General features: G+C 38.5%; 4 protein-coding genes and 1 long non-coding RNA gene across 5 annotated transcripts; 3 read left to right on the top strand and 2 right to left on the bottom strand.

The window, feature by feature from the left end:
- The first annotated feature begins 220 nt into the window (after positions 1-220).
- On the top strand, positions 221-3,943 carry LOC144636781 (uncharacterized). The gene is made up of 6 exons (XM_078495982.1): positions 221-606; positions 1,151-1,195; positions 1,597-1,772; positions 2,474-2,810; positions 3,701-3,745; positions 3,839-3,943. Exons 1-5 carry the CDS (start codon positions 276-278, stop codon positions 3,742-3,744), a joined length of 933 nt encoding a protein of 310 aa, XP_078352108.1. The 5' UTR covers positions 221-275; the 3' UTR covers position 3,745; positions 3,839-3,943.
- A 1,328-nt stretch (positions 3,944-5,271) lies between these two features.
- Positions 5,272-13,573, top strand: LOC144636762 (uncharacterized). Its single transcript, XM_078495957.1, has 8 exons — positions 5,272-5,608; positions 6,114-6,158; positions 7,803-7,978; positions 9,760-10,105; positions 10,540-10,871; positions 11,708-11,840; positions 12,361-13,345; positions 13,438-13,573. Exons 1-7 carry the CDS (start codon positions 5,272-5,274, stop codon positions 12,426-12,428), a joined length of 1,437 nt encoding a protein of 478 aa, XP_078352083.1. The 3' UTR covers positions 12,429-13,345; positions 13,438-13,573.
- Positions 13,574-15,158: 1,585 nt separating this feature from the next.
- Positions 15,159-33,096, top strand: LOC144635374 (uncharacterized). The gene is made up of 11 exons (XM_078494482.1): positions 15,159-15,930; positions 16,723-16,767; positions 17,744-17,919; positions 18,494-18,833; positions 19,369-19,407; positions 27,996-28,409; positions 29,685-29,729; positions 31,300-31,475; positions 31,837-32,182; positions 32,714-32,755; positions 32,850-33,096. Exons 1-10 carry the CDS (start codon positions 15,588-15,590, stop codon positions 32,752-32,754), a joined length of 1,965 nt encoding a protein of 654 aa, XP_078350608.1. The 5' UTR covers positions 15,159-15,587; the 3' UTR covers position 32,755; positions 32,850-33,096.
- A 925-nt stretch (positions 33,097-34,021) lies between these two features.
- LOC144636793 (uncharacterized) lies at positions 34,022-42,524 on the bottom strand. The gene is made up of 2 exons (XR_013567621.1): positions 42,367-42,524; positions 34,022-34,547 (listed from the first exon to the last, which is right to left on the bottom strand). It is a non-coding gene; the product is annotated as an uncharacterized LOC144636793 (long non-coding RNA).
- Positions 42,525-48,387: 5,863 nt separating this feature from the next.
- LOC144636784 (uncharacterized) lies at positions 48,388-51,126 on the bottom strand. Its single transcript, XM_078495985.1, has 6 exons — positions 50,738-51,126; positions 50,376-50,420; positions 50,001-50,176; positions 49,423-49,753; positions 48,978-49,022; positions 48,388-48,626 (listed from the first exon to the last, which is right to left on the bottom strand). Exons 1-5 carry the CDS (start codon positions 51,033-51,035, stop codon positions 48,979-48,981), a joined length of 894 nt encoding a protein of 297 aa, XP_078352111.1. The 5' UTR covers positions 51,036-51,126; the 3' UTR covers positions 48,388-48,626; position 48,978.
- Positions 51,127-55,638: the final 4,512 nt, after the last annotated feature.

The raw sequence follows: 55,638 nt of genomic DNA, 5'->3' as shown, positions 1-55,638 counted from the left end.
TAGTTACGTCGTAGATGTGACCGCAGCCACCGTGGCCGCGACCTTTTAAATTGTTCAAAACTTACAGAGTATAACACTTAATTCGTTGTAGAATGAGTAAAGTGATTAATTTACCTGACAGTAAACGAATAATTACTTTCACATCCCACCTGATCACACACTAGCCTACAGCTGTTTAAATTCCTACTTAATAATTCTACTCTATCTATTTAGAATTCACTTTTTATCACCGTGAGCAATTATAATCTCACAAAATTACACGGAGCCATATCGCAATGAACGCTTTTGTACGAATCTTGAGCGTTGCCTTCTTAGTGGCGCGAGTGAGTGGCCAAATGTGCGTAGAAGAAACGCTTGATTGTAACGAACCTGTTCCAACGATCTTCAAGCTGGGGGACCAATCGTGTGCCTGCAATAGCGCGGCTCATGCCGGGGCGTTGAAGTACACTAATGGAAAGATTTATGTCTGCTTGGGCAGCAAATGGAAGACCGTTGTGCTTGAAGACGAATACGGCACGAAGGATCACCCAGGACTTTCCTGTAAAGATATCCTGAACAAAGCGGGACAACAGCTCAGCAATGGAGTTTTCTGGATTCACCTTCAAGGTAAATAGATTCTTAATTTAACACTTTGATGGAAATGGTATTTCTTAGAACTTTAGATATATCCGTCAGTTTTGCGTGAGCGCGCCATACAAGCATGATGCTTTCAAGTCAGGTCGGAACTTCCAATATAGAATGTGGCAAATAACGTTCAACTCAAAGGTTATGCATGATGCCTACATGATAGCACACAAAGCTCAGTGTTTTTTGCCCATTTACACACCGAACTCTTGGTGCAATTCTTGCCACGAGCCACAGCCAGCTGCAATTTTAAAGCTCTATTTTAGCACGCTATCGCTATAAGTTCTATTAAAAAATAACATGTAGGAACTGTGGGTTTTATAACAGACCTTGCTCATATGCCTTATTCCCAAGGATCGATATCACGCTAAAATCACGACCGAATCGCATTGTGGCTGGTTTACAAGCGCGATCTCGAGTTTCGAGTTTCGTAGTATACATCGCGTAAATGACCTCAAAAATGGACTGTGAATGGTCCCTAACAGATCTAGAGTAAGACATTGATTACTGCTTTCATCTTTAACAGGAAGCCAGGATTCTTTTCCAGTTTATTGTGACATGGCTTCAGGAGGTTAGTTGATAGCTTTAAACATTGTTAGTTTCTTATTTGCATGCCAAAGTAGCCGCCAATCGATATAAAACAAATACACCTGTGAAAACAAAAGAAGCGGCCTTGAGGCTTTTAGCAATTTGTTTGTCACCGAAAACTCAACATGAGATAAAAGACCATGCTGTCTCCGTTTGTCCGGGACAACTTCGGAAATCTTCGCTACACCTCGGGTTAGTTTCGAAAATCTTCGGAAGACTTCAGTCAACTTCGGAATCTTTGGATGTCTTGGGGTCAACTTCGGAAATCGACGATTTTTTTTTTACTTTTGGAACTTTAGAATAAAACAAAAAAATCAAACTCGTGGATGAGTAACCAACGACCTTGGTTGAATTCATCATGTACTTCATGTTATTCATCACCAGGTTGGACCATGGTATTCAAAGTGGTCAGTGGTGTTGACAAAAAGGTGTGGGACTTGTATAACTCGGACCAGGCCTCCGCCGAGCTCGTAACAGCAGCCCTTGACGTCACAAACCAACATCATGATCATTATAAGAACCGAGTGGTGATGAACTGGCAGACTTTTAATCCATCTCAGGTTAAAACAGAATTACACTCACTATTTGAGGAATATATAATTTCCTAAGTCTACTTTATTAGCGTTATCAGTATTGAAAGATAGCATCAATCGACGACCGACGAACACGCACCCAGAAATACTTTAAACAAAGCCAAACAGTCACTGAAAGTGAAATATAGGACAATGAACTTTCACGGTCTCTAAAATTTGCTACGTTAAGGTATCACGGAAGGAAAATTGGCCTTTTCGTTCCAAGTGAAATTGTATGCAAACCGTCAATAGAAACCCCAATGAAGTATATAATTTCTGAAGGCTTATTGAATAAAGATTGTAATTTTGGATTTCTTTTTTTTTTGTATAGACCATAATAAGCAACGTCATTATTTTGTTTGCAATTATGATGTTGCGCAACATTAGTTTTAGTTGAGAACACATTTACGTGAGAGCCTAAACTTTTATGTGGAATTTGATCTACATATATTGGTCTTAAAAACTGTGTCTCAGATTTTTCTTTTCTTGCTCCATTATTTTTTATGATTTTTTAATCTTGAAGAAGCCCTAAAAACGCCATTTTAAAGTTTAAAAATGTATAAAAAAATTAACAGTCGATATTAGACTCCTGTGTGCCCAATAAAATTGCACGTGTGACAGTCGGTCAACCACTGGGTTATGCTAATAGATCCTACCTTGCCTCGTTCGATTTGTTTCTCTGTCAACAGGCGAAAGTGATCTTATACGAAGGAGCCGTTGCTAAAAAGGAGCTGGTCTTTGACGCATCAGGGACAGACAAGTTAAACTGGTTTACGGTGGATAAACTGACCACCTCTCCATGGACTGACGTGAAGACAGAGCCGAGGAACTTCTTTTCCATACAAGGCGGGTGCAGCGGAGGAAACTGTCGCAGTTTCTTTATCAACAGAAACTACAATGGATGTGAGAATGATGCCGGGTGGCTTGTAACCGCAGGTGTATGGTGCTCTTGGGAAACCAGCGCTTCTCACAGTAACAGCGTCTTGTACAGCAAGGGGTCCACCTATACCAACTGGAACACAGACGGTGAGGCTTGATAATAAAACTGTTGTCCTTACTTCTCATTTTCTGATCAGGGGACACGTGATTTGATTGGCTATATTTTAAATTCCCATTTTTTTTAATCGAGCTAATCGGATCATGTGTCCCTGTGGTCTAAGAAGGACGAGCGGATCTGGGGGGAAAGGAGTTTGAGGGGAGACATTCTTGTGCCCAGAGTTTTGAGCTTCGAGGGGACTAAACACTCTGGACACAAGATTAGAAACGATAACACCAACAACCAACTCCGCACTAAGTTCTTGTACAAAAACAAAAACAAAAACTTAGGCTTTATCTTTCCACTATAAAGTATTGGCATATCATCACAACTCATCATGACATCACTGGCTTCAGGTCTCTGGACCTCCCCAAGGTTGAGTGATTGCTTTCAATGAAAAATGTTAGAAAATGCCCAGCCAAGTGTATAACGATCAAACTATCTTTACCTTCAACATTGTGCTGAAAAAATCACCATGGAACATTTGGCAAGCATAGTTATCTGAATATCTGAACTTTAGAGAAATTCGCCCGCTGCAAACGTTTCGGTCATTGTTTTGGTGGGTACAGGCGCGGATCCAGGATTTCAAAAGGGGGGGTGGATGGCAGACCATTAGGGCCTAACCCTAACCCTTACCCTAACCCTAACCCTAAGTGGCGGCAGACGGCGAAACGTAGCGTAACAACAACCAGACATGAGCGAGAGCTAATTTTTCTTTCTTTCTTTATTTTCTAAAGTGACATTTCGAATTTTTTTTTTACTGAAAAATGGGGGGTGGATATCCACCCTATCCACCCCCCCCCCCCTGTATCCGCCCCTGGGATACATTGAATAATATGATTTCGCGTCACTGAACTTTTTTATTTTATCTTTTTAACAGCTAATGTTGCAGTTGCAGATGTGCTTGCAGTTTTCCTGCAATAAGGTAACACATATTGAGCTTACCCAGTGTTTTTTTTTTTTCGAATATTTTGGTGCATTTTCTATCTACTTTGATATTGCTTTTTGTTAATTTCAGAACTGAGACAAGAGGCAAGGGGAAACAGCAAGCTTTGTTTGCATAAGAACAAATAGCCAATGGAAAGATTAAAACTTCAAATAAAGAAGACACATAATTTGGGAATTGTGCCCTCTTAGTTATTTAGCTAAATTCAAAGAGAACTTGGTCTGGCCTGACCTGGCCATTCTCTGAGAACAATAAAAAGGTCAATATCACCCCTACACAGACCTCAAACCGGTTGAATAACATCAATAGAAACTTTCGATTTTTTATTGGGGAGGAAGGCGAGGGAGAGCGACATTGGCTAGCTTTAAAACGCTGTTTAGGGATAGCAGAATATTTTCGCGGGGAATCTAAAGAAATAGCTGGCCATAAAAACACTAAAGAAATTATCCTTCCATACATCGAGTATTGATCAAACTTTTATTATGGTGTTTGCTAGAGTTGTCATCACCTCCTCCCCTCCCCCTCCCCCTCCCCTCTTCCCTCCCCTACCCCTCCCAATGTCTATCGAATGTTTTAGTCGTCTGTTGATTTATTTTCATAATAAGGATGGCCGGTCGAGAACAAGTCTCTCTTCGAACAAACGTTCTACCAACATAAATGTCCAAATGAATGAATAGCGGTTCGAGTGGAAGAAATAAATTTCCTTTTCTTTTCAATTTCCAATTAATGCAATGAGCTTTCCTGCCTTGAAAATTGTTATTCCCTTATTTTTCTGAACCATATGAAGTGTTGAATCGAGCCTTATAACACAAACAAGTTTTTCAGCGCTCATAAGAGTATATGAATTGGTTTTAAAAAAAAGAAATCGATCGGTGCAAATACAACCAGGAGCAGCAGTAGCGGAAAAAACGCAAAAGGCGAATGAATGAAAAGAAAAAAAGCGAAGGAGGACTCGAGAGTCACCTTATCGTCATGTTGTTTCTGTACTAACTGAGAGCCTAGAAAACGCTTCAGTGAAGCACACATTTCCTTTTCACTTGAGTATGTTTAATTACATTTTTACACAACATTGTAGCCATCGTTTTGATATATAAATGTTTTCTGTCTCTTTACATTGGATGCGTAATGGAGCGTCAATGATTGAAAACAAACCGCCTTTTTCAGTAAAGCGCTCAACGTGCAAATAGACTGTCAAACGAATAAAAATTTACAGCAATTTGTCAAAAAAGTTGTCAAACTACGCACTAAACAGCAATATTATCAGATCAACTTATTTGAAGCCAAAAATGTATAAAGTAAAAGGGCTTCTGCTAAACTGACAGACACCTCAGTCGATTAATTTACCTGAAAATAAATTCCTAGTTTTATTCACACTGCACCTGATCACACACAACTCTACAGCTGTCTAAATTTCTACTTAATAATTCTCCTCTTTCTATTTAGAATTCACTTTTCATCAACATGAGCAATTTAGATCTCACTTGATTACTCGGAGCTGTATCGAAATGAATGATTTTGTACGAATTCTGATCGTTGCCTTCTTAGTGGCGCGAGTTAGTGGCCAAATCCAAGTGTGCGTAGAAGAAACCCTTGATTGCAGCGCATCCGTTTCAACGATTTTCATGGTGAGAGACCAATCCTGTGCCTGCAATAGCGCGGCACACGCTGGGGTATTGAAGTACTCTAATGGAACATTGTATATCTGCATGGGTAGCAAATGGAAGGCCGTTCGACTTATTGGCGACTACGGCACAGAGTTTAACCCTGGACTTTCTTGTAAAGATATCTTGAACAAAGCGGGACAACAGCTCAGCAATGGAGTTTTCTGGATTCATCTTCAAGGTAAATAGATGCTTAATTTAACACTTTGATGGAAAGGGCATTCTAAGAACTTTGATGCATCCTTAAGTCTCACGTGTGTGGGCCATTCAAGCATGAAGATGTCAAGTTAAGTCAGGACTTTCAATATAAAATGTGCAAACTAAAGTTCGATCCAAAAAATATGCATGAGATATGCCTTCATGATAGTTTACATTGCGCACTGTACTTGCCCATCAACACACCTAATCTTTGGTGCAATTTTTGTCGCGAGCCGCAGCCAGCTGCATTTTCAGCGCAAGAAATGTGGGTTTCTTTGCGACATAGCTTGTATTACGCTGAAATCACGACCGAATCGCATTGTACCTCGTTTACACGGTCGATCTCGAGTTTTACCCTAGCGCGACAAAAATCGCAATGTATATCGCGTCAAAAATTACATCCAAAATAGTCTGTGACTGGGCTTTTACAGATTAGGCTTCTCAGTGTTACTAGCTTTGATATTAAATACTGCTTTCTTCTTTAACAGGAAGCCCGGATTCTTTTCCAGCTTATTGTGACATGGATTCTGGAGGTTTGTTGAAAGCTTGTTTAAAAGCTAGTTTCCCCCAGTATTGCGTTGTGCATCCCTAAATCATCATTTTTTTTGAAAACTATTGACCGATCTCATTTTCTGTAATGAGTAAGAACTTTCTTTATGTAAAATAAATATACACAATTCTCAGTGTGGTATAAGAAACATTGGTCGAAAACGTGAATTTCGCAAGCAATCCTAACTACAATTATGATTATATTCTACGTGATATTGCGTATAAATGAGGTGATGTTGCTCTTAAACGACAAACATGGGTACTCCCACTTTCTATTTCAAATTGAAGTTCCTATAACATAAAAGATCAATAGGCAGTTTAATTTGACAAAAATCTCAGAGCAAGTGTTTTTAAGTGGAATTGTAAAGTCTTTGCTGTGAAAAATAGCCGCCGATCGAAAATAAACAAATACAACTGTGAAAACAAAAGAAGCGGCCTCGAGGCTTTTAGTAATTTGTTTGTCACCGAAAAGTTAACATGGGATAAAAAACCCATTAAGTCGTTTTGCGCTGATTTTTCATGGTTTACCGCAATAAGTATATGTAATAGGACAACATGCCCCGATGCGTCCAATTTGGAAAAAAAATGGCAGGAAAAACTCACCAAGACTACCAAACTGAACTTCCCCTTTTTTTAAAAAAAAATTGCAAATAAAGCGCCGACGCTTATATGTGAATTTGGTCTGACCACAATTGTCAGGTTACGAGCTCGAGCTCGAGGTTTTCAATGAGCAGACACTTGTTGATAGAATTAACGAGGTCGAGTAGATAAAAGATAGTGGTTAAAAACCTACTATCTTAGGTTTTTCAAAGCCAAAAATCTAGAACAGATTTCCTTTGCAAGACCAACACAACTAGAGAACCAAGACATGAAGTTTTGACAATCCAGGAATTAATGATCCTCGTCACTTTAAATCAGTTAGCCGGTTTTTTACCATTGCTCCAATTTCGGGGTCGCAACTCTCTTGGAAACGTTTCCGCGCGTGTTTTGATGTCTGAAGTCGTGTACAATCAAACGATGGTAAAAGTCGTTCAAAATGAAGTCTGCGTGAATGTCTCATTGATTGCGTTGGCCATTGTTTTTTCTATCGCATGGTTTTAAATAGTTATGCAACACTTTCTCGTGGTATACCATGGAATATCCCACTTGTCACTTATATTTTTTGGTAAATACACTCGCCTAAAGGCTCGTGTGTATACCGAGAAAATACAAGTGACTCTTGGGATGTTCCATGGTATTTCACGACAGAGTGTTGCATAATTACTGATATATACTACATCAGAACAGAGTAGCATATATTCCCTTTGGAGTAATGGTCATCTTACAGGAACGTTACGCTGGTTTGGTAAAGCTCATGTTATTTGTTATTTTCATTGTATTTGTAGAAAAAATTCAAGTTATATTCGAGCTCGTTACCTTCGTGGTTTGCTAACAATGTTGAAATTTTATCACTGCTTTTACAGAGAGTGTCTCTCCTTTGGGAAAATTCTTTACTTGCAAAACTTTCAACAAAAACAACAGTAAAACAGAAACATCAAACACGTGGGTTTACAATAGATGGCGATGAGTGTTTTGTAACCAACGACTATTGTTGAACTTATTATGTACTTCATGTAATTCGTCACCAGGTTGGACCTTGGTATTCAAAGTAGTCAGTGGTGTTGACAAGAAGGTGTGGGACTTGTATAACTCGGACCAGGCTTCCGCCGAGTACGAAAAGGCAGCCCTTGACGTCACAAACCAACACCATGATCACTACAAGAACCGAGTGGTGATGAACTGGCAGACGTTTAATGCCTCTCAGGTAAAAATAGAAAAACATACACAGGGTCGTAGCTTGTAACAGGCTAACCGAGGCACTTTTTTTTCGTGCTAAAAATTAATTTTTTTCGGGTTCCTGTAAGAAATTAAAGGGGCTATGTCACGCAAGTTTAGGTAATTCCGGCACTGACCAACTGGTCATAGAATAAACTGAAATATCACAATAACGGCTTAAAACTGTAGAAGAACTCAAAAGAAACACAGAAAGGGAAAAGGGGTATGGATGGGCAAATGAGGGGATTTAAACGGATTGCGTTCGGGTAAACTTGAGAAACGTCGGCCCGACTTTTTTCAAGTTTATCTCAGTTTGTATCGAAGTGTCATTTACTTTGCTCGAATATCATCTTTGTTTGTTATGTGACCGTGATTTTTTCGATAAAAAACTTTTGCACCGCCAAATTAAAGTTTAGAGCTCTTAATTAACGAAAATAAATCGAATTACTTAAAAACCCGTGACCTAGCATAGAAGAAGTGTTTCTATATTTTTCAAAAATAACTTAAAAATGGCATTTCCGGGCTTCTTGACTTCGAAATTTGTCTCCCTAGCTTCGTCGCTTCGCAATTGCCTCGGCTATCAAAAATCTGGCTACGGGCCTGATAAAAATACTTTTTTAAATTAAACGACCTTTTATTCACTAAGTTTACGTTAACAGTGTTATCGATCGGTATAGAAAGATGGGATCAATCAGCGACCGATCAGCATGCAGTCAGGAATAGAGACCTTTTGATCAGAATACGAGTACGAGAAGTGAGTATGAACACTTTTTGGTGAGGGACATAAATTTCGCGGGGGGCCTCAGTGTTACTTGCGGGTCACATCTTCCCAAACCAGTACGGTAGCAGACTTTCTTCTTGGACACGTTCTACAAAAACATTCTACAGCATAAAAGCCTTTGAAACGAAGAGCACAAAACCACTTACATCGAGGTGAAAAATTCCAGCATGGCACAGTCCAGGAGGGGGGCTTGCTAATCGGAGTTAAATCACCAACTGGCCTTGCTTTCCGCAAAGTCATATTTGCATTCACCTTCAACATCAGCTCGCGAGAAAGTATCACCAACAAATGAAATATTATAAGTAGCCGAGGCAGTTTCAGAGCTAGATTTTCCACGCTACAAACTAGGCTTAGAGAGATGTTTGATAAAAATGCGCTTGACATTCACTCGGCAGAAGGCGAAATCGCACTATTTAACCTGAGTAAGCCTGCGATTTTGACTCTAAAGGATTGCAGCCCAAAACACTTAATCGTATGTATTTTGAAGTAAAAAATCAAGAAAAATATTTCCCTTTTAATAGCAACGTACGCGCGATCGTGGTCTCTCCACGGATAACCAGAAATGAAAGAACCAATCAGATTCTCGTTTTTTTTCTAATAAAACCCATGTGAGTGCCTACTAGCGTCGATACTAGCGCACTGATTGCTGGCGAGGGACGAAGCCCCGAGTCAACTATCACAGATGATGGAAACCAAGAGCGAGCAGGTATAACCCGGTGACTGATCTACTAGACATGCAATATCGAGATAGAACTGATTTATTGAAAGTTTTTGTTAAAAATTTTTTAATATGATGGACGAGAAACTGCGCGCTTTTGGAGAGCCTTTTTGCTGATTGAGGGTTGGTCTCCAATAGTCGGTCACTGGTTATTCTTTCTTCGATAGAGCTCCTATGTGGCCAGTAAGATGATTGCGCGTGTGGCAGACGGTCAATGGGTTGTGCTAATAGATTCTAGCTCGCCTTGTTCAATTTGTTTCTCTGTCAACAGGCAAAAGTCATCTTATACGAAGGAGCTGTTGCTAAAAAGAAGCTGGTCTTTGACGCATCAGGGACTGACAAGTTAAACTGGTTTTCTGTGGATAAACTGACAAACTCTCCGTGGACTGATGTGAAGACCGAGCAAAGGAACTTCTTCTCCATACAGGGCGGCTGCGACGGAGGAAACTGTCGCAGTTTCTTCATTAACAGAAACTACGGCGGATGTGACGTTGACGCCGGGTGGCTTGTAACCTCAGGTGGTCCATGGTGCTCTTGGGAAACTAGCGCTTCTCGCAAAAACAAAGTCTTGTACAGCAAGTTGTCCACCTATACCAACTGGAACAACAACGCAAACGGTGAGACTTCATAAAATGACTGTTGTCCTAAGCTCTCATTTTCCAAAGCCTCCATTTTTCTCGATCAGCGGCTCCGAAATGCGGGACTGTGAGGCATCAAGTTTTGCCCAGAACCTCCTCTTAGGGGGTCTTAAAGGGGTTGGCCGTTCGCCCTAAAAACATTTTAACCGTTAACCGTTAACTGAAAAAAGGCCACAACACATCGCATTGAGACTGACTCGTAAAACGCGACGACCATTTGCCGACAACAAAACAGAACTAGAAAGCACAAATACTGTACAAGTGCTTTCTACACTTTTTTGGCGAAGTATTATTGCACGGCTTTACAGAGTTTTTAAAATGTCTCTTATTCACATTTGCATCGTAACGGTTGACCAGCAGTTATCAAAGACATCAACTTTTCAGTATTAATATGAATAACTGTTTGCCTTCAGGACCAGTTGCTAATTGTCTCGCAAGGTCTGTAGGAATATCTGACCAAGCCATAATTCCTGATAATCACATGAATGCTTCTTCTCAATATCGCGTTGGTTACCAAGCCGCTTACGGTCGACTCAACGGTAACAGAGGCGACGGCTGGTGTGCCAAAGAAGCTAACAGGACTGACGACTGGCTGCTGGTTGATCTTGGCAGAACTTTTAAAGTGTGTGCTCTTGCTACCCAGGGAGACATAAATGGCAATGAATGGGTCACGGACTTCAAGTTGTCGTACTGGTCGGATGGAAACGTCTGGACGACTTATAAGGATGCAAATGGCGTAGAAGTGGTGAGAGGTTACACCGCTTTACTTTGTTATTGTAAGAAAATCAGAGTGTTGCAATTATTACGTTCAAAATAGATGACCACGATAGTTATAAGCAACACTGCATGCTGTATATTTAACATTTTTCCATGGCCTACACTCTTATAGACCATAGAAATGACGTCATAAAATGTTCAAAACTCAAGTAGAACCACGAGCCGTTAGGCGAGTGGCTTCACTGCAAAGTTTTGGACATTTTATGGCGTCATTTGTATGGTCTATCAGAGTGTAGACCATGTAAAAATGTGGTCGATACCATAACCACAACTCGAACAAATATTTATCAAAAGCGATGCCTGACCGTGAAGAAACGGGACGTAAAGATTCCTGACACGTAAAAACGACAATGATACAAAAAAAAAGATGAACAATAACTCAAAAAATAATAATTTTAATAACCTTTTATTCTCTCGTTGAGCGCGTGCCTATCGCTAGAAGCGAGCAAGATTATTTTTCTTTCTGAAGTTCATGTCAGCGCTCGTTCACCATTCTTCTCAGTTAGACAAAAAGTTCAAAAGCCTGTCGACAAATCATCTGAGTAGAAGTTCAATCCTGAATTCTGAAAACAAATGCGTACTTGCTTCAAACAAAACAAGATGAAATTCACTTTCATTCATGGAAACCAAACTAACATATTTCTAGCCCGCGCGTGTGCGTGGCGTGATCTGACGTCACTTTTATGGCCTCTACTCTCATCAGCCATTACTTTGGACCAATCAGCGCTCGAGAATTCTCTCGGTTATGGTATAAAAGCTTTTATGCTTCCTACAACTTCGTTCTGTTTGTTTTTTTTATTTAAGGAATTCCACAGGCAAGGTGACAGCAACACTGTTGACCAACACATCTTGTCAGTGCCAGTACATGCAAGATACTTTCGTTTTCATCCAACCAAGCAAAATGGTTGGAACTGTCTTAGAGTTGAACTGTATGGGGGTAAGCGTGAGTTCTCAGTTTTTCTACCAATTAGACTTTCTTTCCACAATTGCTCGCCTGATGTTAAATATCTATCAATGTTAAGCCGCAAGGGGGGAGGCCAGGCATAGGCAGGGGATTTGACAGCAATTTAATCTGCCCTTGGTGGGGGCCTTTGACTGTTTTATTGGACTTTCTAACAGAATTTTATTGAAGTTTAGTAACTTATTTGAACATCCACAAATGCCCTGCATTTGCGCATTTGAACAGAAAATCTCAGCTTCGTTGTTGAAATGCCCCTTTTTGCCCGGACTTCCCCCCCCACCCCCTATTCTATTCAAAACAGTTGAATAGAAATGTTTCTCCTAAGCCCAGACTCCACCCCCCACCTCCCCCCCCCCTCCCCCGCAGCTTAACATTAATAAGTGCATTAGTCTGTTCTAATCAGTTAATAGTTACACCTTAACACTGGCGGAAGTTACTTCACCGCATAATAACATAACATTTCCGTTTGAGCTCAATTTCTTTTTCTTTCTTACAGAGCCGTCAAAAGGTAAAACAACAACTGTACAAAAGAGGTTTAGGGAAAGAAAAACCTGTTCATTGTAAGATTCTTTAACTGTTAAGGCGCAGATTGAAAAATCTTAAACAGGTACAGTACAATATGCGAGGGACCTAAACGGTGGGTGCTTTTTATCCTTTCTTAACCATTAGTTTAATCACTGACAGAAAGAAATGAAAGGTCATGTACTCCACGCATTGAAGGTGATAGAATTAAAACGTAGTACAAAAGGTACGCACTATCCATTCATGGCACGGGCTGTCGTAAAAGAGGGTCTTAATGGGGCTAGTCGTTAGCCGTAAAACAGCCAAAAATTGGCCGTTTGGTGTAAAAATTAAAACATTTTAACCGTTAACCGTAGATGCCATATCTACATTGAGAGCCTTTCTTAGCCGGCGGAGCTTGGGGCAAGAGAAGCAAGTGGCCCTGAAGACACATGATTTGATTGGCCAGATTTTAAAAAGGAAAGTTCATCTAGCCAATCAAATCATGTCTCTCTTAAGCCACCTTTTCCTCGTGCATAGGCCCCGCCGGCTAAGAAGGACAGGCGGCTCTGGGGACTAGAATGGATTCATACGACTCTGAGGCGAGGCATTTTTATGCCCAGGGTCTTTGAGTTTTAAGGAGACTAATCGCTTCGGGCACTAGATTGTAAACGGGACCACCGAGAAACCAAGTCCGCACTAAGTTCTTCTACGTTAAGAAAAAAATAAGGGTTTTTACCTACTCTACAATATTGACATCACAACTTATGACAACTACAAGGTCGAGTGACGGCCTTAAATGAAAAATGTTACAAAATGCCCGGCGAAACATTCTTATTTTCTTCAAACGTGGAGCATTAATGAGACATAAATTAATCTGCAAACGTTTGAGTGGGTACATTGAATGAACTTTTCCTCTTTTATGTTTTCAACAGGTTATGTTGCAGTTGCAGATGTGCTTGCAGTTTTCGTGATATAGGGTAACACATGAAGATTATTTAACGAGTTTTTTTCTGTTTAATTTAGTATATTTTCTCTTTGAGTTTGATCTTTCTTTCTTTTTCAATTTCAGAATTGAGAAGAGAGGCAAATGAAGCAGCAGATCTGTTTGCCAGCTTTACTTGGATTAGAAAAAAATAGCTAATTGAAAGAGAAGGTTAATACTGCAAATAAAATATGAAAACATGTATAATCCATGCGTTGTTACTCATTAAACAAAAAGCTCTCGCCGATAAAAAACGGCAGCTTGGCCCGGCCTGGCTATTTTCACATCAAAAAAGGGCAATGTTTTCTCAGTACAGACATCAGGCTACTCGAATAAAATGAATAGAAACAGTCGATTTTTTAAGGGGTTATGTGTGACAAAGGCTAGCTAATAAACGCTGTTTTGGTTGGAGCTGCAAATTTTCACTGGGAATCGAAAGAAATTGTCAGAAATAGGAATACTCAAAAAATTTATCAGAATGCTGAGAGATTTCTTACATTCATACATCGCAAAACAATATCGGCAGCAGCGAAAAATCAGCTCGGGAGACTGTTGATAAAAAATGTCACTGAAGTGTTTGTATGAGCTGTCACTTCTTTCCCCCTATCTTCCTTATATGTTTATCACCGTTTTGGTCTCTCTTCGAACAACTGAATCTACCAAGTGAAAAGTGGTGCCGAGTAAATAAATTGACTTCCGATTTCCCTCTTTCCACTTTTCTACATTGAAAATTGTTCCTTCCTTAGCTTTGCCAAACCATTTAGGCAAGTGTCACATGACCATGCAACTAACCATGACCATGACCACCGTTTCCATGGCAACCGGATTCGGACAACTATTTTTTTTTACAAAAATTGCATTTTGGTTTTTTTTTTTAATTAATATCGTTTCTATATTTTATGATGGCATTTTGCTATAATACTTTAAAAATAAATAAATTTAAAGAGATCAAAATGGTGGATCCAAGATGGCGGATCCATGATGGCGGTTATATCAATATAAAGACGCAGTAATGACGACATTGTTGTTGCTAATGACAACCAAAGTTTCAATCAAAGATCAATCAAAGACCGATCAACACGCTTCGAAATCAATACCTAATTACCCAACAGCAGAGCAGTCACTATCATTATCAATAGCATCATTAATTATTGTCATAATCATTGTCATTGTTATTGTTATTATTATAGTTAGAATAATTATTAGTACATTTCCAACAAAATCTCCTTCAGAAAGCGATTTTCAACAATTTCTTTACATTTGTAATACCGCTGTTTGAAACTTTTTTCATTTGGTGATATCGCGAGCGAACTGAATTATCATTTGAAACCTGCAGCAGTGTACGAGCACTCTTCAGTTTATTCAACAATTTGACGTTTCAAACTGCGTAACGGCCGGTCAATGTCCTTCTTTAAAAAAAAAATAAAAAATATAAAAAATAAATATATGTTTATAGTGGTCATGCACTTAGCTTCATATCTCTTCGAGATAGCTAGTTTACAGGCATGACCACTGAAACAGAGGAAACAAATAATTTTAAATGAACATAACAAGGTTAAAAATCCCAACTGGCAGGAGGCAGACCAGAATTGGCTATATACAAAGCGTGGTCGAGGATTTGAACTCGGGACAACCGAGAAACAAATCCAGCTAGTGGCAAGGGCCGGTCTTGAACCGGGGACCTCCAGATTACAACACCAGCGCCCTAAACCACTCGGCCACGCTTGCCTCCTTTAATTGTTCTTGGGAATTTGATTATCAAATAAAATCTCTACATCAGTCCAAAACGTCATTACCGTAGAATCCCGATTTCTCAAACCTCCAGGAAAACAAAACTTGCTTCGAGAAATCGGGGTTTAGGTTACAAAGAAGCACTATCCGAGGGAAACGAGAATTGCTTTGAAAAATCGGGAGTTTCGCCGAGAAACCGAGGGCTCGAGAAATTGGAAGTCTACTGTATTTTGTAGAATTCTACTAAATTAAGTTTCAGAGCTGCCACTAAACTGATAGAAACACTCGTGCAGTTAAGTTCGATTTCATTTTAGGGTGAATAAAGTGATTAATTTACCTGATAATAAATCCTTGTTATGATCAAACTCCATCTGATCACACAAAAGCCGACAGCTGTCTAAATTCCTATTTAGGCAATTCCCCGAGGCCCCTAAGTATCTATTTTGATTTCGCTTTCCATCAACTGAAAATTCAAAACTTACAAGTTTACACGGAGCCGTATCGCAATGAATGGTTTCGTACAAATTGTGAGCGTTGCGTTCTTAGTGGTAAGAGTGATGCGAGTGAGCAGCCAAAATTGCGTGGATGTATCCTATAATTGTAACGATAATCCTGTTCCAACGATCTTCAAGCTGGGGGATCAGTCCTGTGCCTGCAATAGCGCGACACACGCCGGGGCGTTGAAATACGCTAACGGTATCATGTATATTTGCCTGGGCAATAAATGGAAGACCGTTTTGCTTGAAGACGATTACGGCACGCAGAGAAACCCTGGATATTCCTGTAAAGATATCCTGAACAAAACGGGACAGCAGCTCAGCAATGGAGTTTTCTGGATCCACCTTCAAGGTAAATAGATGCTTAATTTAACACTTATACCTCAATTTATCACTTATATCTGTAAAGCGGCCTGTAAACGACAAACTAAATTAAGTTGGCAAACTCACAGTTGGTATGTGTGAACGTCAGAAACAGTTATACATACATACTTGTTGGCAGACAGGTTGGCAAACTTTTGGCGAGAATAGAGACAAGTTCTATTTGACGCCAACAGTTGGCCAACTTGTTTGCCGTTGTTGCTTTATTCACACACACCAACTTGAGTTTGCCAACATGAGTTGGCCATAAGTTTGTCGCGTAAAGGCCGCTTAAGTTTCGAGTGTGCGCGCGCCAAACAAGCACGGTGACGTTAAGTCAAGTCAAAACTATCACTATATAGAATATGTATATAGAATGTTGCAATTAACGTTGAATCCAAAAATTATGCGTGATACCTACATGCTAAAAACCAGTCCACTGTGTGGGCAATTTTGGCCTATTTATACAGACAATTTTTGCTTCAATGTTTTTCACGCCATTGGAGGACGATTGAGCGCAATATGTCACTAGAGTTTCTATAAAAAGTGATAAAATAGACGGAGGTTTTGTATTAGACAATCTTCACCTCTAATAAACAAGAACGGCGTTGTTTAAATAACATCCAGTGATATCACGCTTACATCACGGCAAATTGCACTGTAACCCTAGCGCCATGAAAATTGCAGTGCAAATCCCATTAAAGCCTTTGTGACTGAATGGTCCTTATAGAGCAGGGTTCTGTTACAAGCTTTAGACATTAAATACTGTTTTTTTGTTTAACAGGAAGCCGGGACGCTTTTCCAGTATTTTGTGATATGGCGTCAGGAGGTTTGTTGATAGCTTTTAACAGAGCTAGATTCTTCTTTGTATTAAAGTCGATCGATAAAAACAAACAGAATTGTGTAAAAAAAAATAATGCAAGCGCCCTAAAGGCTTTTGGTAATCTGTTTTCACCGAAAAATCAACATGAGATAAAAGACCATTAAGTCGTTTAGCGCTGCTTTCTCATGATCTGCCGTGATAAGTAACAAAAAAAAACACTCACGATCATTATTTTACTGTATTAGACAGCGAAGTATTGGACAGAAATCATTCAGAAAAGTAAACATGGCGGCATTTGCTAAAAAAATTTTCGTTCATTTGAAAGAATCTACTACAAGTTTGAATCGAATATTCAAAGCATCAGGAATTCAAAGGAGCTACGTCACAGTCAACGCATCTTGAAAAAACTGGCAAGCAAGTTTGTCGTTTGTAATCCGTCCCAATCTTCGTCAGTAGACACCATCTTTGTGTATTTTCGCGTTTATTATCACCCCGTTGTTGTTTTTCTGCGTCAGAAAACTATTACTTCGAGGTTTCCTTCACTTCGAAAGTAATTAGTAAAATGACTTAAAAAATCGCGACACTGCTCCTGTAAATGATTCTGTAAAAAATTCTTTTGGACCAAAAATATTTTCAAGCATAGAAATCGTAGACACAGTAGTTATGTAGATCGCCTTTGCAAACTCGCAACTCGCATATTAGTTTATTTCGACACTCTAGACGTGTTATTTATTTTTAGTAAAAAACACTTCAGAACGTCGTATCGACAAAAAGCAAAGTAAGCCGGCTCCTCCTCCCAATGTTGACATTTTATCGCTGCTTTTACAGAGAGTGACTCTCCTTTGCGAGAATTCTTTACTTTCAGAACTTTACAGTGGAACAAAAACATCAAACACGTGGATTTACGATAGATAGCGATGAGCGTTTTGTAACCAACAAGCTTTGTTGACATCATCATGTACTTCATGTTATTCGTCACCAGGTTGGACCATGGTATTCAAAGTAGTCAGTGGTGTTGACAAAAAAGTGTGGGACTTGTATAACTCGGACCAGGCTTCTGCCGAGTTCGAAAAGGCAGCTCTTGACGTCACAAACCAACATCATGATCATTATAAGAACCGAGTGGTGATGAACTGGCAGAATTTTAATCCAACTCAGGTTAGAATATTTTTATTCTTTTTTTGGACCTTTTATTCACTAAGGCTAATTTTTTTTAGCGTGACATATAGAAAGATACGATGAATCAACCGACCAACATACCCTTAGAACTACAGTGACTCAAATAAAATGAAATTTGCTTCGTTATGCAGTGTACGCATGGAAAGGGATGTTAGTTTCCCCTTTGGTATCTGCGGGGCTTAAACTTTTAGGTGAGGGGAAAAAACTTTGAAAATTCTTATTTTTGGAATTGACGTTTACAATTACATCAACATTTCTTGCTGATTGAACCTTCCAAGACTTGTACGAAACAGACTTAAGCTTCTATTCCGGGACACCAAGGCCAATTGTATCGAGCCAAAACGTACTACGCACAGGTTGATGGGGTATAGGGGCTGGCCAATCGGAATATGATGGACGAGAAACCGCGTGCTTTTGGGCAGGTGTCCAATAGTCGGTCACTGGTTATTCTTATATTCAATGTGGCCAGTAAGATTGCACGTGTGGCAGTCGGTCAATGGGTTATGCTAATAGATCCTAGCTCGCCTTGTTCAATTTGTTTCTCTGTCAACAGGCAAAAGTCATCTTATACGAAGGAGCCGTTGCTAAAAAGGAGCTGGTCTTTGACGCATCAGGGACAGACAAGTTAAACTGGTTTTCTGTGGAGAAACTGACAAACTCGCCGTGGACTGATGTGAAGACCGAGCCAAGGAACTACTTCTCCATACGGGGCGACTGCAGTGGGGCAAACTGTCGCAGTTTCTTCATCAACAGAAACTACGATGGATGTGACGTTGACGCCGGGTGGCTTGTAACCGCAGGTGGTCCGTGGTGCTCTTGGGAAACCAGCGCTTCTCGCAGGGACAGAGTTTTGTATAGCAAGCTGTCCACCTATACCAATTGGAACACAAACGGTGAGGCTTGACGACAGTTTTGAGACTATTGTCCTTAATTTTCATTTTCCCAAGCCTCTATTCTTTTTGATCAACTGACAATTTGAAATACGGGACTTTTACCTTAGGGTGTGATCTTGTGCCCAGAGTGTTTGCGACTGAACGCTTTGGACACAAGAATAAGAACAGGTACACCAAGAAACCAACTTCGCACCAAAGAAAAATTTTTGTTTCCTCGGGAAGACAACAAAAATGTACTAAGGCTTAGTTTTTCCACAATGTAATAATAACATCAATAATTATGACGTCACAGACTTTATGTTTCTGGATTTCCGCAAGGTTGAGTTACAGTTTTCGATTGAAAAACGTTGGAGAAATCTCAAGTATTTTTCATTTTTCCAACACATTGTGCTGCAGAGTCATCTTGAAACTTTAACAAGTGAGATTTTAAGCCTCAGAACTTAAGAAAATTTCGCCAACTGAAAACGTTTAAGAGGGGAGATTGAATAATTTGATTACGTGTCGCTAAACTTTTCCTGTTTCATCCTTTTAACAGCTAATGTTGGAGTTGCAGATGTGCTTGCAGTTTTCTTGATATAAGGTAACTCATAAGCTAGTCTAGTCTTATCGTGTCAACTTTATTTGGGGGATTAGGGATGACGCAGTGGTTAGAGCGCTCGACTCCCACCAATGTGGCCCGAGTTCGATTCCCAGACCCGGAGTCATATGTGGGTTGAGTTTTTTGTTGGTTCTCGTCCTTGCTTCGAGGGTTTTTCTCCGGGTTCTCCGGTTTTCCTCCCTCTTCAAAAACCAACACTTCTAAATTTCAATTCGATTGGGAATCCGAGGGCCAAATGATTGCGAGGGCCTGTTTATATGGTGGAGGGCTGTCCCTGGTAGGAGGGTTACCCTCCATACCGAGCCACCCCAGGCGAGAGAGCTTTTCATACGTTTCTTTATAAATAGCTGCGAACCGTTTATATGAGAAATTGCAAAGTCGGCTCGGGGGGCAGGGTGACCCTGGGTGGAGGGTCACTCGCTTTGAAGGTAGAGTGACCCTGGGGAGCGAGCGAACTTTTTTGCATATAAACAGTTTGGTTATTTTCGCCTCGCCTACCAGGGACAAGTTGACACATACAGAGCATGCGCAAACGCTGCAGTCGACCAAAACAAAATTGCAGATACATTGAAATCGAAGTCGGCAGTAAATTTGTCCAATAAATGGTCGTAGTCGATGTTTGAGCGTTCCTGATTTAAAAAAAGCAGACATAATAGATATTTCAAAATAACTCTCGCCAGTCTTTTGAACCGAGAGGGCCAAGTTTTGGCTCGGTCAATAGGGACAACTTTTTCATATAAACGCTCGGCAAAAGATAGCTCGGGGGAGAGGGTAGCCCTATTACCAGGGACAACTCTCCTCCATATACAACAACAACAACAAGCTTTATTTGCATGACTGTAAATTTGTTACAATATTGCAAAAGCGTAAACTTATTTAGTAATAATAATAATAAAAATAATAAAATAATAATATATAGTAAAAAACAAAAATGATTCATATAAAATTTAGTATTTTGTTACGTAAATCAAAACAAGATGATATAAATTTAATCAATTGCATGGTCACAAAATGATCGGGAGAATTCATTCATTCTAAAATCAAGTCAGGCACTGGTAGTTGGCTGACATTTAAGATGATAGGCTGTATTGTCTTGTAAAAGTTATCTCTTATTGTTGCATATTTGGAACAATAAAAGAGAAAATGAATTTCATCTTCGGTTTTATTACAATCACAGACCGGGCAGAGCCTATTATGTCTGGGCGTATTGTTATATCTGCCTAGTTCGATCATTAACTTATGATTGCTAATACGTAATTTAGCTAATGTTCTCCTACCAGAAACTCTCCTAGTTAGCTCTAGATAATTGGAGGTAGCATATTCGTTCTTAAAAGATCTATAGAATTCTAGTTTTTGAGAATGCTGTAGAGTATGCTGCCAATACGAAATATATTTCTGTTTCATTAACTGCAGAAACATTGTCACTTTTGCGGTGTCTTCTAAATCAGGATTAAAATTACCAAAATTAAAATATTCGGATATCTTCATAAGATTAGAGTAAAAACTATTTTTACCAGCGGTGTGAAGTTCTAATGAAATTAAAAAAGACTGTCTAACAAAAGAATCCGGTTGCTTTTCTTGGAGATATATCAAATAGTTGAGGATTCTTTGATTAATGGTGATAAGGAGAGGAAATCGACCAAGCTCAGCTCTACATGCAACATTAGAAGCCTTATTACTGACTTCAAGATAGCGTTTACAAAACTGTAGATGTGTTCTTTCAATTTGTGAACCATCCCAGGCCTTAAAATCAGATTTTACATAACCACCCCAAATTTCACTATTATAGAGCAGAATTGGAGATATCATTGCATCAAAGATTCTACAGGCAAGAGAAGGTTTCAATCTACTAAAATTTGTGTGTCGTCTCAAACTAAAAAGTGCACGAAGTCCTTTCTCTTTTAGGTGATCAAGTGAGATTTTAAAATTTCCTGTAGAAGATATTTTGGTTCCTAAATAAGTGTAATCTTGTACAACATCAATTGTTTGATTTCCTATGTAAAATACATGTTCAGTACATTTTTTCGCACGTTTTTGAAAAACCATTATCTTGGTTTTTTTGGGATTTACGCTCAACATCCACGTGTTGCAGTTTGTGTCTAATGTGTTAAGACAGTTTTGCAAACCTGTTTTGGAACGTGATAAAAAAATTAAATCGTCGGCATATAGTAGAGCGTTTAATTTTGTACCGTTTGGTAGGACAAAAGGATCAGACAGAATATTTTCAAATGAGAACGGTAAATCGTTAATATAAAGGTTGAAAAGTAGTGGACTTAAAACGCAACCTTGTCGTACACCTCTCATATATTGAAAGGGTCGTGTCTGATACTGATCAATTTTTATCGAACAAGAAGACTTAGAATAAAGGCTTTTAATTAAATTGTAGAAGGATCCCCCTAAATTAATTTGCAATAACTTACTTAAAAGCCCATTATGCCAGACTGAGTCGAAAGCTTTTCTAAAATCGACAAAGCAAGCATAAATTTTGCCATTGTGATTATGGACGTACTTGTCTATCAAAGTTCGGAGTGTGAAAACATGGTCTGCTGTTCGATTGTTAGGCATGAAGCCGATCTGTGACTTGTGTAATATATGATTGGTGTTGAAATACTCGAGAAGCCTTTGATTTAAAATAGAACAAAACAGTTTACCCAGACAACTCGAAACGCAGATACCACGGTAATTTGACGGATCACTTCTTCCACCCGATTTATAAATTGGCGTTATGAGACCACCACACCATGTTTGAGGCATGGAAACTGAATTTAGAACTCCATTGAAAAGTGTGTAATATACGGGCATAAAGTCGTTGATACTTGCTTTAATCATTTCATTTTTGAGTCTAATGCTTGCGTGCGCTTTGCGCATGCGCATTAGACTCTTTGTTATATGAAAAAAGCTGTTAGCAATCCCAAGGGAATGGTTCGGGATCGATAATCGTTCGCTGTAATGTAGAAAACAATGATCAGCTGCAAGAACGGACTCCGTACGGACACGCACGATTAGTTTCAATTAAAAACAGCCAATCAGCGACACGTGTTCCCACGCATAATTAAAAGTTCTTTCTCAAGTCACGATTATTCAACACTTGAACAGGACGAAATAATTTTCCAGTTAAGACATTTGTAAGCTTTTTGTGAAAATAAATCTTCGTTTTCAGTTCAGTTAAGCACTTGTGTTTTCGTCTTGCTTAAAAAGCAAGACGTCTTTGAGAAAAAATATTTCGACGGCGACTCGCGTTTATTTACACAATGCGACCAAATACTTATTTTGTTTTAAAAAATAGAAAACTTTACCTCGGTTTTTGTATTTAAGTCATTCGAATTTTGACCAATTTTTTCTTTACAGTGCAAACAAAAACCTTCAAAAATAAAAGATGTACATGGATAAATGTAAATCAAGTTACGCGACTAAATCAAAATGCATTTGTTTGGCCGCTTTGCAGTATTACACTGTCCCGGCCTTTGCCATACACTGAAATCGAATTTCACGCTTTTACGACTCTCAGAGATCTTAAGTTCTTCTTACAGCTAGAAAAATCATAAAATGGTTACATTGATATGGAAGTGATGATTCGCGAAATTTGTACATCATGATAAACAGTCTTCGCTCCTGTGTATGGTAGCTCGATAATAATTGCCTAGTTTCCAGCGTTCAAAAGGTCATCATTATATTGACGTGAGCATTTACACCCGTTTTTAGGAAAATCTGTCACTAAGTGCTTACAGTACAATGGAGTAACAGTCACTATTTCAAGTGCTTTTATTGCAAAATCTGTTTCAAGAGTCATCATCAAAATGGTGAAAAATCTGAAAGAAAACGATGTGAAGTTCTTCAACCCTTGTTGTAATGAACATGCTTTTTGCAAATCGTCACGCAATCTTGTCCAAATGTTTAATCGTTTCTGCTTTTACGGACAATACGGAAGAAGTAACATCAACTCCTGTTCATACTTTAAATTTTGTGAAGCATATAACATTTATGACTGTTTCGTTTTCATCCATAATCCTCCACGATGCCCCTAGCTTGCTATAAGCATTTTAAATTAAACTCCCGAACACAAACCTCTAACCAATTTTAACCGGCTTACGAAAACCACGCAATCTGTATCACTATGCCATACGGCATTAGACTCATGTCACCCTTGGTGACCTATTTTTAATTTTATCTGAATAAGAAGATGTGTTGTTCTTTAACTTTTTGGCAGTTTTTCGTATTTCAATTTCGGTAATCAAGGGATCCAATGGCCGAAATTGTTTTTTCCGGACTTCTTCTTCTTGAAGTTCGTTACAGATTTTCTCTTGAATGGGATTAAGTCGATCATTGGAGTGAAGAGATTCAAAATATCGCAGCCAATTTTCTTCTGACACTAAAAGAGTATCTTCTTTTTAACTTGGAAAATTCCGAGTTTTGGTGAGCGGGCCGATTTCACTCCTTCCCTCCTTCCCTCCTTCACTCCTTCCCTCCTGCCATCGATTCCTGTAAACATTTTAATTGAATTAATTAATTAATATCAAATTGAATTAATCAATTAATCTTGTGAAGCGGGTAGGGGGTTGGCTAAAATGCGACCTCTATCTGTGTTACTTTATATGAAGTACACAAAGGCTATATATTTGTTTCTGAAAACCAAATGTTCTCCTTGTGGTATGCATTCTTCCAGGCGTAGACCCAAGCACACGGAATTTTGTGCTGAACGCATGCGCATATATGAAGTACACAAAGACGACATATTTTCACCAAATCTTACTGAGAACTGGTTAAAACTCAACAAAATTAGGGGTTCGATTTATCTCCGAGTATTTCCGAAAAAAATTAGATGGTACTAGAAAAGAGTTCAATTTGAATGAAATATTTATCTATAAGCCGAGCGGTCATCAACAAACGAAAATTAACAAGCGTTTGTATTTATTCTTGGTCATTACTTTTTATTTTAGTGGCGGCTCCTTAAAATCCATTTGGTTTAATGAAGCAACGTTAGGAATGAAGTTTTCTGCCTGAGTCTGTTTCTGTTCCTTTCCTTCAGTTCCTTTCTTTAAGTTTAGTTAATTTGCAGAATCACTGCTTACGTGACTTTTCAAGAGAAGAAGGGTCAAGAAGGAAGCGATCTATTTGACTTGTTGTCGCGACACCAGAAACTGGCCAATCAGAAGCAGTTGTTCCCACGCGCTTGGTAAACATTGTAACACGATCTGACAGAAATCGCCTGCATGTAATATTTTTGTTCAAAAGCGAAAACTTAAAATACCACGACTTCTCTGCTAAAAGACACCACTTCAGAAGAGTTTGATTGGATTGAGAATTCTCGACAAATACTGGTAACAGCACATGTTTCGTTTTGATGACATTTAAAGTTCACTCGCTGGATCTGCTTGATTTTTTCGCTAGCAACCTGGCGAATTGCGACGAACTGAAGATTCACTGAATCATCAGGAATCATCCCGTATTCTCTGGCGATTTTGCAGTTGTTCTGAACTGTTTCTTCCTCGACAACAACTTTTAATTTGAAGGTTTCGTTGTTTGAAAACCAGAAGCTTTTGGCATGATGATCGATAACTGCAGAAGAATGCGTGATTTGAGATGGGATTCTGAACTCAGGTGAATGTTTTGTCACGCTTGTGCAAGGTTCTGTTAATAAATTCATTCTTTATCAGTGATTTGTTGTTTTTCAATTACATAGTTGTGATTTAACGAAAATGTTGATTCGCTGCACGTGGATTGTTTTATAGTTTGAAGGAAAAATTGGGTCTCGGCTTATAGCCGAGTGATTTGGGTTTATTTTTTGTCAGAGTCTAACTGGTTCCAAAAACTAAAAGACTAGGGTCTCGGCTTATAGCCGAATAAATACGGTACTACATGCTTACCTACCAGCCGAAATATTGTATTAATGTCAGTTTTCTTGAAATAGACCAAAACCTACTTTCTCTAATGATTATATTATTTTGCCTAACCTTCAAAAAACAAAAAGGAAAAATAAAAAGAAAGAAAACAATTTGCAACCGTTGGGAACTCTATCTCTTGCCCTTTCGGCCTGCTCTCGATGAGCAGCTAGATGACAATGAAACTAAGTGAAGTGAACTGAATTGTGGAAAGTTTAACAGCATTTGTTTTAGCAAATCTCTATTTGTCAGTTTGTTGTTTTCGATTCTTGTTTCATAATAAATTTTCCGAGTTTAGTGGCTCATAGCCACTTTGAATAGTTATTTAATAGTGTCATCCATTGATTTTAAACATTTCCAAAAGTTAGCCGCATCTGAATTGTTAACAGCTTCCTCCAAGTTATGAAGCTTGCTATTACAATAGTCGTTCTTTTTAGATTTAAGTAAACTTTTGTATTGCATTAGAACGACGTGGTAATTTTCACGTAAAATTGAGTTCAGGGGGTCTCTGTGTTTTTGGTTTGCCAATTTCCTCAATTCATGTCTTTTTAATCTACACTCCCGATCAAACCATTTTTTGTTTGACGATGACTGGATACGCTTACGCTTTTTTGTGGTTTTAATCTTTAAACATTGTCTTGCAGTTGTGTTAAAAATATTTTCTACTTTATCAAGGGAAGTGTTAACATCGTTAATATGTGCTCTTTCGTCTATGTAATTTTGTATGAGAGTTTGGATAACTGGCGAGCGTAAAGCATCTTTGAATTTCTGTGTAGAATCGCTTTCGCAAACAAACTGTTTTGATATGCGCGTTAAAGAGTTGATGTTATTATGCGATCCTTTTGGAATACATGTATCAGAATTGGTCGAATTAATATTTAGCCAAGTCACTATAGGGCTATGATCTGATAATGAAGTGGGCTGTTTTACTATAAAATTTGAAACATTTAAGAATAAATCTTGATCGCACAGTGCGTAATCAATTACACTTATACCATTTCTCCCGTGAAAGGTAAACAGGCCCTTAGTCGCAAGACTATTTAGTGCTACCCTCCTAAAATAAAGACGATCTATTTATTTATTTGTTTATTTGTGTGTGTGTGTGTTTCACTTACGCTTGACTTCTTCCTTTTTAATTTTAGAACTGAGACGAGGCAAGGGGATTACCAGATTTGTTTACCATCTTTATTTCTTGTTGTAAAAAAATATCCAAAGAAAAAGTTAAAACTGCAATGCAAATAAAGAAGAAATGCCTGAATCAAGAATCGTTCGCTGTCATTTATTTGAATAAAAAATCCGATTCAAATGGAGTGAGGCCTGACCAGGCCATTCTAACATCAATGTTTACATGTAAAGGGAAAATTTTTTCTCGTACAGACCTCGTACCAGTTGAATAACATCAATAGAAACAGACCTTTTTTCTAAGGTAGGGGTGTGGGTTGACAACGGCTAGCTAATTAACGTTTTTTGGGGGGGAGGATGGCTAAAAATTTTCGCGGAGAATCTAAAAAATTGCCGGCCATAGAAAAACTCGACACACATGCGCACACATGCGCAATGAAGCGCTGGATGACCCAGGGGTGCTTAGTTACTTAGCAACCGAATGCAGAATTTGCAAAAACACAATCCCAGTTTTATCGATCGCGTAAAACTGCTTTTGACTCTGCGTAGATCACACGAGTAAACGAAACGGGTCTTTATAAGTTATGGCGCTTCCGATCGTCTCGTTTGATTATGATCGTCTCGTTTATTATGACAAGTAAACACGTTTTAAATATGAGAACCTCCATAACATTTTTCATGTTCAGACAAGCAAAGTCACGGTTAAAACATGAAAACTTCTTTTGGTGATAAGGATGGCTTGTCGAGAACAAGTCTCTCTTCGAACAAACGCTTCGCCAACATATTGTCCAAATAAACGAATAGCGGTTTGAGTGGAAGTGAAGGCTTCCCATTCTCTTCTTTTCTCAATCACGATGTAATGAGCTTTCCTGCCGCCTTGAAAATTACTAGTCCCTTTTATTTTTTCTAAACCATTTAAGCACACATTTCGAGTAAGAGTTTTAATTATGGCTTTTTTCTTGTTGCCATCGTTTTGATATCGAAATGTTTTCCGTGTCATTTTCAACAATGAAGCGCCAACAAATGGAAACAAACCGCTACTTTTATTAAACGTCCAACATTCAAATGGAATATCAAACGCTCTTTAAGGGTGACTGAAAATGCTTTTAACCTCAAAATATCTTCTGTTGTGTTTCCTAGAACAACATCCGTTCCAGTTTTGCTTTTGTTTTCCTTTTTTAGCTTTCTTCAAAAACTATCATGTGAGGTATTGCATGAATTTGCAGCTAACGTGTAATGAGTTTCAAATTCCCATCAAACAAATTAAGATTTAGCTTTAAACGTAATTAAAAAAATTATAATGATAATAATACAATTTGTTAAAAATTAACAGCAATTTTTTTTTTATAAAAAGATGGCAAACTACGAACTTATCAGATCAACCTATCTGAAGCCAAAAGTGATTAAAGTTACAGGGCTGCTGCTAAATCGATAGACCTTCGTGCAATTGAATTCGTTGTAGGTTAAATAAACCGATTAATTTACCTGACAATAAATTTCTAGTCATATTCAAACTCCACCTGATCACACACAAGTCTACAGCTGTCTAAATTTCTACTTAATAATTCCTCTCTATCTATTTAGAACTCACTTTCTTTCGAGCAGTGAGAGCGCACGAGATTACAGCGAGCTGTATCGCAATGAATGGCTTTGTACGAATTTTGAGCGTTGCTTTCTTTGTCACGCGAGTGAGCGGCCAATTTGAAAATTGCGTGGATATAACCCTTGATTGTAATCAACCTGTTCCATCGATCTACAAACTGGGGGATCGGTCCTGTGCCTGCGACAGAGCGATACATGCCGGGGCGTTAAAGTACGCTAATGGGAACGTGTATGTATGTCTGGGCAGCAAATGGAAAGCCCTTTGGCTTGACGAGGATTTCGGAACGAAGAACAACCCTGGACTTTCCTGTAAAGATATCTTAACCAAAGGTGGAAACCAGCTCAGTAATGGAGTTTACTGGATCCATCTTAACGGTAAATAGATGCTTAAAGCGCTTTCCATTAGTCAGTATTAACTGGCCGGCCAGACCGCTATGTTGGAGAAGAGAATTTTGTTGTATTTTGTATTTGGAGAAGAGATTTTTCCTGCCAAATCAGTCAATGTATAAATATTATACACTGTTGTTGTCGATTTGTGGAAAAATCTCGTGGAAACTGCCCGTTTCACATTTAAAACCACCGGACCGGCCAGTTCTGAAAAATGGAAAGCGCCCTTAATTTAACACTCTGATGGAAATGGTCAAGTTCTTAGAACTATATGAATATATCCGTAATTCTCGCTTGTGCGCGCCATACAAGCATGGCGATGTCAGGTCAGAGCTTTCAATATAGATTGCGAAAACTAACTGTCAATCCAAAGATTATCCATGACACCTACATGCTAAAATTCCATCCACTGTGGGCCGAGTAATGGCCCATTTACACATACAATTTTTGGTTCAATGTTTATCGCGATTCTACTGCGATTTTTGTTGCGCTAGTGCGTTTGACGGCTATTTCAGCACGATATCACTAGAATTTCTATAAACGTGATGAAATAAACGGAAATTTTATACAGTAACTGCGAAAATTCTCGCGCGCTCATTGGTCAAATTTTATGGTCGATGAGAGTATTGACCATGAAAATGACGTAAACTGTAACGCAACGGAAGACAAATTACGGAAAACTAGAGATATTGACGTGACTTTTTCAAAAGACATAATCAAGCGAGTTTCAAAAAAGGCAGTTTGATCATTTATGACGAAACTTTCACACATCCGTCGGCTTCAAGTAACAAGAAAATGCGATCTTAAGGGCTGTCACGCGCGCATAGCTTTGCACTCCATCTTATTCGCCAGAAATTTTCTGTGTTATGCTATTAAATAAATCGACCACAATTTCCATGGTCTACACTCTTATAAACCATAGAAAATGACGTCATAAAATGTCCAAAACTTTGCAGTGAAACAACTCCCCTAACGGCTCGTGGTTCCGGATCCACTTAAGTTTCGAAAATTTCATTGCGTAATTTCTATGGTCTATAAGAGTGTAGACCATAAAAATGTCGTCGATTTGTTTATCAGACAACCTGCACCTCTAATAAACAAGAATGCCCAGTAATATCATATTCACATCACGAAAAATCGCACTGTCAGCCTAGCGCCACAATAATCGCATTAAAACTAGGAACTCCACTGACGAATGACCCTTTATAGGGCAGGCTTCTGTTTCTAGCTATAGATATTGAATACTGCTTTCTTCTTTTACAGGAAGCTATGAAGCTTTTCCAGTTTATTGTGACATGGCTTCGGGAGGTTAGTTGATAACAAAGCTAGTTTCTGGCCACCAATCGATAACTGAAAAAACAAATACAACTGCGGAGGTGTCAAAACAAAAGTAGAAGCTTTGAAGCTATTAATAATAATTTGTCGCTGAAAACTTAGCAAGGGTTAAAAGACCATAAATCGTTTGTCGATGCTTTCTCATAGACTGACATAGATTAAGGCGAGACCAATTCGGCATTTCGAGGACGTTTTTGAATTTCATTAATTCCAACTTGGAAAAGATTGCCGTCAAGGCCGACGCTTACATGGGATTTTGGTCCGATGATATATCTTATAGAAATCATACAATTTGATTGGCTAAGTTCGTACTCTATCAATCATAAGTGTGCAGTGGCGTGAGGTCGAATACGTAGTTTCGGCGAAATTCAGTTCCCGAGAAGACAGTCACACTGTTACGTGACTTAAAAAAATCAAATAAACTGTTAATGAAGACCGTTTACACAGCTGCAAATTTCAAATTTCAAATCATAATTTCTTCCACTTGTTATTTTGGATGAAGTTTTATACTTCTGAAAATGTAAAGAAATAATAAGAAATTTTTATTTGAAGAAAATTTGATTAGCAGTGAACTCGATGAGGTGATAGTTGATTTGGTCTTCGGTCTCATCAAACTAACACTTTAAAGAAATCTCGATCTATTTATTTCATCGTACTAATTTTTGTAAACTTAATTAATTTTAATTTGGGGTACGATAAAAGTTGTTGTTTTCGAAGAGCGCAAGTGGAGCTCCATACCTTGAAAAATTTGGTAAACTCAGCGAACTGAAAATTGTGGCTGCGATTTTGATTGTCCATCCGTCCGTCTATTTGTACGTACGTACAGGTAGGTGCGCTGTTTTGTTTCTGCACAGAAAAGCAAAAACACACGAATAAAAAATTTCTCACCAATGAAAATGGAATTATCGGGTAAATTCAGAAATAAATAAAGGGAAAAGTAAATAGTTGTTGACTGTTTAAAAAAAAAAAGAAATACCGAGCAATGATAAACGTAGCACTAAGAAGCGAAGTACCTAGCAACGAAATAAATATATAACAGTTCGACGTAAATTAAATTTTTCAGCAAAACTGCAAACAAATCATGCCAGGCAAGTCAAAATACCACTTACGAGTAAAACTACCCACCGATACTACACAGTAAAACATTTAAACGCCGATCTTATATCCAAAATTTGCTCTATTTTACTTTCGAATTGACGTCGCTCTCGTGAATTTAGAGTCGTAAACAAATATTTACGCCAAACCAAGTTTTCGTTGCGAGTTACTTGATTTCAGACTTTCTCTATCAAAATCTATAGTTCGACCAATTAAAATAGATTAGTAAATAATAAAGATGGTAAATTTCAAGCTCGGAGATAAGGCCGTGGGACAAAGAAAAAATCTGAGTCCCCGACGAGAATCGAATCCATGGCTTCCCAACCGGTTTTCAGGCGCACGGATCAAAAACAAGATTTATGCCGTAGCTAGCGCTTCGCAAATAACAAACTCTCGCGGATTTGCAGGACACAAAACTCATCATGTACTTCATGTTATTCATCACCAGGTTGGACCTTGGTATTCAAAGTTGTCAGTGGTGTTGATAAGAAGGTGTGGGACTTGTATAACTCAAATCAGGCCTCCGCCGAGTTAGTAACAGCAGCCCTTGACGTCACAAATCAACATCAAGATCACTATAAGAACCGAGTGGTGATGAACTGGCAGAATTTTAATCCATCTCAGGTAAAAAAGAAAAAAAATGTACGTACCTTTTAAAACACCTTCCATTCGCTAGTGTACTCTAATAGCATTATCAGTATAGAAAGATGGGATTGGCCAAAGACCGCCCAGCATTGCTTCTGAACATGTGAGACCTTTTTTTCATACATGGAGTAAACATCGCACTTAACCTTTTTTAAAGTTAAGCCAGAAACAGTGTAGTGTAGCCAATCAGGTTGCTAGTTTCCAAAAGTGTGTCGCTAGGTTTTGCTAATAATAGTTGCCCGTGTAGCCAATACTCGTATTGGCTACACGGGTTCCTGTGTAGCCAATAAGATTGCGAGTGTGACAATGGCCAACCCTTGATTTGTTTCTCTAACAACAGGCGAAAGTGGTATTATACGAAGGAGGTGTTGTTAAAAAGGAGCTGGTCTTTGACGCATCAGGGACAGACAAGTTAAACTGGTTTTCTGTGGAGAAACTGACCACCTCTTCATGGACTGATATAAAGACCGAGCCAAAGAACTTCTTCTCAATACAGGGCGACTGCAGCGGAGCAAGCTGTCGCAGTTTTTTCATTAACAGAAGCTACGGCGGATGTAGCACTGATGAGGGGTGGCTAGTGGTAACCGCAGGTGGTGGTCAGTGCTCTTGGGAAACCAGCGCCTCTCACAGGAACAGCGTGTTGTACAGCAAGCATTCCGTCAACGCTTACTGGGACGTGAATTCTTGTGAGGCTCGCTCATAATTCTGATACTTTTGTTCCTAGTTTTCATTATTCTTGATCAACCTTTATCAAATTAGGAACTCCGAGAGTGAGACTCTCTGTGCTTCGAGGAGACTTAACACTCTCGGCACGAGATTGGAAACGGGAACTCGGGAAAACAACGCGGCCGCACTATGTTTTTGTTCTTAAGAATATACAACTTTGTAATTAGGCTTAATCTTCCCACTATACAATAATGAATGACATCAGAACTTACGACGTGACAGACTTTAAGTCTTAGGATCTCCGCAAGGTTCAGATACAATTTTGAATGAAAAATGTTAAAAAAATGCTCGGCTCAACGATCAGACGGTATTTTTTCCAACATATCGTTTGCTATAGATTTATCATGAAACAACAGACATTAATATTTTTAATTGTAAAAAAAATCGAATTTCGCCTGCTGCAAACGTTTTATTGTAGTGGGTTCATTAAATGATTTTTTTTTTTTTTTTGCGCGTCGCTAAGCTTTTCCTCTTTTTTTTCTCTTTAACAGACATTGGACTTTCAGATGTGCTTGCAGTTCTGTTGATATAAGGTAACACATGGAGTTATGATGATGATGTTTATTTTGTTCATTTGGTGCATTTTTATATATTTAAAAGCTTAATCTTGCCCTTTTTTAATTTCAGAACTGAGAAGAAAGGCAAGGGAAACGACAAAGTGTATATCAGCTTGATTTGCATTACAAAAAAATAGTCTGCGTTAGCCTGCGTTCGACGGGTTACTGCAGCATGAAGCGAGAAGGAGTATTTCTACTCACCGCTTGATGGATAGATTAGAAAAAATAGGCAGAGTAAAGTTTAAACTACAAATAAAATTAACAGGCGTAATTCAAGAATTTGCACTCTTTCTCATTAAATTAAACTAAAAGTTTCGATTCAAAAGGAGTGAGGCTGTACTGGCCATCGTCACATTAATATTAAAAAGGACAACATTTCCCCTGAACAGACCTCATAACAGTTGAATAACATGAAACAGACGTTTTTTGTTGGGGGAGAGACGGGTGGTAACAACGGCTAACTAATAAACGCTGTTTTGGCAGGGCTGTTAAAGGGACTGTGTCACGTGATTTTAGCTAAATTTAAGTATGGAAAATGACAATCAAATTAGTTGAAATGTAAAAATAACCTCTTAAAACAGCGAAGAAACATTTCAATAACACACTGTACTAATTACATAGGAAGGTACGGATGGCCAAAAGCGACGAAGATTGAGACGGATTGCGATATGGGGTTTTGAAATATTGTTGGGCTGAACAGTTTTCAAAGTTAATCTTGTTTGCTTGTAATTTTAAATTATAACGCCTGGGAAACACATTTGCTTGCAATGAAGCTATGGCTTTATCATTTAGTTCCACAGAAGTAATTTTATTGCAACCATTAAGATTCATAGCAAGTATTTGGAAAAACTTAATATTAATATACTTAGCTCAGCCGTGACACAGTCCCTTTAATTTTCGCCGGGAATCTTAAGAAATTGCCGGCCATAGGAACACTCTAAAAATTTATCGGAAAACTAGAAATAAAAACAAACTATATCCAGTTTTCAGAAGAATTCAGTGGCAGCAGCGCAAAGATTAACTTTCGCAAAATCTGAAAACTTTTCATCACAATTTTATGGAGCCTTCGCCCCTCCCACCTCCCTTGCCCAAAGCCTATCGACTGTTTGGATTGTCGATAACCGGTCAACTCCCTTAGAACAAGAACTCTATCAACATAAAAGTCCAAGTAGCGGCTAACGTGGGTTGTCTGTCTCCTTTTCAATCAAAGTTACGTGTTAATTAGTAAGCCTTTTACAATAGTTTTGTTCGATCATTCATTTATTTCACAATTTATTTCTTGCACATCTGATCTATTTTTATTGGTACCTAATAAACAAACGTTAGTCGTTGTAAAGAAATAATGGATGCTTAATGAGCTTCAATACATGTAAACAAGTCACTTGCTATACTTCAGCGTTCAATATGTAGCTAGACTGTTAAACGTTCTTAAAACGTGTCTTGAAATGCTTTATGCTTTCTGTTGTGCTTCTTAGAACGGCATCTTCCATTCTCGTTTTCGCTCTCCTTCTTTAGCTTTTCCCAAACTAAACTCTCTCTGTTCGTCGTCTTCTTGGCTTGACGCAAAATCTCTCTTTCTTTTGCAACCGGAACTGCAGGCACTGAAAGCGGCACTGCATCCCTGGCAGTGTTCATAGCCCACACATCCCGTGAAACACGCGTTATATGTACCTTGGCAACCGCTCAAGCAGCGTGAGCCTTGGGCTCGAGGCATATTGATCGTGGAACCCAGGAGAATAACTGTGAGCAGTACTGGAAACGAATACATCTGAAATGTAAAAGCATAACATAAGAAAATTTAAACACCACATTTCACTTCTGTGACGGAGTTCATCTCAGTCAACATGCACTATATAGGACATTAAATAAAGAACCTAGAATGGACTGTTCGAAACCCCATTAACACTCAGTCAGGATTAAAAGTTGATCGAAGGTTAAATTTCTCTTGTATATCAATGCTTATATTGATAATGTTTTGTGGAGTTCGAGATTAGTCGACGCCAAAACTAGGGGACAGAAAATATAGACAAACTAGTAATACGTGACTCGCAGGGCCTCGCGAAGCTCTGGGTTGGGGAGGCGGGGGGGGGGGGGGGGTGGTGTTATAAATAAGGAGTGGATTATTTGAAGTTGAAAATTGTACATATTCAATTTTCCACAGTAGGCAGGAAGATATATTTGTTAAATATATTAGTAACGGGCATGGCCGCGACACCCTCGTTCCCAGGGTCTACTCCGCTTTGAAGATGGCGGCTCTTTCTGGTTCGTAAAGAGGTATAAAGCGTTGGGAAGCGCAGGCTATTTTCAAAATCATCGACAAATTATTGGATAGTCGCAGTTTGGACATTTATTTGAGGGCATTAAAAAAAAAAAGAAGAACGAACGGCAGGAGGATTCGAACCCTCCGCCCGCGCGCCCCTGATGGCGATGAAAGGTTTATAGCCTGAGTAGGCGTTGAGGGAGTATTATGTGGAAATCAATGTTATTTTAATCCGAAAAGAAAAACGATAAAAATGAAAGGCTCAGGATTCGAACCCACAAAAAAAATAAGGAAAAAAAAAAACCCTAGCCGGATTCGAACCCGCGCCCTCAGTCCCGAAGATCTGATTTCAAGTTCGACGCCTTACCATTAGGCCACCAGCGCGCGGCGGCCGTGTGACGTCATTTCCGCCAGACACCAAGCTCACAAATATATATATATATATATATAACTTTATCACAAATGAAGACATTTTTTTTCCATTTTTTTACCTATATTTCGACGCCTTATAGGCGTCTTCTTCAGGGTAAATTACCGTTGCCCTGCACGCGCCATACTACATTAACAAGTTTCAAATTGAGCATCCACGCGCGCGCGCTACAATAATTCGTTTACTCCCCCGCATGCGCGCGCTAACTAACTTTACATAAATCTACGTACGTCTCGAGCGCCTATTTTGTACAAAGAAAAAATCATTATCATTCAATCCATTCGGATCTAGAGTTTTCAGTCTATAAGCCCACTGACCCTCCTTTTCTCGCAACTTTTGTTCTCCATTAACCCGGTCTATCAATTGAATCTTAATGTCGCTTAGTCCATTATGTCCTTCACTACAAAAATGTCTGTACAAAAGATCATCAGCCCTTTTCTCGGTCTGCGTCAACATTTCGTGTCGCCTAACTCTAGACTTGTGGTTATTAAACCTAAGTCTAAATTTCGTTGTTGTGGAGCCCACATACTGCAACGAACATTTCTTACACGTAATTAAGTAAACTACATAACTAGAGTTACAATTAAGGTTGTAATTGATCGAATAACTTCTATTGTCTTGCGAGCTCTTAAAACGACCGTTCTCATCGATGTATTTGCAAACTTCACATCTTCTGGATGTACATTTACATGTGCCTGGCCTGTAATCTCCACGTTCACGATTATTCACTCTGCTTGCTCTCACCAAATAATCACCAAGGCTTTTAGGTTTCCGAAATGCTATTAATGGAACATCTTTGATAGCTTTCTTGCATCTGTTAGATGACTGCAACACTGGATGTAAGTCCCTAAGAATCTTGCTTAAGTTTGGCAATCCCGTATATATATATATACATGACCGTAAACTCCACACGAGACTTCATCCCGCCTGAGCCCTTTGAGGGACAAAATTATACACCCCGCTACGCTCGGCCTTCGGCCTCGCTTCGCGAGGAATAACCTCACCGAAAAGTTAAAAATCAACGGAAATTCTAAATTTACTTAATCGTGTTTTGAACAACCCGAACCTGGATAATTTCGAGTTTTGGGGATAAGTTGGAATACTATGTCTAACCTGTATACAAACGCCTGCCCTCCCCAGGAAAAATTGAAGAGACACAAAACATAACATAAGACATAAGAAACTTAACTTAACCGTAGGACATCGAAATATTAACCGTAAGACATCACATAACTTAACCGCCACCTCACTAAAATACAAAATAGTTAATAAAGTAATAAGATAATATATTAACAACTACACTTATAATTTCTTTGAATAAAAGTCCCAGTAAATAGAGAGAGCGCTCCAGTTTTTTTCCTGAAGCTTAAGGAGAGCAGCTGGCAGTACACGACTATTCTTTGTGGAGAGCGAACCTCGAGCAACAAAATAAGAGCACTACAAATTCCGTTTTTGCTGTTTATACCCATGAAGTCAGGATATTGTGAAGTCTGTCACTCTAGAATAGCTTTTGGCGGGAATATCAGACTCACTAGTTTCCAGGATCTGCCCACGCTTTCCGCTTGCAAAGGAGAAGCTTCAAAGTATGTGACTTCAAAAGTTACCTCGAAGAGATAGCCTGGGTTCTAGTTTGAGGGTCATTTGTCACTCACTCACTCACTGCCCATTGTGCCCACTGGCACGTAGGGCAGCAACAAAGGTCCTCCACTGCTGTCTGTCTTTGGCCAGCTGTTGGATGGTGTTCCAGCTTTGGTTTAAGCCCCTCAATTCTGTCTCTACTGTACGTCGCCATGTATTCTTGGGCCTGCCACGCTTGCGCTTTCCTTCGGGTGTCCAGTATAGTGCTGTCTTTGTGATGGATTCGTTTTCCTTTCGGATGACATGGCCAATCCACCTCCAGCGCCGTTGCATAATAATAGTACCCATGTCCTCCTGTTTGCACCGCAAAAGTAGATCCTTGTTGGAAATTGTTTGAGGCCAGAAGATGCGAAGTATTTTTCGCAGACTTTTGGTATGGAAGGTTGACAGCTTCTCTAGATCACTTTCTAACATTCGCCAACATTCTGACCCATACAAAAGGGTAGACAGGACACAGCTTTGATAGATCTTGAGCTTGGTATGTGTACCGAACTGTGACGACCGCCACACATTGCTAAGCATCCTGAAGGTGTTTCTGGCTTTGTTCAGCCGGCTCTGGATATCTATGCCTGCACCACCATCTTGCCTGACAATGCTGCCCAGATATTTAAACTGCTCGGTCATTGGGAGGTCTTTTCCATTCACCTTGACGGGCTGAGGGTTAGAGTTGTTTAGGGTCATGACCTCAGTTTTGGTTAGGCTGATGTTCAGTCCCACCTGGTGAGCGTATTCGCTTAAAAGGCTGGTCTTCTCTTGCATGTGGCTATGGGTATGAGAAAGCAGAGCTAAATCATCCGCCGCCATGTGCCATTAATCATCAAGTGATCAATCTGGTTCCTATCTCTACCGTTAGGAGAGCACCATGTAAGCTTGTGAATATCACGGTGTGGGAAGATTGTTCCTCCAATGACTAGGTTGTATGCTGCACACAGTTCGGCAAGACGTTCTCCATTTTCATTCATAGTACCACAGCCTTCCTTTCCCATTGCTCTGTTATAGCTCGAATTATCACTTCCCACCTTTGCATTAAGGTCACCCATTATAACCAGCATGTCATGGCGCGGTAGTTTCTCCAGTTCTGCTTGCAGTTGTGCATAGAAGCTGTCTTTTGTGGTGTCATCGCTGTCATTCGTTGGTGCATAACATTGGACAAGGGACAGGTTAACATGCTTTCCCTTCATTCTAGCTGTCATAAGCCTGCTGTTGATTGGTTTCCACTCTAAGAGGTACTTTTCCATTCCTTTCTTGAGTATGATGGCAACTCCCTCATGGTGTTGGTTGTCATCTCTGCCAGCATACAGCACAGTTTCTCCTGTTGATGTTTTCACTATTCCAGAACCTGTCCACCTGCTCTCACTAACTCCTAGAATATGTAAGCAATAGCGCCTCATTTCAGCTGTTACTTGTGCCAGTTTTCCCGTTTGATACAGGGTTCGCACATTCCAAAAACCTATTCTGGTCTTAGTCTTTGTGCCTAGGACTTTCATAATCCTGTCAGCGGCTTCCTTGCGGATTTCACCACTGCCATTCATCCGTGTCATTCGAGGTGACTCTGAAAGGCCATGGCAATCAGTTGTGGTTGTATCCTCTGTTGCTGTTTCCGTAACATAATCATTTTCTACAGGACAGGGTTGTTAGCCCTGTGCCGAACCCCCAACCTGGAGGACCAGGGGATCACTTTTTGTCAGGCCCCTACCCTTCGACCTGTCCGGCATGGGTGGCCCTACCAGGAGTACAAGACTCCAGCCGGCATAGCTCTCCGGGTTGCTGGGACACGCAAACCACCCTACCACGATAAGGTAGTGATCCCATAAGGGTGGAGGGGGGGGGGGGTCATTTGTAAATTACAAGGGTCATTTGTAAAGGTAGGGAAATCAGATAAAATACCTCTAATTACCGGGAGTTCGACAGTTATAGACCTATTATATATTTAACAATTATTCCACGAGCGCGCGTTGGATATGAGATGGTAGTAGCCAACGAGGCGCGTAGCACCGAGTTGGCTATAACGATCTCATATCCAACAAGCGCGAGTAGAATAATTGTTTTATTAAAAACGCCCAAAGAATTGCAATATTTGAACTCCCCAGCTGCCTTTGTTGACGGGTGTCGGCTACCATTTTTGATGTCAATGGTATAAAAGCTCATATACCATTGCCTGTAAACCAATTAAAACTCAGGAATTGCAATATACCATGCTAGTTTTTAATAAATGCCATTTTAATAAATGCCATAAAGTTGTTGAAGCTGCCAGAATACTTCACACTGGGTGTATCTTGAACGTATCTTTGGAAATACATACCCGTGGATTTTTTCCAGGATATTTTAAGGAAAGTAAAACTATAACAACACCTTCCACAAGTTTGGTCCAGAGCTTCGCTCGTGGGTTACATGTAGTGTGTTTAACAGGTTCCCAATAACATTCGAAAACGAAACCCACTCATTTCAGTGAAAGACTGAGTTGTTAAAGGAAAGGATAATTCATTTCAAACCTTGCTTCTTTTGTGAAAAACTGACTTATTGACCTAAAGCAATCTAAAACAAGCAAACTTTGGCAGGATAAACGATCTCAGGTTTTTTAGAGTAACACCGACACAAGTTATTTTCACTGAACTTTATACGTTTGTTAAGGAGTAAAATATTTACCAGTAATTTGTGATCAAAGGTCGCTTTGGCAAGCCAAGATTAGCTTACACATGTGTTACACTTTATTCTTGGAGACCACTTCTGTTTGTCCAGGAAACGTCGCGTTGAAAATTAACCTAGCATTCAAACGTTTCACCTGTGAATCTGTTTATTTTTGTGTCTTTCTAGCGACCTTGGCTGCTATTTCTCTTAAATAGATCCAAGGTTTACTCTTGCTTTAAATAGTCGTGTTTACCTAGTTGTGACTGGTTAATCTTTGCTTGCCTTAGTTAGCTGGGTACATCCAAGTACTTTGTTTTTGAGCCACCTTGATTTCTTTTGGCTAGGCTCTTGGTCGTGCTTTCAATAGGCATAAAGTAAGTAAGTATTAAGTAAGCTTTTAACTTTTTAAAGTTAAGATAGATTAGCAAAGCGGAGCACAGTAGATCAACGGGGAAGCGAAGAATAAACATCCTAATTAACGACACGAAGACTCTGGCTCTCTTATTTGTTTGTTGTTGTCACTGTTTGAGCGAGTGCCTCGACACATTGGTCAAAGAAGAAATTCAATATAATAGAAAAATATTCCCTTTTTTACACAAACACACACAAAAATGCAAGGAAATTCCTGTAAAGGAGTTCGAGTTAGCTATCTATCAGGAAGATCATCAACGAATATTTTAAGCTTTTATGTTTATTAATCCAGCTTAAATACGAAGCTTCCTTTTACAAGGAAATCGATTGTCCTTATGAGTGATTCGAATTAATTGAGTGTTTGCTGTTCTTGTAAAATCCATCTGCGTAGTGGTTATTCTGGTTATTTAGAATTCCAAACACCTTTTTTACAATTTATACACGAATGCTTACAATCAAGTTTCTGAAGCCGTTCGGTCACAGACTTGAAATGCTACTCAATTTCTGATAAGAGAATTTGGGAGTACATTAAAATTAATTCTCTTTGTTGACTATTTACTTTGTTCTCATAAACTGACTGCTATCAATGCAGTGAAATCATATGGAGAAATTAAGCTTTGATCTTCCTTAAGCATTAACGTGTACAGCGTGAGAAATAAATGCCGTATTTTTTATTATTCTTTTTTCATTTCAACAGTATCAATGACAAATTCTACATTAACTCTAGAAGCTTACGCTCGCATTTTTAAAGAGCACTGCGTAGGCTTTGAGCACGTAGAACCGATTTCGGTAGTGAAAAAAGTACAATGCAAAATAAACAGGAAAGAATGTTGCTTTATTTCCATATTTAATATGCCGGCGTATCCTGTTCCTAATAAAAACAAAGAGATTAAAACGAAGAAAATCAATTAATTCACAGCCTGCTCGTGTTCAAGTGTCAACATTTGACTTTTTCTCGGCAGTTAGTTTATACTATTTATTATCAGCTCGCTTTTAAGCAATGAACTTCAGACAAACTGCAGTTGACAACTGTCAACGGATGTCAGCGTTTTAATGGCTTTCTTTTCCGCCTGCTTCTCCAAAAATTATTCACCAAGATTTTTCAGCGATTATTAGATTTTTTGAGATTTTTGCTGAACATTTAGTCAGCCATTAACTGGCCAAAAAAAAAAAAAGAACACATCCCAGGTAAGATTTTTAAGAAAGCAATCTTTCTTTTTTCTTAATATTGTACATGTACTATGGTCGGTTTCAATATCTTGCTTCATTTTAGTCGCTGGTAATTTTTTATTGTTTGTTCTTTCTGCTTGCCGGAAAATATCACAATCAGCAGATAGTTTGGCGACAAAATATTATATACTCAACTAAACTGACTTTCCTCGCGCTAAATTTTTTCTTGAAAAGATCATTAAGGCCGTTTGCCAAAAGTCTTTTGTTGAAGGATTAATAAACATTTTAGTCTAGTTTCAATTGGCTTTCTAAGACGGTATTGTTTCTTTCCTTTTAAGAAATAATTGAAATCGGACCGAAGTCGTTAATCTTAAGGCATTTTTAGCGAGCGGTTGAGCGATTCTTCTTATTAATTACCCAATATGTTTTCTGTATTATTCTTTTTTCTTACCCATGCTACAGGGATTTTTGATCATGGATAAGACTTTTTAACACGCTATACTGGAACACTTGAATTAAATTATACTGAAAATCTAAACCTAAACTAACCCAGTTCTTAATTGTGTCCGATAATCCTTTTTTTATATTTTAAATGCTTTATTGCGTCGAACCTGTTTCTCTTTTAGCTTTTTATATTTATAACGGAAACAACAAAATAAAGTAATTACAAAATTGTTCTCAGTTAAATTCTGTTGCTCTGTTGTTCAACTGTAGCAAAATGCACGTTTTTATGCGAAAACTAACTTTTGAGTTCTATATCACCACATAGTCTTTGTTTCAACGCTGTTTAAATCAATTTTTTCGAAACCTGTGGCACTTACATGATCAAATAACCCCAACTTCAAACCCAGTACAGGCGATTTATACTGGAATGGAATCAATCTTTAGAAGATGGCTTTACGAGATCTTACGGAAGTATTAAAATTTTCTGACACAAGAAAAGCAGCGGCGCGAAAATTTACTTTTTGTATGGGATCCGTAAACTAACTGAATTCTTGGAGTAGAGATTAAATCTGAAAAACGCAACAGATTCGTAATAAATGAGCTTACCATTGTCGCAGAAGAAAATCGCTCCAACTTATTGTGTCGCCTGTGCTTGGGTGTCGTGAATTGTACGAAGCAGTTGACGGTCTCCGTGCCTGTTTTTATAGGGACGCCCAGAGAATTTTATCGCTTTTATTGTTGTCAGCGTACCATTCACAAACCAGAGGAAAACAAAGGTAGAGCAATTAATTACGAGAGTTGTTCGGTCGCTGTATGTGTGTAATCAATGCTTTGTTGGTCATTTTATTTTTACGATGGTTTTGGCATAGGAAATTGATTTGAAGCCATTGTGCGTAATAAAATAATGGTTTGAATAATTTTGCAAATTTGCGTCGAAAGCCGGTTTGAATATACTGATTTCTCTTTCTCTGGAACAAGACAAAGGCTTTTTCTTTTACTCACGTAACATTTTTCGGTGAATATTTCAAAAAAATTTCTATGCAACACGGAAAACCAGCGAAATGCTGTGACGTTTAATACTGGGAGTTTCTCGTACTTAATTCGAATTGAACATTATGGAGCAATTTTACACTTGAATTCTCCATTCATGAAAGGCAATTTAGATCCTTATTTGCACATGTAATAAATAGAAAAGTAGCCCGTCTAATTATTTCCCCAGCGTGGTTTTCAAAGATAAAAAATACGAAACAATTATTAGGAAACCCACTAAAGTTACAACCGGTATTCGTCGCATGCCGACCCGATTTTCTATTCTAGATGCTAAGGAAAGCGCTTCTCGATAAGCGAACGCAAAAGAACGCCGTTTAAGTCTTTTATATTGCAATTCAGCACCTGTTCTTGATCTTTAGTATTGTTACAAAAACGATGCAGAATATTTTCATTTCTTCTTGCATACTTCCCCTTCATTTTATTTTGGTTTATTTTATTCACGGTTGTAAAATAACTGTTTCAATTTTTTAAACGGGCGCTGGTCAATTCCAAGGCAATAGTTTCGAGAAGCCGATCACCGTGGTTTTTTGGTGATATTACCGGCCGTTTCTGCACGTCAAAGATTCTGTAGTCGGACAATTGTCCTTTCTCTCAGTTTGAATGGGTCATTAAACGACATTTAAAAACGATAAGCGGAGATTTCAGTGATCTTGCCTTTAACTTTATCGCCAGGAGAAAAGGGATTTGCAACAAAACGAATAACTGATAAAAAGTGCGCTCTCCACAGGCCGGAAGAACTTTCAGTGCATTAAGATATCTCAAGTTCATTTTCAAAGTAGAGCAAATTGCAATTGAAAGAACAATTTTAAGACCACTCACAGGCTTTTAAATGGCCTTGGGAAAAACCGCCGCACGCAAAAAAAAAAAAAAAACAGAACAATTTGTTGTTTTAACAGAATGGTCATATTGAGGCGACGAAAGGAAAAAAATACTCATCCTTTAAGTCTGCGCATATGCTTGATCATCAGCTTATCATTATATAATTAAACGATTTAAGTTCAAATCTTAATCTTGAAATAGTCCATTCTTTAATTTATTCTTTCTTGACCGATGGTAACTCGCATTTGGGATAGCTGAAGCATCAATTATTTTAAGGATTTGTAATTGCGAAAATCGGCCATTTTAAAAACTGAAATGATTTCCGCTTGCGTGTGGGTGAGCATTTTATCGCTTTCCTTGTTCCATCTAAAGTAAGATTAGCCAAGTCATGGTCAAGAAAACCTGATAGATGAAGTTCCAAAAGTAAGAGACGGTTTTCCCCTTGCAAGGGAACTCTTTATTACACACAATCGGATTACAAGGATTAAATAAGTAAAATAAATTCAAATCAACCTAAGTTTTTTCTTTTGAGTAGCCTGTTATAGAAACCCGTGGGGACCTTATATAAGCTATAAACTAGGTATGTGCGGAACCCAAAGGTAATGGTTCGAGCCAATTAAGTCTGACATGGAGTATGTTTTGTGCTCTCTGGTCATCCTTTGAGAAGAGCGATTTAAAAACTTCGGTGATTTATATCCCATCTTAAAATGTTTGCATAAACCAAAGCAGGTTCTCGGTAGGGTCTGATTATAAATAGGGTTTCGAATTTTGGGTCAGGACTATTTTGGCCTCAAATAGGGTTTAGGGTTTCAGGGAGCCCGCTACCCACCCCTAATCAGATTTTCGGGAAGTACCCCCTGGATAAGGGAGTAACATATTAACCGACGTTAGGGACGAGCAAGAGCATTTGAAAAGAAGAAAAGAAGAAAAGCTCTCGCATGTTGGCTACCCTGCCCGTTATCAAGACAGGTTTATTTGTCGAGTTACATGTTTCATTCTTTCAAGCCTGTTTTCAAAGTATCAATTCATTTACTAATTGCTAAACATTTCCTTTAAAATGCAAGTTCAGTTATCCCTAAACTAACAACATCGCGTGTGCCGGTTTTGAAGCTTTTAGAGCTTATATGTGCGTTTCTATGAGCTTTTTTAGTTTTTCGTGCGCTAAGAATAATGTGTTAATGTACCAGGCGCCATCTTTTTGTTATGGAGGATTGAATTTAAAAAGTCTATAAACTGTCGATTTCAAAGGTACATCACTGCGTCCTGTTAGACCAGTTGAATCCCTCGCGCCTCCCGTTTTGTTACTGGCGTCCAGTTCTCTCGCCGTTTCTTCCCCGCGCTTAACGATCGAAAAAATACGAAAAAGTAGAAGGATGTGAACAGTCTGATACCTTTAACGCCTACAGATTTTGTATAATACAATTATTTTGTAAACTGATCAATAGAAAACAGCGAAATCTAAATATTTCGCAAGGTTTCTTAAAACCGATATCCTAGCGGTTTTGGACTCCCCTGGATCTTGACCCACTGTCCAAATTCGCTAGCGGAATTGGACCCCCGGAGTCTGTACCAACTAGTGGATCTGGACCCCCGGGAATCCATAGCAACTAGCGGTTTTGGATCCCCCCCCCCCCCCTCCCTTCAAGAACTTGAACTCCCCTGCTAAACTGATCATACTTTACTTTCATACTTGGGGTCATCAACGAAAAAAAGCCAAGCTAGTTAACAGTAAAGGAATATAATGTCAATGCGAATATTTCATGCACGTGCACTAAAAGATGAAATTTACAAGGTTCGTCCCACTGCAAAAATAAAAATTCAGTTTTAAAATTTACAGCACGCGCATTGCAATTATGTAATTCTCAACATCCCGTAGCAACGTTTTCTAAACGAGAATCAAGTGTGTTTTTTGTTGACCCGAGCCGTAAGTGCAGAACCAAATTTGAAAAAATGACCCAAAAATTGACAAATCAAGAAACTGTTACGCCAGGAAGGTTCATGTGCCGCAGCATGTTTTATACAATTTGCTCCTCGTAGGCTATTCGCTTAAAAAAATACTCGGGATCGAAGTCTAAATAAAACATGGAGTCTAAATAGAAATATGGGGAATGTTTTTCATTTCTCGAATATCAATTTAATTTTATATCAATGTTGTTCCATTTTGGAATAAGAAAGAAATTGTTGACACTCGAGGCTCTAGCTTGTTAATGAATTAGAGTGAATTATGAATTATGTAATAATTTAGAGTCCAGCTGACTCCGATCGTGGTTGTAAACTTTTAGTCTCACAGTTTCATATCAATGTTTTTTCATTTTTTTATTGAAAAAGAAATCGTTAAAATTTAAAGTTCTTGTTAATGAATTATGGTAAATTATGAGCTGTGTAATAATTCCGTCATAATTCCAGTTATGACTCTGATCGAAGTCGGTGTATTAACTAAAATAAACTTGGCCAAATTATAGCAAAATATGCATTTCTCTTCATCTTTTGTGTTTGAATCAAGGGAGCACTGAGACAATTAAAAAGCTTGCAAATAAAATAAAAATGAACGTGTTAGAATACCCGTTAAATAGGGGTCCACATCCGCGAAGATCTGCACGTCTCTTCATCTTTAGTAACGAATAAAAAAAATTCTGAAGTGAAACGAGGGAACATTCGAAAAAAAACTTGCGATTCGAAAAAAAAGCGTGATGGAAAGGAACCGTTTGATAGGGGGGTCCAGATCCGCCAGCGGATTTGGACCCAACATCTGTTTATCACTTAGGATTCAGTTGGCATTTAAAATGGTCCGGTCTGGACTTCAGAAATAAAGGCCGGCGAAGACACCATATTTTTGCATGTCAAAAAAAGCGATCTAAAGGTTGCTAATATTTAAATTTTCACGGACCTGTAAATCAAACATAAAAATTAACATGCCTTTAACCTTTAACGTAACGGACCACTCATCTGGTATTTTTTGTTGTGTTTGGTGGTTTTTGAACGGCCAGTCCGCAACTTATGCAATTTTTCGTTCTGGCCACGCTACGGCATTGACTGTTGAGAGCTCTGAAAAAGATATTTTAACATTTCCAAAAACTCATGCTGTCGCATTTAAATTATACCCTAAAATAGTTCGCTGGGCAAAGTTTGAGAAAAAACTTTTTTCGACCCGAAGTCGAGGGACCGCTTTTACAGACATTGCCACTTAATAACTGCAGACGTTTTAGTTTGAGAGATTCAAGCTTTAAACCGTTGAAATGAATTTATGCAAGCGCTGGACCATTTGATGTAATTCCTACCTTTTTCTTTGGAACTTGGAACTTGTCAAAGAGCGCGATGGCAAATAGATTATTTTCTTCGAGTACACGTTTGTCGAGTGTCCCCAGTTTGCCCAGTCGGGCTAAATTACGGTGACACTTAAATAAAGGTTATTTTCTTGTTTTATACCTCGTATATTTTGCGTTTAGTGCCCCTGAGTCCTTTTGTAATATGAATGAGATCAGTTACCGTTAAAAGCATTTCAACACGTTGATACAGTTTCTTTGACTACTAATCCATTGGCTGTCTGCCGTACTTTTATGTTTTATATTTAATATTCGATTTCAAGGCCCTAAGTTATGCAATGCTATTGATTCTGAAATAAAGCACTTGTCAATTTCATTTTTCAAAGATAACTGAGACAGAGCTTTTTCCAGAGCTGCTAGAGAATTCTCTTTATACTCTATATTGCACACCAAGATAATATCACTGTTTTTGCAGCGCCTTACCATCTGGTGTATGTACTAGTTATCTGATATTTCTTATTCTTAAAATGAAATATACTAAAGAGATTTTACATCCTTTTTGCCACTTGTGTTGCCAAGATTTGCGATATTGAAGAAGCTATGACGTCATAAAGTTTTTGTGATGTCATTACTTAAAAAGTCATGCCAATTTTAGAAAATCCATGATACAGATTTTGCACTCTACCCGTGGTGTTAATTTAAACAGAGAAAAATGTAAACTGTGTGATTTTTTAGGGTTTTTGTGTTCTGGTTACGTGACATGTGGTCCTGACTATCGAAAATGAACAGAAGGCAACCTCCAATAGAACAAACATAGCCAAAAACTAAACCCAGGATACTAATGGAGCCCAAGATATGATGGCTAGAAGTCATCCATAGTTACCATTTTGTAGTTAAGTGTCACCCCCCTTAAGCGGGGTTTTTTCAGCCAACGTTGCGACCGACGCTCAAAGTCTGAACTCGTTACCACAGAAACAGCCATCTTTTGGCGAAAATGAAACGGCTTGAAATTAATGTTTCGTTCCAGCCTACCCATATATCACTTCTATCAAAGGGTCCTGCTAAGACAGAGGGATTGTGATGGTTTTAAGAAAAAGGACAACGTTTTATAAGTTTGAAAACATGATCCGACAGCAACTTCTGCCATTGTGAGTACTTGAATATTTAAATTTAGTTTAGATATTGTAACTGGCAATGCCAGGCGTTAATGCCAAATGATTTTTTTCAAAACTAAAAGACAATGTTTTTATCAAAATCATCACTTGTATTATTGCAACACGATTGGTTGCAATGGACATGGGCGTTGGGGGATGTTTTTTTGGTAGAGAGACGACTAAGCATGAATGCACAAACGTACTCCTAAATCGTCGATTCAACTGACGTCGATTTGCACAGAGTTTTGTAAAGCAATTTTTCTCGTAATAATTGTGATAATTGGTAATAACTGTATGAGAATGATCGCAGATTTAGAAGGTATAAAGGACAGATTTCACAATATTTTTTTAATGCTTTATTTAATTTATATCACTGATTGTGAGGCAAAACATAACTATTAAGCGTAAGCAACAACAAAAAAGGACCCCTTATCCTCTCTTTATCCTATTTTGTTAAGCGATACCAAATCCCACAACCAACATCCCTGCGACTACAACAAGCAAAATCAAATCTACTGCCTCATCAGGTTTCTTCACTCTGGTCACTGGTCAGGTGTGCAAATAAGCTGTGGTTATGTTTCTGGAATTAAATAAGAAACAAATTAATAAATGTGTTTTTTTATATTTCCTCTAGTAACTACGATCTAAGGATTACCAGAATTAATATCCTTTAACCTTAACCAATAATGTTTTTAACGCTGCCACAATCAACATTTTTTTAACTAAGATTTCTTGTTAGAACATTGTTTACAAACAAACATGATTTTATAAGCCACTGATTCTCAATATGCTTCATTTTGCTTCGTAATCTAGAATACTTTGTTGTGTTTAGTCGAAGATTGGAATAAGTTTCGAATAAGTTTTTTGGTTCAGATGCTTTTTCAAACCTTGTTACATTCATTAAATTTTTACCAGAATACTCATCTGTTACCTTAACGCAAGAAAACAACCAGCGTATCTGCAACTCCGACGTTGTCTGTAATGCAAAAAGAAATAGTATAAATAGTCAAGCACGATGAAAACAACACTTCACTGAGTAATCAACTACGGCAGTTGTATCCTGTACTATTCATTTTGGCCCATGAAACAAAGACATATTCAAGTTAAACTCATCGTCAATTAGCTAAAATCCCAATGTAACTGGCAGGAAGCAGATTTCCGTATTTTTTAAACGAAATTTAAATAATACTGAGGAGTTCCAGCGGAAACAGAGTACATCGGGTTTCTTACCAACCTTATAGGTATTTATGAGCCAAAAACGAAGAAAATCGATTTTTCACCTTCTGTCACGAAGTAAATATTTTGCACGGTTTTTCTGGACTGTTGTTCTCAACATCGTGGTCGTTGTTGATGCCGGACAGTGTTGTTTTACTTACCGTACTGGTTCCAGTTGGTGTGACCGGGCTGATTGCTGTATATGACGGCGTTTTGGCCGTGGTGCTTCGTCCCAGTCACAACCCGCCGACCAGTGATCACCATCCAGCCGTCATCACCGGGACAGCCAGCATACACGTGGTTGATGAAGAAGCTGCGTGAGTGTGGTCCGTCGATTTGAAAAATGTTCCGTGGCTCGGTAGCGAGGTCACTCCATGGGAGATTGTTTTGGTCCAATTTATCGAACCGGAACCAGATCAGCTTGTCTGATCCCCGAGCGTCGAATTTCAGGTCTTTGACTGCATTCCCTCCTTTATAAAGGACAACCCTTGCCTGTTTAATAAAATCAAGAATATTTTAATTTGATGCTATTGCGCGCGTTTTTAAATAACCTTATTTAATTAATTTCAGCTACCATGTAGGTAATCGTTAAATAAATTGGAAACAAAATTTTACGGCAATTTAAGATGTCCTGAGTTTAACCTTTTGATATTAGGTGAAGAAATCTCTAACGCACTACCCATTTAGCCAGTGTGCTTCCTAAAGCACTTTAGCCATGTATATGTTTTATTTTTCTTACCTCAGACGCGCCGAAGGCACCCCAGTTCAAAACGATCCTGTTCTTGTAGTCATTAGGGTACTGGTTAGTGACGTCAAGAGCTTCCATTTCAAACTCCGCGTATGTATCACCTGACTTGTAAGCGTCCTGTGCAACCTGATTGGCGCCGGTTACCGCCTTAAATATCATGGTATAACCTAGTGAATGGCAGAATAGAGGCAGGGAAAAGGAGGAACATTTAATATTCATTCACGCTTTGGTATAATATGTAATCTCAATAAGTATGTATTAGGTAGTTAGGTGTCTCCAATAAGTTTACATTTGTAAGCTAGAAAACTAGGCACGTTAATAAAGTTATTATCATTTTTATTATCATCATCATCATCAAATGCTAACCTCCGCCAGCCATATCACAGTACACTGGAAACGCTTCCCTCCTGTCTGTTGGAAAAAAGTTTAAAGTAATAAGGTTATCGCACTGTGATGAAAGAGAATTTTCGCAAACCTTACTTGAAACAATTAGGTACCACTGAAATCGTTTACAGACTTCCAAGCTCAACTGATTGTCCTGCGATTTTTTGGTTTTTGTGTGAATCAGTGGTATAGCACTTCAATTCTCAGTTGACGATGTTTTTATCGCCAACGATTGGTCCTTGGCAAAGTATTGAGTAAACTCGCAAGGGATTTTGCGTTGTTTTTTTCTATCTAACTTGAAATGAAACATGTACAAAAAAATTATCAGAGATTTAAAACCTTACCATTCAAGGTGATGTAGTAAACTCCATCAGCCGTTTGTCCTCCGTTGTCCAAGATGTCTTTACACGAATAACCTGGATTCTTCTCTGAGCCGAGTGGCTCCTCAAATTGCAGCGCTTTCCACTCGTTGCCATCGCACAAGAGCAATTTTCCGTCCGCCAGATTCAACGTACCGGCTGTCTTGGATTTGCACTCGCAGTTGCCTGCACGAACTTTAGGACCACATTTGTTGCGCTTTCCAGCGATTGTGAAGCACACCGTGCTGGTCAAGATAATGCAAAATATGGCCAGATATCTCATGGTTTAATAAATCAATATCTGCGAGAGAAAGAAACGACAACACGAGTTACGATTAACAGCTGAAGAGTTACTCTGTGTAACGAGTAAAGAAGTTTTCAAGTCTGCTAACCTACCTTGATCCTTCGCCTGTCACTCCCGTTTGCAAGAGAACTGCTAAGTGTACTCGCTTATATCGCAATGGCCTCGTTTCGATGTACGCAATTAAAACACGATTAATCAAGACAATATTTAACCCATTTTACTTGCTGTCTCCGTCGCCTGGTTTTCTGGGGTTACCGTGACCATCAAGCCTATCGAAAAGAATTCACATTCATTTAATTCGCTATTAACGCAATGGCCTCGTTTTGATGTACGCAATTAAAACACAATTAATCAAAGTATTATTAGACCCATTTTACTTGCTGTCTCCGTCGCCTGGTTTTTCTTTGGTTACCGTGACGACCAAGCCCATCTAAAGGAATTCACATCCTGTTTGCGTTACCAGAAAGTTTCCCCCCTCGGGTTCTGAAGATCGAGCCAATCGGAAAGCTGAACTCAAACTCTGTTTACGTTAACAGGATGAACATTTTTTCTCATTTTTTCATGGCACTGTTGGTATCTTAGAAATATTTTGTCGTTTAATAAATCAATAAACCATTTTTTTTTCCAGCTGCGGTGCCTTTTACGAATGCCTTATTTGCTAAAAATAACAGCTGTCTTCATATCTTTGTCTACCTAATAACATCGCATTAAAAACAGGGGCGTTATGTGCTGGTGAATTGTTTATTGTCAAACGAAAGAAGATTTAGAGAAAAGAAATAGAATTTGAAGAAATGTTTCTATTTCATGTCGAAATACAGTAATAAAATGATCATCACAACAGATTTTTACATTGTGGAAAATTTTGTTTAATCCATGATCTGTAATCGAAATATTTTGCTAATAAATCGATGAGTACATGTCTAGCAAAGTAAGGGGCATCTGTTGCACCTTATGTGCGCTCGTGTGTTTTAGAGAGCGAATAAATAAGTATAGTATGGTAAAGTACCGTTACTTAAACACGGTTGAAGGCAAGTTCGTAGGGCTGTGTGTATGCATGCATGATATGAAACAAATACGAAACAAACAGAATATATTTAAGAATTCAAACTGGCAGGAGGCTGACCTTTAGAAAGTGCGTAGGGGTTGAATTCGGAACAACCCAACACAAGACAATAAAAAAGTGAAATTGTTATTGCAGACGTTATATATTGTTTGGTCGAGGTTTATACCGACGCTTCAGCATTGCTGCCTTCCTCTGTATTGGTTGGTTAAGTAACTGATATGATAGAACTGAAGTACAAATCGTTATTTACAGTCGTGCGAAACTGTTTGCGTGCGCGAAGATGTGCTCGTCTTACCGACGACTCCATATATTATAGACTGTGAAATATTTGTTGTCGCTAAACTCCATAAATGCTGAATAAATGTTACCTTTAAACTTTCCCAGAGACCTATCCGTGGCCGTTTTAGCTGCCGTCAGGACATGTTGTCAGTATTTACAGCATTTTGGGGTGGTCATTGTTTTGTAAGCAAAATAATGTTCCCCTTTTTAGTTATTTTAACCAAATTTAGACAGGCAGAAGAAAGGTTTACACGCACCCTTGCATTTTAACACATACACACACAACAAAAACAAAGAAATCAGCCCAATACTTTAATCCATCCGTGTACCAAAATAATTGTTATCAAGCTTTACACTACCGGTAATATAAATATTGCTTGCCTTGTTATGAAAATGCCTCTTAGACGGAATTGGGGATAGGGAATGTAATTCCAAACGTCGTTTACACGGCTTTATAGCTCTGTCTTTTAAAACTCCCGTTAAAAATTGCAAACAGGGCCTGTTCGCTCTAGGCCGAGTTTTATTTTTTTTTTTTCGTTTCAGCCGACGGGAAGAAACGTTCGTATGATTCAAAGCGCCTTCTGTTTGAAAGTACTGCTGCTGGGCAGCGAGTTGAGAATCGTAAACTCGCTCTCATAAACTGACAGTGCTGTGACTGTACCTTGTCCGCCTGAGAATAGCATTGATAGTCTTAATAGTTGAAACAGAGTTGAACATCTGGATACGATGCATTTGGTACGAATGAATGGGAATCGGTTTTTCTCTCCTCGATAATAATTCGTCTCTACTGTAAGCTACTAAATAGCGGCGTGTATTGATTTGCTTAGGATCAATGTTGATGTTTGATGACTTATCAAGGAACAATAGATTTTTTCGCCTTACAAAAAATTGTAGGCCTCCAAATTAAAGCTACTCCACGCACTTGACAAAATTTTGGTAGGCGAAAAAAATCCCTTGCACTTAAAATGGTTTCGTGTTGTCAGATATTTTGTAAAACAAACAAAATTTCGCGTAGTACTTCGTCAGTGTTTTTATTTATTCTGTTTTCAATAATTTAATACACATTTTGATTTAAACAACATGATTATTGCGATGGATCAGTTACTTTTGTCGCTGAATTGAGCAAAACGTTCAAACGCCCGCGTTTCAAATTGCTTTGAAAAATGAAAAACGGTGTTTATCTTTAACATTATTTCCAAGAAAAGTGCAGGGAATGAGCTAAAAAAAAAAAAAAAAAAACCCCAAAAAAAAAAGAAAAAGGGAGGGGGAGAGAAGAATTAATTTGGAACGGCCAACACTTCTGACGATGGTTGTGTTGCTTATGACTTGTGTTTGAGTTTTATGTGTGAGCTTTTTATTTACCTGAGGCTCTCTGAAGGTTGAATTAATAAATTTGTTTTGTTCGCGAGTAGACGATGCTTTACACTGCCTTTTGGCCTAATTTACAAGATGTTTATGCCTCGTTTATACGCCTTAAAAGCAAATAAAGTATCGAGTATTATTTCTTTTTAGCGAAACGACTTATATCAATGCATTGTTGCGCTCATATATCGAAGGAAAATATTTAACGGACTCGCGAGATACTGCTATTGCGATTAAAACAAAATTCATCATGAGAAGAGAGCGAAACCCACGCCGTTCGCTATTTGCCTGAAAGGCTTTTGAAAAGGAGTTGATGCTCGAACAATTCCTACAATTTGTATGTGTAGAGCGGTGTGTCTTTTGTTTTTTTAAAAATTGTCGATTTTACCCCTCATACGTACCCAATATCTACTAGGCTTTTCGTAATTCATTTCCGGCGTCTGGCGGTTTTAATTTTTACTGTACAAAGGATGCTGCCGATGGAAAGAAATGCTTGTAGGAATCGAGCAAGTGAGTTAGGACATATTTGATGTTTGATATTCGATATTTGATGTTTGATGTTTGATACTGGATATTTAAAGTTTGAAATTTGATTTTTGATGTTGAATATTTGATGTTTGAATTATTTGAAGTTTGATATTTGATGTTTGATGTTTCATATTTGATGTTTGATGCTTGATATTTGATATTTAATGTTTGAATTGTTTGAAGTTTGATATTTCATATTTAATGTTTGAATTATTTGAAGTTTGATATTTAATGTTTGAATTATTTGAAGTTTGATATTTGATGCTTGATGCTTGCAGTACAGTAGAACCCCGGTAACTCGATCTAACTTCCATTTCCCTTGGATTTGACCCCACTTTTCAATCATTTTTACTCGGTTAACTCGAACACCCCGCTAACTCGAACTAAATTTCGTTTCCTTTGATCAAAATTTGGGTCAAATTTTACCCCGATAACTCGATATTCCGGTTCTTGCAACTCGCCACGGATGCCCATTGATAATGGAGCAACGAACAGATCGCGTATTTGACAGCCATACGCTGTATTGCATCAAACATCAAGCGGCGTGTATTGATTTGCTTAGGATCAATGTTGATGTTTGATGACTTATCAAGGAACAATAGTTTTTTTCGCCTGACAAAAAATTCTAGGCCTCCAAAGCTACTCCACGCACTTGACAAAATTTTGGTAGGCGAAAAAAATCCCTCGCACTTTAAATGGTTTCGTGTTGTCAGATATTTTGTAAAACAAACAAAATTTCGCATAGTACTTCGTCAGTGTTTTTATTTATTCTGTTTTCAATAATTTAATACCCATTTTGATTTGAACAACATAATTGCGATGATCAGTTACTTTTGTCGCTGAATTGAGCAAAACGTTAAGCACGTGTTTCAAATTGCTTTGAAAAATGAACAACGGTGTTTATCTTTTACATTATTTCCAAGAAAAGTGCAGGGAATGAGCTAGTTGCTTACAAATTGTGTTTGAGTTTTATGTGCGAGCTCATCGAAATTACCTGAGGCTGACTGAAGGTTGAATTAATAAATTTGTTTTGTTCACGTTCGCGAGTAGACGATGTTACACTGCCTTTTGGCCTAATTTACAAGATGTTTAAGCCTCGTTAATTCGCCTTAAAAGCAAATAAAGTATCGAGTATTATTTCTTTTTAGAGAAGCAACTTATATCAACGCATTGTTGCGCTCGAATATCGAAGAAAAATATTTAACAGAGTCGCGAAATACTGTAATGGCGATTAAAACAATATTCATCATGAGAAGAGAGCGAAACCCACGCCGTTCGCTATTTGCCTGAAAGGCTTTTGAAAAGGAGTTGCTGCTCGAACAATTCCTACAATTTGTATGTGTAGAGCGG

This window comes from Oculina patagonica, chromosome 13 (assembly GCF_052425735.1).
Source record: "Oculina patagonica isolate OP01 chromosome 13, crgOcupat, whole genome shotgun sequence".
In the NCBI taxonomy this organism is placed as follows: domain Eukaryota; kingdom Metazoa; phylum Cnidaria; class Anthozoa; order Scleractinia; family Oculinidae; genus Oculina; species Oculina patagonica.
The sequence above is the reverse complement of the archived record's forward strand: the minus strand, read 5'-3'. Positions and strand labels throughout refer to the sequence as shown.

Coding starts and splice junctions, on each gene's coding strand:
- LOC144636784 (XM_078495985.1), bottom strand. CDS start 51,035: ATGAGATATCTGGCCATATTTTGCATTATCTTGACCAGCACGGTGTGC. Junction 50,421..50,737: donor TTACTACATCACCTTGAATG/GTAAGGTTTTAA, acceptor TTTTTCCAACAG/ACAGGAGGGAAGCGTTTCCA. Junction 49,754..50,000: donor GTGCCTTCGGCGCGTCTGAG/GTAAGAAAAATA, acceptor TTTATTAAACAG/GCAAGGGTTGTCCTTTATAA.
- LOC144636762 (XM_078495957.1), top strand. CDS start 5,272: ATGAATGATTTTGTACGAATTCTGATCGTTGCCTTCTTAGTGGCGCGA. Junction 5,609..6,113: donor TTTCTGGATTCATCTTCAAG/GTAAATAGATGC, acceptor CTTCTTTAACAG/GAAGCCCGGATTCTTTTCCA. Junction 11,841..12,360: donor TAGAGTTGAACTGTATGGGG/GTAAGCGTGAGT, acceptor TCTTTCTTACAG/AGCCGTCAAAAGGTAAAACA.
- LOC144636781 (XM_078495982.1), top strand. CDS start 276: ATGAACGCTTTTGTACGAATCTTGAGCGTTGCCTTCTTAGTGGCGCGA. Junction 1,773..2,473: donor AGACTTTTAATCCATCTCAG/GTTAAAACAGAA, acceptor CTCTGTCAACAG/GCGAAAGTGATCTTATACGA. Junction 2,811..3,700: donor TACCAACTGGAACACAGACG/GTGAGGCTTGAT, acceptor TCTTTTTAACAG/CTAATGTTGCAGTTGCAGAT.
- LOC144635374 (XM_078494482.1), top strand. CDS start 15,588: ATGAATGGTTTCGTACAAATTGTGAGCGTTGCGTTCTTAGTGGTAAGA. Junction 15,931..16,722: donor TTTCTGGATCCACCTTCAAG/GTAAATAGATGC, acceptor TTTGTTTAACAG/GAAGCCGGGACGCTTTTCCA. Junction 31,476..31,836: donor AGAATTTTAATCCATCTCAG/GTAAAAAAGAAA, acceptor CTCTAACAACAG/GCGAAAGTGGTATTATACGA.